This window comes from Populus alba, chromosome 4 (assembly GCF_005239225.2).
Source record: "Populus alba chromosome 4, ASM523922v2, whole genome shotgun sequence".
NCBI classification, from domain to species: domain Eukaryota; kingdom Viridiplantae; phylum Streptophyta; class Magnoliopsida; order Malpighiales; family Salicaceae; genus Populus; species Populus alba.
In genome coordinates this window covers 18,874,496-18,945,991 of record NC_133287.1, presented here as the reverse complement: position 1 = coordinate 18,945,991, position 71,496 = coordinate 18,874,496, and the positions used below count along the sequence as shown (strand labels likewise).

General features: G+C 33.5%; 7 protein-coding genes, 1 non-coding gene and 4 pseudogenes across 8 annotated transcripts; 8 read left to right on the top strand and 4 right to left on the bottom strand.

Annotated features, from left to right (window-relative positions):
* Positions 1 to 883, top strand: part of LOC118036282 (lysine histidine transporter-like 8) — a 3,789-nt pseudogene extending 2,906 nt beyond the window's left edge.
* Positions 884 to 1,862: 979 nt separating this feature from the next.
* Positions 1,863 to 4,176, bottom strand: LOC118036285 (uncharacterized). The gene is made up of 3 exons (XM_035041965.2): positions 3,558 to 4,176; positions 3,058 to 3,243; positions 1,863 to 2,343 (listed from the first exon to the last, which is right to left on the bottom strand). Exons 1-3 carry the CDS (start codon positions 4,005 to 4,007, stop codon positions 2,056 to 2,058), a joined length of 924 nt encoding a protein of 307 aa, XP_034897856.1. The 5' UTR covers positions 4,008 to 4,176; the 3' UTR covers positions 1,863 to 2,055.
* Positions 4,177 to 14,520: 10,344 nt separating this feature from the next.
* On the top strand, positions 14,521 to 16,323 carry LOC118036278 (L-ascorbate oxidase homolog; annotated as a pseudogene).
* A 5,739-nt stretch (positions 16,324 to 22,062) lies between these two features.
* LOC118036279 (germin-like protein subfamily 1 member 16) lies at positions 22,063 to 33,423 on the bottom strand. The gene is made up of 5 exons (XM_035041960.2): positions 33,274 to 33,423; positions 32,741 to 33,002; positions 22,950 to 23,259; positions 22,827 to 22,843; positions 22,063 to 22,294 (listed from the first exon to the last, which is right to left on the bottom strand). Exons 1-5 carry the CDS (start codon positions 33,395 to 33,397, stop codon positions 22,063 to 22,065), a joined length of 945 nt encoding a protein of 314 aa, XP_034897851.1. The 5' UTR covers positions 33,398 to 33,423.
* LOC118036280 (germin-like protein subfamily 1 member 16) lies at positions 29,534 to 30,661 on the top strand. Its single transcript, XM_035041961.2, has 2 exons — positions 29,534 to 29,733; positions 29,831 to 30,661. Exons 1-2 carry the CDS (start codon positions 29,607 to 29,609, stop codon positions 30,382 to 30,384), a joined length of 681 nt encoding a protein of 226 aa, XP_034897852.1. The 5' UTR covers positions 29,534 to 29,606; the 3' UTR covers positions 30,385 to 30,661.
* A 3,135-nt stretch (positions 33,424 to 36,558) lies between the features above and the next one.
* On the top strand, positions 36,559 to 37,705 carry LOC118036284 (germin-like protein subfamily 1 member 16; annotated as a pseudogene).
* A 3,962-nt stretch (positions 37,706 to 41,667) lies between these two features.
* LOC118036270 (probable O-methyltransferase 3) lies at positions 41,668 to 42,811 on the bottom strand (annotated as a pseudogene).
* Positions 42,812 to 48,146: 5,335 nt separating this feature from the next.
* Positions 48,147 to 51,575, top strand: LOC118036276 (rop guanine nucleotide exchange factor 1). The gene is made up of 5 exons (XM_035041958.2): positions 48,147 to 48,721; positions 49,085 to 49,201; positions 49,292 to 49,830; positions 50,134 to 50,487; positions 50,886 to 51,575. Exons 1-5 carry the CDS (start codon positions 48,424 to 48,426, stop codon positions 51,315 to 51,317), a joined length of 1,740 nt encoding a protein of 579 aa, XP_034897849.1. The 5' UTR covers positions 48,147 to 48,423; the 3' UTR covers positions 51,318 to 51,575.
* A 403-nt stretch (positions 51,576 to 51,978) lies between these two features.
* On the bottom strand, positions 51,979 to 54,906 carry LOC118036277 (F-box protein SKIP23). Its single transcript, XM_035041959.2, has 2 exons — positions 53,604 to 54,906; positions 51,979 to 52,531 (listed from the first exon to the last, which is right to left on the bottom strand). The coding sequence occupies exons 1-2, from the start codon at positions 54,789 to 54,791 to the stop codon at positions 52,487 to 52,489; spliced, it is 1,233 nt and encodes a 410-aa protein (XP_034897850.1). The 5' UTR covers positions 54,792 to 54,906; the 3' UTR covers positions 51,979 to 52,486.
* Positions 54,907 to 59,184: 4,278 nt separating this feature from the next.
* LOC118036286 (U4 spliceosomal RNA) lies at positions 59,185 to 59,330 on the top strand. The gene has a single exon (XR_004685347.2). It is a non-coding gene; the product is annotated as a U4 spliceosomal RNA (small nuclear RNA).
* Positions 59,331 to 60,816: 1,486 nt separating this feature from the next.
* LOC118036275 (heterodimeric geranylgeranyl pyrophosphate synthase small subunit, chloroplastic) lies at positions 60,817 to 62,933 on the top strand. The gene is made up of 2 exons (XM_035041956.2): positions 60,817 to 61,299; positions 62,056 to 62,933. The coding sequence occupies exons 1-2, from the start codon at positions 60,925 to 60,927 to the stop codon at positions 62,722 to 62,724; spliced, it is 1,044 nt and encodes a 347-aa protein (XP_034897847.1). The 5' UTR covers positions 60,817 to 60,924; the 3' UTR covers positions 62,725 to 62,933.
* Positions 62,934 to 63,440: 507 nt separating this feature from the next.
* LOC118036274 (F-box/LRR-repeat protein 10-like) lies at positions 63,441 to 67,358 on the top strand. Its single transcript, XM_073408628.1, is given in 5 exon segments — positions 63,441 to 63,687; positions 63,793 to 63,998; positions 64,383 to 64,416; positions 64,418 to 64,477; positions 65,630 to 67,358. Coding segments are annotated over 5 exon segments (1,923 nt in total). The 5' UTR covers positions 63,441 to 63,501; the 3' UTR covers positions 67,067 to 67,358.
* Positions 67,359 to 71,496: the final 4,138 nt, after the last annotated feature.

Genomic DNA, 71,496 nt, shown 5'->3' with positions numbered 1-71,496 from the left:
GTGTTGCCTCCATAAACCTGATGAGTGTTGAAAGTTGAGCACAATGAGTAATAGCATCTCATTTTGCTAGTTTAATCTCAGCATCATGGGGAATCTTTTGCATGTGCTAATTATTTGCTACCGCTTTGACAGATACCGTCGAATGGAGGGAATGAGGGATGTTGACTGCATTTATGCAGTTCCATGGACGCGACACATCAAGATTTGTGAAGGGCCTTGTATACTTGCTAGTAGTGATTAACTGCCTGAGTTCATTCCAAATCTACGCCATGCCAGTTTTCGATAACCTGGAATTTAGGTACATTAGCATGAAGAACAGGCGATGCCCGTGGTGGGTTCGCAGTGGTTTCCGGCTCTTCTTCGGAGGAATGGCCTTCTTCATAGCCGTGGCTCTTCCATTTCTGCCAAGCCTAGCTCCTTTAGTTGGAGGGATCACCTTACCCTTAACACTGGCTTATCCATGTTTCATGTGGATCTTGATTAAGAAACCACATCAGAAAGGTCACGATGCCGTGTGGTGTCTTAATCTAGGACTTGGATGCTTAGGCATTGTTCTAAGTGTTCTATTGGTAGTTGCCGCAGCAAGGAATTTGGCTATCAAAGGCCTGCATGCCAGCTTCTTCAAACCCCAATGACAACTTATAATTACAGAGCAAAATGCTCCAAATTTTTACAGCATATCAATACTCGTAAAAGATCAATTATGGACTCGTTGACATCGGTTCATATAAATTGTTAATAACTCATTCACCTATTCACTGAATCTGAAAGTGACGATGCCAAATCTATCATCGATCGCATTCCAAAGTTTACTTTCATGGTGGTTGATTTTATTTGGTTAAAAGATTATTTAGTACTATCATAAATTCTGTTTTTTTGTCTTGCTGCTTGGAAAAATCAGTTTGGCTGCCCAAATAATTTTTTTTACTGATCGCATTTTAAATCTTAATTTTATATAAAAAAATAAATTAAAATAACATGTTTTTTTATTTTTATAAACCAGTTTTTTTTTTTTTTACAAAAAAATTCATTCGCTTAACAATTTTAACCAAATTAATATATATTTTTTGAATTTTTTTTAAAACTGTGTTAGCAGTATTTTTTTATTTATATAACCGTAAAAACTATAACAATACCAAACATATTAAAAAAGGTGTTTAGAAGTTTGTTAGTGATTTTTTTTAAAAAAAAATTTAAAATTATTTATGGTATTAACATATTAAAAATAATAAAAAATTAATTTTAAAACAATAAAAATTCAGATTTTTTTAAAAAATTTAAAACAGATTACTCCAAAAACACTCCATAAGGCTAATTATAAAAAGCTAACAATTCCATCGAAAGTTGTGAAAAACAAACCGTCATCTCCAATACCACTTGTTGGTCCCAGGCCAAGGTATTATCAGCTTATGATCCAATCCCGATAAGTGTGAGGAGCAAGCCCAATTTGGTTCCCAAGCAACCACCAACGTTTAAAAGACCGGCTGTGGCAAAGGAGGTGGTCGGCCCAGTGGTAAAAGCTTAGGACCAAGAAGTTTGTTTTCTCTGTGGTCTCAGGTTCGAGCCCTAGGTTGCTCATATAATGGCTACTGGAGACTTATATGGTCGTTAACTTCAGGGCCCATGGGATTAGTCGAGGTGCGCGCAAGCTGTCTCGGACACTCACGTTAAACTAAAAAAAGAAAAGGAGGACGAAAGTTGAAAGACAAGCTTCTAAGTTTTATATATTATAAATTTTAAATAATCTTAAAATTTATATGGTTATTAATTTTAAAATTTTAAAAATTAATTAAGATATATAAAATAGCCCAGATATATTAATAAAAAAGAAGAGAGAGAGAGAAAGAGCGGCACACTGCAAAACCATCTAAAACCCATAAAGGATTAGCTCCAATTTTATGTTCTAAACATTTGTAACAATGTGGTACTGAAATTTACATTGCATACATCTCTCCGTTCTTCAAGACCAAATGAAACGAAATGAAGAAGACAACAACAGTACTGTGGATGGCAAAAGAATGAACCGAACATGTGCCCCTTGTAGATGTGCATCATTCAGTGATAAACACATGCATGTGTCAACCTGTGGGGCTTGCCGAGTTTCTGGCCAGTAAGAGCAACAGCGCATCTAACACGCTTATGAAACTTCGACTTCACCAATCTTCCCAAAATGTAGGCCCTGGACCTCAAGACAAATGTCAGGTTCAGAGGCAGTGCAACTTTGTTACCATGCGCTCTAGCATTAGAGAGAAGCGGCAGCCCTCCATATACGGGAACTTGGGAACCATGCACCACCGTCGCCACCGTCCTCTTGCTCTTCCTCGATTGAGAAAACTTCTTCATCTATTTTACCAATCCACAACAAATTAATTATACCCAAACAATAAGCTGAAAAAAGAAAGTCACACAGCATTTGGACACCAGTTTTGACATCTAAATCTTCACAGAACTCGATCGATTCATGCTTCACAGATTACAAAATCGAATAATTTGGTTGGTTGATTTATGAAATATGAAGGTCCACATGCATGAATCGATATGTAAATGAATCTCGAAGGCATTGTCTCCTCGAGTTGCAATGACACAATTTACTCTCCCATTCGAACAAACATTCTGGGACACATAAGAGACACTTTAGAATCCCATACGAGACCAGCAAGTGGGACAGCCTTTTCAGATATAGAGATTTTTCTTTCCAAGGCCCACAGCTCAATGCAGACAAAAATTGACAAAACAGCCAAGAAAAAGAAAACAAAGAAACTAGATCCATCCGACTCAAGTCATTGGGTTCCACCACATGTCCGAATAAAGAGAGGCTGTCCTTGCAGTCTTTTACAGGCACTCCAGATTTGTGGCCAATAGCCTTCCAACAATCCTTCCATGACCCGGAAGTCCTTCCTCGGAACAGCCCTGTAAAGGTTAAAGTCCTACTACCAAACAAAATGTTGAACGTCCCACTGCCACCCACAATGACCATCCTATCCTTCCTCCATTAGCTATTATTGAAAATCAAGGATAAAGCAGGTTTTTGAGAGATGCGAGCACTACAGAGTTTACCTGTCCAGAGGCAAGTTTCAGCTGGAAATAGTGAATCTCGAGAGGGGTAGAGGTGACATGGACGGCAAAAAAGGTAGCGGGGTTTTTGTAATGAATCCTGACCGTAGAATTCAAGGACAGCATGTCTGTTGGCACTCCCGATTGATCATTCCCTGCCTGAACATAAAAATTCTCGAACACCATGCTCTGCATCAAAAGAACGCCCAAAAAAACACCTTTCTGATCACTTTTTATTTTTTATTCCTAAACATGAATTACTTTAATTATTTTTAAACAAAATCAAATAAATTACTGACATGATTAAAGGCTAAAAATCAGGGATCACGCAAACCTAAAAACAACAGTCTGATCCTAATCCACATTTATAGTACCCCTGTGCCCCGGGCATCATCACCAACTATTCCATTTCCCCACAGGACATACAGAAACTGACTCGTTATTTGACACGGCAGAGAGCCACCGAGTCAACTCGGAAAATATTTCGAGGAAAATAAACTTACCTTGACTGAAATTTCAGGCTCGTAAGCCTTGCTTGCACCCCACAAGATCAAACAAAAGACAGTGAACAGAAGAACAAAGAACAAGAACCCGATGAAATACAGTCTCACATTACGTGCACCACTCCCCCAATCATCACCATCCTTATCACCCTCAGCACCATCATGAACAGCATCATCTTGGTCGCCAATCCTTATATGTTTCCAAGCAGATAAACTTCTTGGGATCTTGAGTGAATTGGAGAATATTGACGCAGAAGACTCGCGAGAATGGTGAATTGGTGAGCTGTGGTAGTAAAGGTGTGCTGGTGACACGGTCGGGCTTGACCCATAAGACATTTTCTCCGCGTCATGGTTTGATGGACTTTGAACGTAGTATAACGGCCTTCTTGGTGACCTTGGTAGCCATGAGTTGTCAAGACTGGTTCCATCCGAATCCGTCTTGGCGTGCATCTTTTCCAACCTTGAAAACTGCTTCCAGAGAGATAAATGAGAAGGAGATATATGTGTTGTTTATTAGGGTTTGTGGGGTTTGGTATAGGAGAGGGAGGGTAATTATGAAAGGATGCCTAGAAAGGAATGGCCAGGTAATATCAGACAAAGAAACCTGACACAGCGAGAAGGATTTATCAGGGGTTTTGATTTTTGAATCACGAGAGGGAGTAAACATGGAAAGTGTAATAAAATCTGCTGCCATGTTAGATGGGTCCCGTCCTCGTATAGGGCCTCTGCTAATGAATTTTGAGCTCATACTCGCCTGGATCTAATCCTTAAAAAGCCCAATGGATTGCTCCATGATCCCTTCAAGCACTTTTATGTCCTCGGGAGAGCGTAAGTTTTGATGGGTATAAGCCCATGAAGAGTATATAAGTTTTGATGTTTCTGAGTAAATGTAGGCAAGTTAAGGTTATTGATCTGGAGATCGTAAGATTATGATTTCCTGTCTCGTAATTAATTTTTAGATAATGACAAAACTAAAAATTGAATCAAAATCTAAGTGGTTCGAGAGTGACTACTGATATATTGATATGAAAATGTTTTAAAAAATATTGATCATGAGTAATGAAACTATGTGAAATGGAAACTGAAAAACTACATTTAGTAATCAAATTAACATCATATATATTAGATACGAAATGATCAAATGACAAATCAATCTTCCATATCTTCTTTTTCTTGGTAAAAAAATAAATAAAAAACTTTTTTCCTTCTAAACCAAAATTGAATCTAAAATCATCAGATTTTGGCAGAATAATTTATGGGTTTATCTTGAAATAATGAGACTCTCTCATTGAGTGCCATCTCATTTTACTAAAGATCACTTTAAAAGCAAAAACTTAAACTGGATCCAAACTCAAAGTCTCTCAAGTCTTTGTTCATCCAATCTCTTCATCAAGGTTAGAATCTTTTTTGTCTTTCACTTCACATTTTCGTTGTTCATTGTAGTGTAAGTAACTTTTTACATGTTTCCCTTTGATGAAGCCATTGATTTATATTGTAAGAAGTTAGATCATGGTACCGCACCCAATACGGCTCCAAATTTAGTGGATGAAGTAAGAGAGGTTCATTTTTACATCAAAAAACCATGACTTGAATCTAATGTCGATGTTTGGATGATGCAAGTGAAGTGTTTGAAGTTTGAACAGGGGACTGTAATTGCTCGATTTTCATGATAGCTTACAAGGACCGCAGAGATTTTAGCTAGCCTTGTATGGACCTTTCCTTAATCAACAATTTTGGAACTAATGTTTTATTGGCATAAGAACATTCTTCAGTTTTATGGCATTTATGCTAATGAGAATTACAAAATTAAGGTTTGTTTTGTACTGAAGACAAGGTGTCAAATGAAATACCAAATTTTAGTTCTTTTTTTCATTTATTGCAAAGTTGTAATATTAGTATTGAATGGCTATTTAGTCATTAAATAAAAATATTGGGAATTCTGTAAATAATTAGATATTTTTTTATTGATTTGTTCTAGTTTTTTTTTTTAAAAAAATTAAACACTCCTGATATCATTAAAAAATAATTCTAATCTAAAAAATTGCTAAATAAATGGGGAAAAAAATCAAACAAGAGGGTTATTAATTACAACACAAACAAAATAATTATTTTTAAAAATACATAGAAAAGAAGGAATTAATTAGAAAACATTTAAAATTATATATAAAAATAGAAGAAGAAGAATTAGGCTAGGCCTAACACCTGCCCATCAAGAAATGGCCCACACACGAGTATGCTGAGTTAGACCCAAGTTCATGAGCTTTTATTTTTTTCAAAAAAAAGTTAATGGGTAAACGATATGTCATCTGCCTCAATCATTTAAAAAGAAGAAGCATCACCTGTATTGAAAAACGATGCGTTGTTTGAAAATCTCTAGAATCTGACCACTATAATGGCTGTAAAAATAGGGTCTTGAATTTTTTTTCTTACAAACAAACTCATTTTCAATTTATTTTGAGCCCAAAACACCTTGAAAACATTCTAAAAACCTTATTAAACCAAACAATGACCTTCAAAAATACAAAAAAAAAAAAAAAAAACAACACAAAATTCAAAATCAACCCAAAATCCAAGATCTTTCCAAGTTGAGATATGTGTTTTTAGACACTTTTAAGGTTAAAAAAAAAAAAAAAAAAAAAAACCCTCATTTCAAGTCTCCTCGTCATATATATAGAACCATTTGAAACAAAAATCAACCTTTTAAGTGGCTATAATTTGTCATCAACATCCACGCTTTCTCTCTACACTAAAATTCAGTGACTACCTCTCTCTTCTCATTAAAAAATAACTAAAAAATAAGAAAATAAAATTTGATATCAAAATTAATTTTAAAAAAATTAAAGGGACTAGTTACCTAATAATTAAAAACTATGGGGTCTAAAATAAAGTTTTATAATAAATGTTAAATCTGTCACTTATTCTATTCATCTTTTTCACTTCAATCCTTTATCTTTCAATTTAACCCTTCCTCCTAAAAAATATGCAATTGGATATTAATTTGGGTTAAAAAGAGATAAATCACACAAAATAAAATGGGATGATAAAACTAAATTTTTTTTTTATAGAAAAAACTGCTGTTATTTTATAGTTTTATTTGAGGAGGTGAACAGTAATCTCTTTTAGTATATTATATAATTATTATGATTATGATTATGATTATGATTATATTGTTTGAAATTTCCGTGTATATAAGTGCACCCGTGTTGATAACCATCTAACGTAAAATATACTTTTTTTCCATCACTGTTTTTACCTTTTATATAAAGTTTTGATGTTATACAAGCGTTATCTTTATTAAAAACTTGAAATCTTTGCTTGAATCGATGAGCGTTGACAATTATAAATAATTAACAACGAAAAAAATCTTTGCTAGGATCGGGTCTTTTATTAGAATGCCTCTCTCTCTCTCTCTCTCTCTCTCTCTCTCTCTCTCTCTCTCTATATATATATATATATATATATATATATATATATATATATATATATATATATATATTATATATATATAACACAGAGTAGATATTCAGAAAACTTATACATGATTTGATTAATTTTTTAAAACCTTAAAATTAATAATTATATAAATTTTAAATAACATTAAAACTAATAACCTTTAAAAATTAAACTTAATTATTTAAACCACACCACTAGTGTTGTTTATTTTTTAATTAAAGTAGATATCCAGAACAGTTTTCACGTACTATGACTAATTTTATAAGTTCTAAAATTAATAATCATGTAAATTTTTAATAATTATTATATTAGCAATTAAAAACTCAAACATAAAATTATATAAAAATAAATTTTTTGATTTCAAAACTCTTACATAATACTAGAGTGTTAGAGTTGCCTATTTTTATCTTGGTCATATATTTTTTATTCTTTATTTCAACAAACTTTTTAGCTATAGCGTAGCTGCTTCTTCTTCTTCTTCTTCTTCTTCTTTTTTTTTTTTTTTTTTTTTTTTTCTGAAAGCTATAAATTATAAATTCATCAGTAAGTGTAGAATCCAGTTTCAAATTGCTAAAATTAAATAAAAAGTCAATAATTTAAGTGAAATTAGTTCCAGTTAACAAAACTTCAAATCGTTTATCTATCTCAATTTTATTTTATTTTTATCTCTATTTGATTAAACAAGCACATGATAATAGCTAAAGGAACTGAAAATTTTGTGGAAAGTGAATATATATATAATCAATCAAATAAATAAAAGCAATATCAGTTATTGAAATCAATCCAAAAACAAAAAAAATTCACACAGTCATGGTTTCCTCCTAATTTTTCAACTCTTTTTTCGAAAAAGGATTTTTGTCGAATTGTTGGGACTTGTCTTGAAATTTTCCCAAATCATTCATAGCCCACAATTGCTCACCTGGGCACCCATTACTACTTGATGGAATCTCCACATTAATCTGTACCTTGTCAAACTCTTTAATCAGATCAGGATCAACATTCTCCTCAGGCTCCCACGTGGCCTCATCAATATCCGTCCATTTCACAAGATACTCATTCCTCCCCTCATCACCCAGTCTCTAACCCATCACCCCCTCTGCCACGGCATACTCTAACCCTGCCTCAAAATCCCTCACCAAATCCTCCCCTATAAACTTTGCTTTGACCCATTCATTATCACCGCCATCCTTCCATTTACCAAATACTCCAAATCCTCCCTTTCCCTCTTTTCTCCAATATTTCCTGTACCTCAGCGTACTCGAATATTTCCTATTCTAAAATCCTTATTATACTTTCTAACCCCAATCTTCTTCTAAATTGCATCGGATTCCCTTTTGGGGTCACTCTTAAAATTTCCTTAGCCAAATCAAAGTGCTGTATCATTAAAAAGATTAAGATTGAAATATAGTTTTCGCTAAGAAGATTTTACATGGTTTTTTTAGTTGAGTTTTGTAAAATATTATTTATTTTTATATTTTAAAAGTATTTTTAAAAAAAATTTCGTTGTTTTTTTAATTTTTTTTTTGGTGTTTTAAAAATTATTTTTATGCGCTAACATTAAAAATAATTTTTTTAAAAAAATAAAAATATATTATTTTTAATTTATTTTTCAAATAAAAATTACTTTAAAAAACAATCATAATCACACAATTACCAAAACATGTTATACTTGTTTTTTACTGTACATAAACTCTAATTATAATTTTTTACAAAATATATATCAAAATCCAACTAACCTTAGCTATTTATAATTTTTTAAAAATTTATTCTTTTAAAATTATAACTATAAAACCTACCTCAAAAACAAATATTTTTTAGTCTATGTGATTTTTTTTTTAAAAAAAGTTCATTTCTTGCGGGTAAGAACCAATACGACAACAAATTGGGTCGTTTATTTTAAGAGCAGGTTGTGGCCCAGGGGTGCTATGGGCATGCAGGGAACAAATCCCATCTGGCCTTCTCGCCTTTTATTCATTTCTTATTTTCCTCCTTCCTATGGGCAGGGAAGGAAGGATGCTCCAGACAGGAAAACAGGAAAGGTAAAGGGATAATAGCATTATTAATATATCAATTTTGATTTTTTTATTTGAATATATTTCTTTTTGAAACTGGAAAAAACCTGTCGATGTTTTCTTAAGGAAAAGAGCTCTGAATTAGAATATATATATATTGATTTAGTTACCTTTACCATGACGGGAATATTTTTCTACTCAAATTAGAAAGCATCTTTCCTATTAAAAAGCCCATTTAAAATATAAAAAGCGCACATTATAATTTTATAATTTAAAACGACATCCTATATAGACATGATTTATAACTTTTGTTTTTTTGGGCCGTTTGTAATTACGTTTCAAGTGATATTTCTCTAAATTTTGAATATTACGTTTGTAATTAATTTTTATATATTTTTAAATTGTTTCAAATTTTTTAAAAATAAAAAAATATATTTTTAAGTAAAAAATATTTTAAGAAACAAAAATTATCATATTTTGATAAGACGCCCTTTGTGCCGTTCAGAAGAATTGAATGGCTAAACCTTGCTGATTGATGCGTTGGTCTTGTATTGTCCGTGTAGTGTAAGTTCAAGAAAAGGGCAAACCAACAACTACACACTGCAGGTAACTAAATTCTAGAAATCAAATGAGCATTAAAATAATCTTCTAATTCAAGACCCAAAAAAGTTTGAATTTATAGATCCTTACAAATTTAATTACCCCTGACTGCATGGCTGCCACTGCATTTCGCCGGCCCATCAATCAAGTACCCGGGAATCACCACTCATCGGAACCGAAACCACCACATCCTCGCATACCAACCACCATGAGTTGAGGCACCGAGGAAACTGGATACCCTAGCATAAAACCATAGTCCACACCAATGTCACATTAAAAGAGTGTTTATTAAAAAATATTAGCCCTTAGTTTTTTGGTGAGACTTGTATATAAAAAGTATGATTTATATCTAACCAAACATTATAAAACTATGTTTTTAAGATAACCTTACTCGTATTCACAAACTCCAAACACCTTCGTATAAATACCCCTGCAAAGCCCGTCCTTCAACATAAGAGTCGACAGAAGAGATAGACACGTTCAATGTTGAGGTAAATATTGTTGTCGTAGTCCTGTTTGAAGGGTACAAATTCGTGCTTGAGATAACATTCTGGTCTTGTAAGAAACTGTGGAAGTCACTCCATGGTAAGGGATTCCGAACCTCGTAGGATTAGAAAGCTAATAAGAATGCTGTGAAAACATGTTTTTAAATTTTTTATTTAAAAATTAATTAATATTTATTTTATATTTTAAATTATTTTAATCACTACAAGATTTAATAGTTTTACCCACAGAATTTTTCCCTTAGCGTAAGACACATATTCCATCGGTAATTAATTTACCGACGAAAATTCTCCGTCAGTGAATCTTTTATCTGTAATTTTTTATCTATTGATAATAAAAAAATATTATTACCGACAGATTTACTAGCGGAACAGATGTATCGGTAATAATATTTTTTTATTACTAACGGAATTTACCGACGGATATACCAACAGAAATTTCCGTCGGTAATTATTTAAATTTTTTTTTTTTAAAAATTCATTTTATAAAATAATAAAATAATTAAATTAACTATAAATCAACATTGTATAATGTATACTCAAAATGCTTGGAAAAAAAATAAAAAAATCACTCAAAAAAATTTTGCAACAAATAAATAAAATAAAAAAATAAATTCAACTAAAAAAATTCATATGAAAAAATAAAGTTGCAATTGCTAAAAATTTAAAAATCCTATAAATAAATCAGCTAAAAATTGATCTCATATGAAAAAAAATCTCACAACAACATTTATACAATTATTAAGAACAAAAAACAATAAAAAATAAAATAAAAAACAAATATAGTGAAAAAAATCATGAAAAAAAAGAAATTTTTTTTTTACCTTAATGTACTTGCAAGGGAAAGCTAATGAGAGAAATTTTTTTTCGTAAAGCATATTAATTTAAAAAAAACTAAGAGGAATAAAAGAAGAAAGAAGAAGAAGACATCCCGAGCATGGAGAAAAAGAGAAGGAGATGAGGAGAGAAAATAAGAGAAAGAAATAGATATTGATGTTTTTTTACATATAGTGAAAAAGAACAAGAAGAAAAAGAAGAAGAAAATGAGTTTATCCCTTGTGAAATAAGCGGATTCAGGTTTTTTATTGGGCGCGCGTTAGTGACGGATTTACAGATGGATAATTAAATATTAATATTTTTTAATTATTCCATCGTTAATATTTAATTTAAATTTTTAATTTCATAAAATTTTTTTAGAAACCGTCAAAAAATATCGATGATTTTTCAATCCGTCGGTGATTTTGTCTGTAATATTTTAAATGAAAATTTTAAATCAATTGAATTTTTTCAGAAAACCGCCAAATAGCACTGATGAATTTTCAATTCGTCAGTGATTTTTTCCGTAAAGAACCAACAATTAACAGTGTAATTAAAAAGTGAACAATTCTGAAGCTCTTTGGAAAATACTGATGGAAAATTCCATACTGACATGATGAACAGTGTTCAAAGTTTACTAACGGATTTATCGATGGATTTTACCGACGGAATAAATTCTGTCGGTAATTCCATTGGTAAAAATAACATGTTATTATTATTTTTTTGCTTTGTTTTAATTTTTTCCCATTGTAATTCCCTTGGTATATACCGAGAGAATATTTCCATCCGTTAAAATCCCTCAGAAATTTATTTACGAAAATATTTTCTTGATATTTCCGTTTGTATTTATTAATTTTCTGGTAGTGAATATACTAAAAAATATTTTAAAAATAACTGCAACAACATTTTCAAAATACTCTCCGCAACTAGCATTCATTCCATAATGGATCCTAAAAGGATCTTGAAATTGGTTGTAGTTTTTTTAGGGTTGATATTGTTTCCTCAATTATTTTTTAAAATATATATTAAAATAATATTATTTTTTTAAAATTTATTTTTAGGATCAATATAAAAACATAAAAAATAATTTTAAATAAAAAAAATATGTTTTTTTTAATACGTTCAAGATGCCAAAAACAAACGGGTTTTTAGTATTAATTTACTTTTCCCTCACACATGAAGAGAAGAGAATATCTTGATAATCAAATTAGAAAATATCTTTCCTAATAAGCAGAGCAGGGAACAAATTAATAGATGACTTATAATGATTCAATATTTGAGTATAATAAAATTAATATTTTGTTTTGATTTTCCATATAGAAAAAATTGAAGGAAAACTCTAAGAAGTTTATTGAAAAAATTTCTATTGATTAGTCATACTCATCCATGCTTAAAATGAGACACATATTTTTTAATTATATATGTTTTTAAAATCACTTAAATAATGCTAAATTTAATATAATTGTATTGTTAATTTACTAGAGATTTTTTTTTTAAAATTTAATCTTCTGTAATGCGGCAAAAATTTCTCTCCGAGTTCCCTTAATTATTCTCAAATCAATGCTCCTATAAATTTGGTCTTCGAAGTTCAAATTACAACCCGGCCGTACCCATAATGAGCAGGGGACTCACTTACTTCTACTTCAAACCCAAAATTCACCAGGCCCTTTATTGGGTCATATTTATATTGGCTTAGAAAAAAAATTTGCTTTGTTTGGGAGTGTAGGTATAATTGTTTTTTAAAGTATTTTTTATTTTTTAAAAAATTAATTTTAATAAAAAAAAATTAAAATTTTGTAAACATGATTTGCCCAAACGGTGCAGCGAATTTCGCCAGTGAAAAGATTATAAACTTGTAGTTTTGAAAACATAAGAGAAGCCATAGCTTTGTGTTTTGAAGACACAGAAGACGTCCTTTGGAATTTTATATTTCGAAAGAAATGTAGCATTCCAAGAAAATTTTAATGCAAAATTGTGAATACCAAAATCATTTTCAGATATTCAGAAACTAAATGGAAAAATAATTAAATTTAAAAGTTGATTATAAAGTATGCTCATAATTGGTTATTATGCTTTTTTAACTTTACCCGGAGAGAAAAAAAAAAAAAAAAAGGGCACGAGGTTCGCATCTATGAATTTTAAATTTCGAATTCAATTGCGGGGAGAGATAGTACAAGATTTGTGTTACTTTCTTCGGCTCAATGCAGAAAGAATAATCATAGTGTAGTGACAAGAAAGCTTCTTGGACCCATATATCCACTAATTTGTTTTTATCATTGAAGGATTTGAGGAGTCAAAGATTTAAATTACAAGGAACTAATAACTATTGGGATTCACTAGGATATTCGGTGTTTGAAATATTGGTAGCTATTATTTTTTAATAGCTAGTGTGGTGTTTTATTTTAAAAATATATTAAAATAATATTTATTTAAATTAATTTTTAATATTAAAACATTGAAACGATAAAAAATATAAAAAAAATTAATTTTTTTTTTAAATTTCTTCAGATATATATAAAGACCCTTTTAAATTGACTTAGGAGGACACATAAATAAATAAAAAACACCCACACTAGCTTTAAATTATAGCCTTCATTTTCCACCATATTTAGTCAAACACTTTATAAAAACATTTGCTGTCACCAGGCAAGAAATTAGAATACCCAGGAATTTCAATAATGGTTTCCGCGTAAAAATTTCTTCCAGTTCAGAATTGATTTCATCCACCACCGTTGATTTCATGTGGGTCCACAAGAGATATAACACGGGCCGCTGGTTGAAAGGTGGTGGCCTGTTAGGTTCGAAAGCAAATGGCCACATGGAGATTCCGTGCGTCGCGTCTGTAATCACGGGGGTTGCGCCATCATCCAGCGTAGCATTTGCATGTGAAAACCCTAAAACGAGAAAAATTTGTTCAATCACTCATCTCGTAGATCCCACACCATAACAAGGGTATTCTTGTCTCTTAATATTGTTTTATGGGTATTTTTATCACCAAAATGAAAATTATATTTCGGCTTAATTATATAGATTAAAACAAGTTCTACTAAGTCCCCATAAGTTTGAAAGGTTTCTATTTAGCTCCAGTAACTGAATAATTTAAGGGTCATTTGGTATCATTTTCATATACTTTTTTGTGTTGTTAAGAATCAAATCTGAAAACAAAAACATTTTTTTTCTTATAAATGTAAAAAATCAAGAACCAAAATAAGGAGAGAAATCATAGGCCCTTGCCATTATTTCTTGCTAGCAATTTAACGTTTTTTTAGGGACCTGATTGGAAAATTACTAGATCTATAAGAATTAATATAAACTTTACCCATTAAAAAAACTGGCTGTAATATGTGATGTAGAGTGATGAAATTATGGAGGAACTTGAAGTTTTCAAGTGGAGCCAGCCACCGTTTTCTCTACCCCACTTAAATTACACACTAACCCAACCGAGTCAACCGACACGGCAACGCTAAATTCTTTCTTAATTTTTCTTTCCATTATCTTGTTATTTGGCATTATTTTTTTTATTTTATTCATTTTTTCTTGGTGGGCTTCTTAATTAGCTTCCTTCCTTTGCGTTGCCACTTTAAATACATGTCCTCGCCTGCAATGAGTTACCACTACTAACCATATCAAGTGTCTCCTTCTGTAACCTTCTCTTAGAGAAAACGAAAGACAAACTTCTTTAATTTCTCTTCATTAATCTTCTCCGATTTCCAGTTCATCCTTGATTTTTTGCTAATGGGTTGTGGTGCAACATGTTGGCAAGTACTTGTTTATGTTACATTTTGTTGTACATTGGTTTTTGTTAATGCCGAGGATCCTTACAGGTTCTTCACCTGGAATGTTACCTACGGTGACATATATCCACTTGGTGTAAAACAACAGGTTTGTGCATTGGTTTTTCGTCTGCAAAAGTTGTAATGTAACGATTCTTTCTCTTGGTTGATCTTATAAAAAGATGTTTTTTTTTAATGGTATTTTGTGTGCAGGGGATTCTGATAAATGGACAATTTCCAGGGCCGGATATCTATTCCGTTACCAACAATAATCTCATCATCAATGTTTACAATAGCTTGCCGGAGCCATTTCTCATTTCTTGGTAAGAGTTCTCTTCAAAGTTCTGTCAGCGTCGTTTGAAGTTTCTCCAGGCAATGGTGTGATGAAGTGGAAACTGTCGTCATAGCATTTCTAGAGGGGTCTTTCAGTTATCGTGTCACACGTTTTTCTTTATTTTATAAAATAACTTTATTCTCCAATTAACAAGGTTGGAATAGGGAAGTCCCCCTCCCATTTAGTCCCGTTTCACAATTTATATTTAGTGCATAAAGTTATAACAGCGACTATAGTTTATGAGTAATATATGAAAACGATTTGTACCAATTATATATATTGAAATTAATATCTAAATCACTATTAAAACTTTACATTATACTACTCTTTTTGAAGTATCCTATGTAGTCTTGGGAAGTGTTTAATTGAATTTTTACACGTTTTGGCGATTCAGCAGTTGCACAAACACGCTAAGGCACCGCACCTTCTTTACGTGACATTTGGTTAGAGTTATCAGCACACTCACGTAATTAGGTTAATTGATGATATCAGTAGTGCTTTACGTGGTCAAGCCAAAAGTTAAATTATAAAGCCAGCACGGATTTAGAATTTAGCGGCAAGATCAAGATTCCGAAGGTGAGTTTAGACATCTTCGAGCCCAAGCAATGATCATACGATTGAGTCCAAGTAGCCCACATAAATTATGCCTAACTTTCCGGCCGTGGAGTCTAGATGTCGACATATTTGCTCAAATGTCTGTAATTTAGTTGTTGTGTTTGCTGGGGTATGATCAACATGAATTATAGAAAACAGCTGTAAAAGTTGACCTCTGGAAAAACAAAATCTGTGAAGTGCTGTCCAAGCCAAGATTGACTTTAGCGTTTGCCAATCAAGGATGAAATTTGATACGTGATAGTTTGGCTGATTGGCCACGAGTCGAGCCTAGACTTTCTCATCTGTGTTTTTTTTGGAAATAATTTTGACTTGATATGCTTTTTACGTGGGTTTGGGACTGAAATTGGGAAAAATGAAACAGGAACGGTGTCCAGCAAAGGAGGACCGATTCATACGAAGATGGAGTATATGGAACGACATGTCGCAATCCCTCCGGGCAAGAACTTCACTTACATTTTACAAGTGAAAGATCAGATTGGCAGCTTCTACTACTACCCATCTCTTGCATTCCATAAGGCAGCTGGTGGGTTCGGAGGCATCAGGATCCTTAGCATGGCCGCTAATTCCTGTCCATTCCCTGAACCTGCTGCATTGATTTTTACTGTTCTTATTGGAGATTGGTACAAGGCCAACCACACGCGTATATTGACAAAACTATGAATACACACCACCTGTCAAGAAGTAATAACTAGCTTCTTCAAATTTTATGTGATTTTGCTCACTAGTAATGAATTTGCAATGCTATTCCACTAATTTCAGGCATTGAAGGCCATTTTAGATCGTGGTCACAAGCTTCCTCTCCAGATGGCAATCCTGGTCAATGGTCGCGGACCCAATCAGACATATTTCACATTTCAACCTGGTAATTTTTTGAGCCATGGTGATAGTTTATGGCGTGTTTCAGACCTTAAGAGACTTGGAAAGTTCAGAATGTAATGAATCATGGACATTGCATTTCTTATTGCAGGAAAAACTTACAGGCTCAGGATATCTAATGTGGGGCTCCAACATTCTCTCAATTTTCGCATTCAAGGCCACAAGATGAAGCTAGTTGAAGTTGGAGGGCACTCACACTGTTTCAGACTACGTATTTCATCTTGCACTGGATGTCCATGTCGGTCAATCCCTACTCGGTGTTGTCACAGCTGATCAGACAGCTCAGGACTATTACATTGCTGTCTCTACTCCGTTTCACCACCAAGATCCTGACCACCACTGCCATACTTCACTACAGCAATTCTGCCAAAAAAAGTGTCCGGTCCAATCCCTGGTGGACCAAACCACCCGAAATCGACTGGTCTCTTAACCAGCTTCGTTCAATTAGGCGAGTCCCCTGTAATTCATTACTGATTCCTGACATTGCGACTGACTTGACAATGTTTTAACATTTCAACGTGAATAATTGTTGTGACATTTTTCATACGTTCATCATTCCAGGACAAATCTGACAGCAAGTGGACCAAGACCAAAATCACAAGGATCATATCACTATGGAATGATTTAACCTCACCAGAACCATCAAGCTAGAAAGCTCTGCAGCTCAAGTTAATGGCAAGCAGAGATATGCAGTTAACAGCGTCTCATTTGTTCCTGCCGACACCCCTCTTAAGATTGCTGACTACTTTAAGATCGGAGGTGTTTTCCGCGTCGGAAGCATGCCAGACCATCCAACCGGCAAGAAAATGTACCTCGACACATCTGTCTTGGGTGCTGATTTCAGGGCCTTTGTTGAGATCGTGTTTCAGAACCCATGAGAACATTGTCCAGAGCTGGCACATCAATGGATATTCCTTCTGGGTAGTCGGGTAAGAACTTGAGAACTTTGTACCCTACATAAGTGGGTCTATTTAAATACATTTGATTATGCTTCTAACTTGTTTAAATATACAGTATGGATGGAGGGGTGTGGACTCCAGCTAGCCCGTAATCAATACAATCTCAGGGATGCGGTTTCGCGCTGCCACGACTCAGGTGAGATACTTTCTCTAGTATTCAGTTCTGATCACCATGCTTCAGTGTAACAAAGATTTGACAAATTATGGCTGCTGCTGTTGTTGCAGGTGTATCCCAAGTCATGGACTGCTATCTACATTGCACTTGATAATGTTGGAATGTGGAACATCAGGACTGAATTCTGGGCAAGACAATACCTTGTCAGCAATTTTATATGCGTGTTTACTCACCGGTTGAGTCACCACGAGATGAATATCCAATTCCAAGAACGCCCTTCTTTTGCGGAGAGCCATTGGCAGAAGAACCAGATCTCTATAGACGAACAGTACTGTTACCCCACTGTACAAGACCCTAACTCAGGGTCCCATTCTTTTGTTACAAATATTTGTATTTGGTTACTAGAAGATGTTTCATTTTTATAATAATTTTGGATGTCTTATTCTTTTGTGATGAATTACAAGATTTAAGCTTCAATGTCTTCCACAATATTCTGCTAAAAAATATATAATATTTTGTACTTCAATAATACTTAACACATAAATTAGCTGTCCTCCCGCTGCATTCTTATCGAATTTTTACTCAATTTATGTTTAGGTTCTTCGTGGATGCTTTTGGTTGCCATTTTGATAATAGTTCGCACCAATCTTATTTTACAAAAAATTTCAAAGTTTTCTAAAAAATATTATTAATTCAATAAACATGTGAGATAATAACATTTATACATTATTAAACAACCATCTAGCTAAAGAACTATATGATTTCATTTTACTTCTATTTTTCTTAATTCCTTATATAATTGTTTGCATTACTATTTTCATGTTAGAAATTTAATTAGACCAAATTTATTAATTGTGTTCATAACATTTACTATAACATTATTTTAATTGAAACTAACATAAAAATACTCAGTATACTGCTCTCGAATTAATTAATTCACGTATAATATAGTTTTCTCTAAACTTCTAATTAATTATTTTTAAAAAAAAAATTAAATGTCTCAAGTTCATATAATTTTTATTAAGGTGTAAAAATGTTCTTTCAATAATTTGATGTACCTTTGGTGTTTGTATGATAATTAAGTTCATGACGTATATGAAAGCCATCATTATGACAGATGGCTATAGCGGTTTTCCCTAGTCTCACTGGCAATGCTTCAAACACGCAGGCAAGACCGATAATTATGCTTTGAGAGATGGGATGGGCTGAATGTTGCGCGGAACTTGGTCTGTTTGGGATTGCTGTAAAATGGAGGCGGTTTATATATATATTTAGATAGTTTTAATATAAATAACCAATTAAAAATAAAAAAAAAAAAATATATTATTTTGATATATTTATGAAATATTTTAAAAAATAATCACTATAATATTTTTAAACAATTTCTAAAAATATTAATAATCTATACCAACTTTTTAAAAGAAGTGAGAGGAATCAATTAGAAGATTGTTTGTGATTATGGTAATATTTATTTTTTAAAATATTTTTTTTTATTGAGAAATATATTAAAATAATATATATTTTTATTTTTTAAAATTTATTTTTGACGGTATTAGTATTTATAATCATAAAAATAATTTAAATAAATAAATTTACAAAAATTTTTTAAAAATTTTTAAAAATACATTTTTAAATACAAATACAAATAGAATTCTATTATTAAGAAAGATTGCCCTGATGGCCACCTGCCTAGGAGAGACGGGTTGGATTCTTCGCATTAGGAACATATATGATTGCTATGGCAAGAGCAGGAACTTGAATTTTTACAACTGTTAAAAAAAAAAAAGCGAATAGACAAATAAAATTTAATTTTTTTGCGGGATTGCAATAAAGCATTTTACTGGCCAAATAGTCCTTAATTTGAATGGTTTAATTAAAAAATCTTCAAATTCAGGGCCAGAATGTAAACTTTCAAAGTTTTAGGTGCCATCCCCTCTCCCTGAAGCTTCCTGGTACCTCCCTCTACTCAGATGAACAATATAACAGCCTCCTTGGTTCTATAAGTAGAATTGATATTGTGGAATTAAGTATGATTTGCAAAACGACAGCACTTCAACGGAGCATTCAAATTTTGTTCAAAAGCCAAAAAATTTTTGATATGATATATGAAATAACTATATAGATATTTTATACAATGTATACATTTCTATAAATATCCTATATATTTATAAGATATTTATTTCTAAAAATTCTATAAACAGTTTTTATTCTCTAGATAAAGGTCGGGCAACCTGGCTCCTCTCTCTGAGATCAAACTCTTCAATCAATATAAAAATAAAAACAACACACTATTATATAAAGATTAAATAAAGTTTAAGGAATATTTAAACTTAGAGAATATTTATTTTTTCCATGTCACTTGTGAGAAACTGAACAAAAATCAATTCAGTCATGTGCTTTATTAAAAGCTTTTTCCCATGAATTTTTTTTCAAAAATTTGGAGCTCCAAAATTGGGGACCCCATCTTGTTTTTTTTTCAAGCAACTAGTCTTACAAACCTATACCAACAAACATGCCACTAGCTAAGACAATGTGTATGCCTTGGCTATGCCCTAAGTGGCTACGCTAGAAGTTTATTTCCATGTGACTACACCCATTTGCGACGCCTATAGGTTATGGTTATATGACTATGTCCATGGGGCTACGCTCCACGATTATATATCAAGTCTATACCCACAAACTACTTTTATGGAGGCTTGCATATAAAATAGGTGACATCAGACTGAGTGCGTTGATGACACACAAAAGAAACATTCCTCCTGTAATTTACCCTTGCAGGTCAAGTTCTTGAAACACATTTTATTCTGGCATGACTTAAGAGGCTCTAAGAATATGAAAAACTATACATATGCTTCTATATTAATTTACATACCTTTATAAATGTCCTAAATATTTATAAGATATTATATTAAATATCTTAAATAATTTCTTAAAAATATTTACTTAAAAAAAAATCTATATCAACATAGCTTTATCTCTCTAGATAACGGCTCGGTCATAATTTATACTAAAACTCTATATTTTTAGGACAACATATATAAAAAAAAATATAAGTCTGGATACAAGAATTAAATAAGCTTAAAAAATATTTAAGCTCTGAAATATTTATTTTTCTCTTCATCTAATAATATATAACCAGCTTAAATTTCAAAATATTTTCTTGCAGATATCACTTAAACCGATTAAATTCTCTGGAATCTCAGTTTTAACATCCCATGAAAAACGTTAATCTTTCTTCTGAAAATCTTTCTACTGAAAATTTTTTCCGTGTCATCACTAATTGACTGTTACTTTCATCCCTTCGCAAGTAGCATTGAAATAAATCAACCAAATATCACAGTTTAAACATAAAATCTAACAAATTTCTTCTATGATTGCATCGACTGTCTAGTTTATACGGCAGCAAATAGACAGGGGAAAATGCTTGAAATGCATGGAAAGGGCTATAAGTGAGTACAGAATTTTGACATGCAGTCAATCCGGCAGTTAGTAAACAATATTGCGGACGATTCCCCTTGTTGAGTTGCCTAGTTATTTAAGTTTGCTTTCTTTGATCCGTGAGAGAATATCCAACATCCTGCCACTGTATATGCTTGTTGTAGAGTTTTTTATAGCTTATAAATACTAGAAATTTTGTCAGGAGTTTATGTGCTTTAGTAAACGGAAATAAATTTAGGAAGTCTCAAATGGAAAGCAAAACTTTTCTTCAATTCAAGTCTATATATAGCATGGCCATTGTTTGGTCTTGGGCTTGGCAAATGCAGAGGTTCCGGCTGTTTTTGTATTGGGAGATTCGACAGACTGATTGTCGTTACTAACAATTACTTGCCAGGATCCAAAGCGAGGGCTGACTTCCTTCCCAATGGCGATTGATCTTTCCCTCCTTCGAGACCAACTGGAAGGTTCAGTAATGGCTTTAACAGTGCTGATTTTCTAGGTTATTACAAGAATTGTTAATGAGTTGTTACCCTTCAAGTGTAGAATTTGACAATGATTTGTCTTATTTCAAAGATGAGTACGTTGTGCTTTATTGTAACATAGCCTTTCGATGATGTTTCCATGGTCTAATGGGATTCAAGAGAAGCCCGCTACCTTTCTTTGCTCTCTCTGGCAATCCAAAATTGCTCAAACGGCCTCGCTTTTGAGGAGTAAATTTTGCCTCTGGAGGGTCTGGCATTCTTGACATAACTGGGCAAACTGCGGTAAATGCCTAACTATCCTGATAGCCTGTAACTTGCCCTTTTAAGTTTCGAGAAAAATACTCTTTCCTTCTTCTCTTTCAGTTAACCAGCTCGCTGAGCGGTGTTAAGAATGCTAGATTGAGCAACTTTTCTGCAGTCCATGACAATCTTTTACAGCTATTAAGGTTCAGCATATACGGAAATTCTTTTCTCAAGGTCACTGTTCTCCATTAGCATTGGTAGCAACGATCTTCTTAGTTATTTCTATTCAAACAGTAGTGTACCCAAGCAAGAGTTCATTTCTGCTAATTTGGGACTTGAATACGAAAAACAAAATAACGGTAAGAATCCTCCTTTTCCTTCCTGTTAGATCCATGACGCTACCATGTTCAAGAGCATACTGAAGCAGCTGTTTCTTCTGCCTTGTTGATTTTGCAGATCTATCCTTGAGCTTGGAGCAAGGAAGATTGGTATTACTAGTGTATCCACCAGTTGGTTGCCTGCCCATCTCAAAAGGCTTTCAATGAAAGTGGGGGCTGTTTGGAGGGTTTGAATGACCTTGCTTTAGAATTTCATTCAACAATCAACGAAAGTGGTTTGCTGCCCATCTCAAATGCAAATCTTTGTCTGAATCGCATGAATACTTGTTCTGGGATTTATTGCATCCTACAATGACTGCTTCAAAAACAAGCAGCTCTAACCCTTTATGCTGGTGAACCACGATTTTGTATCCCCAATTATTTTCAAACTGTTGGCTGAGGCTTGATTAGCCAAAAAGACCTCTCCTTGATAAGATTAAATAATGAGGGGAACATTGATCTCCCAGATCATCACATGCTTGTACAGCATGTTAACAGAAGTTCATGTTTTTGTGACATTAATTTGTAACCGTATTCTATTTGCTTACAGTGACTTAAATTGATTCATCAGTGTAGACCTCCACAATTAGCAAACAATGAATTGTGATTTGATTTCAAGTCTTTCTAAAATTGTTATGGAATTCATTCAACCTTGTGTAGTACTGCTTCTAACCTGGCAGCTCTAACGCGCTACAGAAACAAGAAAACCAACATTTATATCTCCTCTTTACTTGCTCTAAAAAATATGGCTGCTTGACATTTTGATCAACTACGTTGTGATAACTCAACTAGTTACATTGCATTTAACATGTTCTGAGCACGGCTTGCATTCGAAGGTCCAAGGAGAGGGATTGACCCCAGTTTTAAGTTGGAGATCCTCCGCAAACCTTTTGTCCATTTGTAAAGCGGTGGCCAGAACTTCAGGATAAATTAGGCCAACTGGCTCCAAAAAACTGCATTTGCTTACTGGATTTATTACTCCTGGCTCTTGGCTTGTTAATGCAGCAAAAGAGATTGCATCTGCTACAATATTCAAAAAATATCTCCTAGTTTTTAGAATCTCTGTGAAGAGACGGTGATCCGGGTTTGATGTGACAAAACCAGCACACAAAATGAAATGCCTAGCTTGTAAAACCAAAAGAACCTCCAATTGCTCTAGGATGATACTGTGGAGAGTCCAGGCCACCATCTGGTTCATAAGCTATACGTACCAAGAAAAAGTATGAGATTAATATGTACTCAAATTTTGATTTGATGTATATATTTTCAGAAAACATTTAGTCCTGAATACGAGAAAATCATTCTGGGTTTCTTACTTAATTTCCATTAACAATTAGCATAATTTATTTCAATGCAAAAAGCCTCGGAGGGGGCTGGGGAGTCGCATGCGGAGTAGCGAAATTGAGAAAAAGCCACAGCCACGAGAGCAAAAGCTCCTGGCAGTGTGATCTAATTTTATGGCCATTTTAACTCTTATAAAACCGTCCTGTATGATCAAATTTAAAACTACGAATTTCTCATCATTTGATTAGAAAAACAAACAAGATTGTTCGATAATAATATAATTTATATTTTGAAATTTTATTTAAAATTTAATAGTTTTAAGATTGAAAATAGTTTTTTGACATGGTATTAAAGTTTTGATAACTAAACGATCACGAGTTTGAATCTCACAATCTTTATTTATTTGATAAAAATTAAGTACAAGATAATATAGGTTTATATAAATTCAATCTCAAAAAGTTTCACTTGAGGGAATATAATATATATAGAATAATATAAATTATATTTTAAAACTTTACCTAAATAACTTTAAAACTATTGAGTTAAGATAATATTTTTTAACAAGAACAAAACTAATTCAGTACTTAACTTGATTATTAGGAGTTAAAAAAAAAACATATTACTGGTCGTGGCTTTGCATTCCCAGACTTCTCCAGTTTTCAGTTTCTGTCCCCTGGGAGGATGTTTTTATCTTGTTAACATATTATTATTAGATATTAACAATCATCATGAATTGCAATTCTTTATGTGAAACAGAGAGCACCGCTATTTTTCCTTATAAATGCCATCACCGATGGACATGGGTGTGAAATAACAAAATATACCCTTGCTAGATTCACGTGGAAAATGGTGGTGGCTGATGGCTGATGGGGACAGTTTTATCATTTCAAACATAATGGTTACGTGTATTGGCACAATAATTAAAACAAAAGATAGTATTTTTTTTTAAATTCTTTAACCGTTTATCCAATCAGATGGGTTAATTAAAGTACTGAAAATCATAAACCAAATTTATTAAATCAATATTTTTTTCCATTAAATTTAAAAAACCCAACTCAAATTAATTTCTTTTATTAAATCCTTCAATTATATGGGTGGCCCGTGTCCTTTAGTGGCTGCGGCTAATTGACTTTGTCTTTTTAACTCTCATGAACTTTGCGGGTCCTTGTTTTTTTATGGTCGTTGGTACAATCCTGGGTCACCTTCATTATTAAAATATTTTTTAATTAAAAGTAGTATATTAAAATAATATTTTTTTTATATTTTAAAAATTAATTTTGATATTAATATATTAAAATGATTAAAAACATAAAAAAATTAATTTAAAATAAAAAACATTAAAAAAAAATTTAAAATTTTTTAAAATATAAAAACAAATAAAACTTGAGTTTGAAGTACCACTGTCTTCGTGGACACTCACGTCATCCTTCTTCAATTCTGACAAGTGCCAATTAAAAGTTATAATAAGTTTAAATATTCATCTAGCCTACTTCAGTGCCAATTAATGCTGCCTACCTTAATAGCAATAAAATGGATAGGAGTGTAACACGTGAGCATGGTGATAAAAGCATGATGGATACTGTATAAACAGCTATTTTTATTTAAAAATATATTAAAACAATAATTTTTTTAATACCAGAAAATTAAAATATCTAAAAAAATATTAAAAATATTAAAAAAAATTTATAAAACACTTTTAATATAAAAAAAACAAATGAATTTCTAAAACTTCTATTCTTCGACAAGCTTTATTAATAGTTTGTGCAAAATTAAGGCAATGCATAATGATTTGAGAAACTAATCTATGTAAAATCATGGAAACAAGGAACATATAAGAGATTCAACTGAAAATTAATATTTTTTAGAGAAATAAAATGCCCAGGTGGTACTAATCAAGAGATTTTTTTTTATATATAAAAAAATAGCATAATTTACTAAATGTTCTGAGTATCATAACACAAGTTGAAAAACATATTTAAAAAATAACATAGTTAACATTATAGCGTTTCAAAATATTATTTTATACACAACTGTTATTTAGAATAGCAGTCATGTCTTAGAAGATATATTTTTCAAGCACAACCGCTATTTGAAATATTGTTGTTTAGTAAATCTTTCAAAACAGCTTTTTCTATATATAAAAAAAATAATTAATTTTAAAACAAAAATCAACCAATATATTATATATATATATATATATATATATTATATATAGAAGATCAAATGACAAAATATAATATTCAAGAGTCCAATAACTAAATAAGAAAAAAGAAGATAAGGTGATGTGGAAAAAATAATGGTTCACTGAGGACACAAAGATTGTTTTTAACACACCCGATATAATAAAAAATCTTTAGAGACGATTTTTAACTACATCTTAAAAAATATCAAATAAGATCATAATTAACTTTGAACAAATTACAATCATGTTGTAGTCTTTCAATGTATGACTAGAATCGTCTTATCGAGAATACATTCTAATGATTACTAGATGTGTAAAAAACGAAGTTCAAGTATGTCTTTAGTGACTCATTTTTTCTTAGCCATTGAATCTTAAATCTTTATTTTTTAGTCGTTATATCTTATTAAAATTTTTGGTTTAACTCTTTATGAGTAACTGAATTAAGAGGGACATAGTTTTTGGAACAATTATTATTTTCAATGACGGTTGTGTTCAAACTGTATTGTTTTTTCTAATATTTTTTATCATATATTTTATTTTCTCAAAAAATTTTTATGAAACTTATTTCTCAGAAAAAGTTGTTTCCGAAACATCTTCTACCTAACTTCTACCACGTTCAAGACTGCACCGAATTAAGCAAATGTTTCTGCCTAGATGACTTTTGCAGAATCTACTTAAAGCTTGGAGCAAGAAAGATTGATTGCTGCCCGTCCATCTCAAGGGTTTCCAAGCAAAGTGGGGAAAGAATGACGTTGCCGATAGATTTTCATTTGACCACGAGATCAAAGCTTGGCTCCGAATATTCAAACTTGATGTATTCACGTGAAAACACATATATATATATATTAGATGACGATCACTGTGTATAAACATACAAGTAAGCAAACAAAAATAATGAATCACATGCTACAGATTAAGACTTCAAAAAAGAAAAAAAAAAACAATATATCCCCTTAGGGATGCAGCGTGATGATAAAAGGCTTGAGAATCTACACAGCAAGTCTCGAGTTCGAATCACGGCATGCACCTCTTATAAGAGCCTGGGAAGTCGGAGTTTTACTCACTCATCTAGGACCCACAAAGTGTGTTTTTTTAGAAAGTGAGGTTTCCTCAAATCCAAAAAGAAAAAAAACTTAGATATTTTGGATTTTAATTTTACCTCAATTTGTTACTACGTGTTAATATAAAATAAACTGCGACTTCAATTTGTATTCATATCAATATTCAATTCTGCTTTCTTTAGTAATTAATTTGCATTGATTCATCAGTCTATGCCTCCACAATTAACAAATAATAATTGTCATCTGATTGCAACTCTTTCTTTCTAAAATTGTGATGTATTATCGTTTATGGTATTTTAATTTATTCAACCCCAAATAAACTGTTTCAAAGCTAGAAGCTCAGCTACAGTAAAAGAAATACTAAACTTTTATATTAACTTACCTCTCAAAAACATAATCGATGACTTGGTCAAATGTGTTGTGATAACTAAAACCGGTGTTATCTAGGATTTCTAAGTTTGTGTTTCATTAGTATATATTTTAGGATAGAAAAAATAAAGATAAGAGGAGCAAAAACATATTTGATTGAGAAGATAAAAATAGAGATAAAAAATATAAAATAAATCTATTTCTATGATAATTTTAATGTAAATTTTTATATTCTCAAATTAAACAAGAAGTATGGAGAAATACTAGATTGGTGGTTCGCGCAACGCCGTGACCAAACCAATTTCTTTAACCCGAAAAAAAAGTTAAGAGACGATCATATTTTTAAAGAAGTAAGAGAAATTTGACAATCAAGTTAAATTTTGATTAATTTTATAATTCGATAAAAAAAATGAGGCAAAAAAAAAAAAAAAACAATATTGTTCTAGACAAAGTTGAGTTAACACGCGAAATTATATGACCTAGACATGAGATATGTCAAGATTACATGTCTATCGTGTGTCCTAAATCAAGAGGTCAGGGTTAATTTAGTAGAAAAATAAATTGATGATAAATAAAAATAAAATTGTAAAAAATTAAAAAACAAATACATATCAAGATATTTAATAGTGCAACACCAATCAATATTTACCCGGTTGTGTTTAATGATTTTGTTTATTAAAATTAGTTTGTAAATAGAAATTGAGAAACAAATAAATTTATTGAATAAAATAAAAGAAAAAAAATATATTATTATTTAAGGTTGCACATATTAAAAATATCATAATAAATAAATATTTTTAATTTTTTAACAAATAAATTTAATTTATATTAAATATAGAAATTATAGATGAATCATATTAACCTCATGAAAAATTAAAGACATCCAATATAATTTAAAGAAGGCTAAATAAGCTAAAAAAATTAAAATTAAGACACAAAATCTATAGCTTTAACTTAAAATTCCTTTGGCATCTTTCTTGGTTTGAGTATGATTCTTGCCATATTGAGGAAGCTTTTATTCTTTTTCTCCACCACACTATTTTGTTGTGGTAATCTAGGCACTATTAAGAGTTTTTTCGGGTGATAATAAACGTTAAGCATGTTTTATTAAACTTTCGTTGAATTGTATTAAGAGAAGTAATAAAAATCAAGTGTTTAAATATAAATTCATTATATTAATTAATATATTAAGTGATAAATTAAATACATTCAATAGTTTTTAATTATTTCATACAGTAATGTTTTTTTATTGTTTATGATAAATCCTGAAACATATATATATATATATATATATATATATATATATATTGATTAGCTGCATTAAATGATAAATACTTATGAAAAAAAAGATATATACTAATCTTAAACATAACAAAATAATTAACTTCTCGTTGTTTTGGTCATTAAATAGCTATTTCAATATATTCCTTGATTATCATTAAAAAAAATATATGATATAATACTAATGAAAAAGAAAGAGGAAATCTTAAAAAAATTGAACTTCGTGACAGTCATCTTAGAAAATTATTATTTATGAAATAGAACTTTTGGTATTCAAAAAAAGGGAGGTTTAGTCATCGCTGATGCTCAAGTTAATTTCAATATACTCCTGATATTGAGTCAAAAAAAATGAAAGAGAAAAAACAATTGAAGTACATTAATTAAGAAATAATATAAAAAATACAAAAAATTATATTAAAGAAAAATATAAATCATATCTTAAAATCTTGTTTAATAACTTAAGTTTTTTGGATTGAATTGGTTTATTGACATGGTATTAGAACTTTAATAACAAAATAATCACGAGTTCAAATCTCATCATCCTCATTTATTTAATAAAAATTAAGTAAAATGTAATATAAACTTGTGTAATTTAGTTCAAAAAATTAGATGTGTTGAAGTTTCTAGAGAAGCATGAACTTGTGATTGCTGAAGCCGCACCAATGAGAAGACCCGGCCTCCAATCACTGTGCCAATAATTAAAACTATCTTTCAACATTCTCGTCAGGAAAAAAAAAAAAAAAATATATATATATATATATATATATGCTTGCAGTGGTAAAAGTTAATTTGACATTGAGTTGGAAAAAAACGAAAAAAGAAAAAACAATTGAAGTCCATTTAACCTGCAAAAAAGAATGAAGAGGTTCTGCCCAAGAGTAGAAGAGTTGAAAAATCTAGAAGTTCTTGATGATTGAGTAACTAATTAAGATCACATTCCTTCTTAATCCTCGTGATTAAACACCATTTTTTTTGCCAATTAAGAGGCGTAAAGTATCTTGCCTCCATTTAGTCATCGTCACTGTTGTTAGTCTCTGCTTGGTTCATTAATTAACTAATCATAAATACAATCGTCAAAGTCCAATTTTCGCTTGATTAAAAAATAATAATTACTTGTTGTTGAAAAAAAGAAATTAAACAACCTCATAGAGTTTTTCATAACCTATAAATACCCATGCTCTGCATGCAAGCTCTCACGCCTTTCCCAACAAACAATACCCAAGAAAGAAAAAAGAAGAAAAGAAGAGAATTCAAGGTAGCAAGCCAAAGGAAAACCATGGTGAAAGTTGCTAATTTGATAGCAGCTTTTATTCTCTTGGCTCTGGCTTCCTCATCTGTCACTGCCTATGACCCCAGCCCCCTCCAAGACTTCTGCGTGGCAATAGATGATGCTAATTCTGCTGGTACTTTCAAGACTGTGATATTTCCGAATAACGAACTACTATATGATTTCATTTTGAATTCGCATTCCAACTAATTACATTTTGCTTGTGTCTGCAGTTCTTGTTAATGGAAAATTGTGTAAGAATCCAAGCCTCGCCACTCCTGATGATTTCTCGTACTCGGGGCTTGATGTTCCTGGAAACACATCAAATCAACTTGGAGCACGTGTTAATATCATTTCAGCCGATCTAATGCCGGGGCTTAACACTCTTGGCGTGTCTTTAGCACGGATAGACTTGGCGCCAAACGGTGGCCTAAACCCTCCACATTATCACCCCAGAGGATCGGAGGTTCTGCTGGTTTTGGAAGGCACTCTTTACGCTGGCTTTGTCACCTCAAATCCTGATCATCGTCTCTTTACCAAAATCCTAAAACCAGGAGATCTCTTCGTATTCCCATTCGGCCTCATTCACTTTCAATTGAATATTGGAAAGACCCCTGCCGTTGCTATTGCTGCATTAACAAGCCAAAATCCAGGAGTAAACACGGTAGCAAATGCAATCTTTGGAGCCAATTGGCCTCTTTATCCTGAAGTTCTCACCACAGCATTCCATTTGGATAAAAAACTTGTGGAGGATCTCCAGAGTCAAGAATGGGTGAACCCTACATAAATACTATTTAAATTTCCCATATTCGCATAGTTGATATGCGATAATAAAGAAGTGCTCTACGCCTTCCCCTTTTAGAGTCTCTGTTTTTTTGGAACGTTCTCCACCTGTTTTGTTAAGCCAATAATTTCTCTGTCAAGTGTCGTGTTGCTGAAGGGTTTATGCTCTTCAGTTGAGGTTTCCCTTTTGGATTATCCACGTCCGCTCTGTATTTTGATTAACTTAAGATGGAAAGCTGCCAACTTCTTTGCATCATGTACCAAGTTTGTCTTTTTTGATTGTATGTTGTCACTTTCTTTCCTTCTCCCGAGGTTCTTTCCTCTTGGAGCTTTTTAATCTACGTACGTACCTTGGTTTCCCAAAGAAAAAGAAGAAAGGTATCACAAGTTTTTTTCCCGAGTAATCAAGAGTCAAAATCTATACCATCACCAATTAAAAAGAAATCCAGCCTCGATCTCGAACAAAGAATGATGAAGGTAGAGTTTAGGACATAAAGTTGAGCTTCAAAATCTAAATGTAATTATTTTATATGGAGAGAAATAAGAAAGTTCACCGTTTTCATCGTTGGCCTCCTAGAAGATGAGTGTGCAAGGCAAAGACTGTTAAAGAACCAATTCAACCCAAAAGCTTAAGCTGTTAGGTGAGGTCCCAGGGTATGATTTATACTATTCTCTAACACACCCCCTCAAGTGAAAGCCCTTTGGGCTTGAAACTTGCACAGACCCACATTACCTTGTGCTTAATTTTTATCAAATAAATGGGGATGGTGAGATTCGAACTCGTGACCGTTTGGTCATTAAGGCTCTGATACCATGTCAAAGAACCAATTCAACCCAAAAGCTTAAGCTGTTAGGTGAGGTCTCAGAATATGATTTATATTATTCTCTAACAAAGACGTGATACAGAAATCATGATTTCCATCTCTTCTTTCATGTACTCTCCATTCAGGTGGGGATCAATGAGACTTTCCCATAGGCCGGAGCAAAGTAAAGACCTTGCCTGCAAGTCAAGGAGACAAAACAGCCTAGTCTTCATTCTGGTTCTGAATTCATTCAAATCCAAAGTATTTCTTTTCTTACCCATAAAACCGAGCTTCCGTGATTCACCTGGTTTGTTTGGATAGCCTCTTTCCCAGTGATAAGTTCTAGGAGAACAACCCCATAGGAGTAAACATCAACCTTCTCCAATCAGCATTGATGGACTGTATTCCTGATATTTTTCTACCTGTAATATCATTTTGCTGCATTGATGATGCTGTTGAGGGAGATGGTACAGTCAACGATTTTGTAACCGAGAGGCCGTTCTCTTTTTATGAAAGTGACTCTTTTCTGATGAAGATGATAGAGGATGTCGAAGGAGCGAATGGTTAGAGCCTTGTTGAGAGGTCCCTTGCCTCTGGAGTACGATTCTCCCAAACATATCCATCACCAGAAAGCTGCAAGTTGGGGGCAACCCTTTTAGGTATTCATTGACTACTGTTTGTTTAAGCCTGCAATACAAAAACCATAGGAGTGAGACACAGGTGAAGAGAATGTCAGCTTGAATACCCTGAAAGGCTGCATCCAACCGCAAGGATTGTCGCATGGTTGACGCGCGCTTGATGGCGTAGTTCTGAAATGTAACTGTCCCCGGAGCAACTTTAGCTAGGAAATCCACCTTCGTAGAATAACCGGTTAGAGTAGAGACAAATAATCCTCAGATATTCTTGTAATGTCAAAATTGTATACCTGTTTGGCCTTACAGGTCTCTTCATGGATAAGGAATGTATTCGGGTCAAAAGTAGCGGATGGTTCTTGAACATGTAAAGCAAGCACATTATCCCCTGGACTGACAAATGTCCGGAGAAACTGCATGAGCATTTTTTTGCTATTGCTATCTGACTTTAAGCCCAAAATAATTGTCCTCTTCTTTTCTATCTTTGATTTTACGATAGAAAGAACTGTAGATTTTGTGATGATTAAAAAAAATGTTTGTAGAAGAGTTTTGCAGAGAAGATGAGAAGAGAATTATGTATTTTCTTCTCTCTCTCTTTTTTTTTATTTATTGTTTCATATATGCAGAACTCTGCATATATACATATTACATGTAATTAACAACAAAATTCTTGATCAATTCATCTTAACCATTCATTAGGTGAGGGCTACGATTCTTATACATGCAAGAAACGGTTTGTAACAGAAAAAACAGTTATAACAGCTATAACTACTTTAACTACTTTAACTGTTTTTTAACTGCTGTAATTGCTTTGCAACAGAATCTTTTTCTTTCATCCATTCTTCATTCTTCTCGTTATAACCACAAGATTTACTTCTGAAGCTTTAACAACAAGTAATCAGCTTAACTTCTAACAAGAACTCCTTAAAGAGTGCCCTTCAAAACCAATAGAACCTCTGACGCTCTAGGGTGATAGTGTGGAGGGTTCAGGCCACCATTTGGAGCAAAATCTATACGTGCCATAGATACACCAAGAGTGTTAAGTCCTGGCATTAGATCGGCCGTCACTATATTAACATGCACTCCAAGTTGATTTGATGTGTTTCCAGGAACATCAAACCCTGAAAACGAGAAATCATCTGGAGTGTAAAGGCTTGGATTCTTGCAAAATTTACCATTGACAAGCACTGCACACACAAACAAAGCCGTATTAGTTGTCATGTAAATTCAAAATGAATGATATATATAAAAGTTCATCACTTGAAAATATCATATATAATTAATTTGACTGCATGGTACCGCCATGTCACATATTTGTGCTCGGCTATATATTATATATTGTGATCATAGAATTCGATCGATACAGTGAATATATGCAGACTCATGTTGAATCGGGATCGTGAAATTTAAATGAAACAGTGAAAATGACAAAAGAAAGAGAAAAATCAGTACGTATACCAGCAGAATCAGTATCATTTATGGCTACACATATGTCTTGAAGGGGGCTGGGGTCATAGGCAGTGGCAAATGAGGAAGCCAGAGCCAAGAGAGCAAGAGCTCCTAGAAAATTAGCAACTTTCATATCGTTCTCTCTTTTTCTAGGATTGTCTTTTGGGTGTGGAGTGAGAACTTGCATGTAGAGCATGGGTATTTATAGATGAGTTATACGTCGTTTAAGTTTTGTTTTTCAACAACTTATCTTTGATCCTGGACCAGTCAAACACTGGCATTTGACAATTGTATGCAGAAACCCTAATAGACCTTCACTAGTTAAATATACATTTTGGCCCAAACAGAGCACACACTCATTATAAGCAATGGTGAGAACCCAGGAGCCTGATGATGACTAAGTTGAGGCAAAAAAGAGTTCAACAACTACTGTAATGTCTCTCTATTGGCCAGAGGTGGATAAAGAAGAAACGTATAATCATAATTGCCTAACTATGAGAACTTCTAGAGTTTTCAATTCCATCGCGTCTTCATCTTGTACTCTTCATTCTTCAACTCCATGATGTAATTCATCCGCGAACACAGTATGCATAAATGGCTATATCGAATGTTGCTTATTAAGATTTCAGCTAGAAGAATATATTCTTAGGTCACTGCAGTGATCAAGTTAAACGAAATCACTTAAATTGAAAGAAAACTTTTGGTATGGAAAGGGAAAAATAAGTTTTCTAGTGCATTTTTCAGTTCTCAATCCTGATGCATGCCTTCATCTTGTTGAAACCTCTAGGTATATCAGATTTGATATATTTTCAACTATTTTACATAAATATATATACCAATTATCACCACTCGAAATTACGTACAGCAGATGGGATGCTTATTATCAAAAAAAAGCAGCTGGGATGCTTTAATTTTTATTTAATAATTTATACCCACAATTTCTTGGTCATTATCTTGTACTCGCACTTGTTTCATCCCTATCCCCTAGCTTGCTATGGTGCCCTGGCTTAATAAAACTAAATATGAGGAAAAAATAGGTCAATTATCTGAAAATACATCAAGTTCTGCAGGCTGATTAGGCAAGATTAATCCTATCCCTCGCACTCCAAAAAAGTCAAACTTTTCATCATGAAACCCATCTCTATTTTTTTGGCTTGAAAATAGAAGTCACAGTGTTCAATAATATATAGTTTGGTAGGATGATTTTGGCTATTTTTCTTAAAATCTATGCATTACATAGTCATGCATTAGTCATTGATATCTGTCCCTTATTGGTTGAGTTTAGTTTTAGAATTTTTTTTTATAAAAAAAGAGTATATATGAGGTTAGGGGAAAAAATACAAAAACCATCTATCGATCGAGGCCATTCCAAACAGTTGAAATCGTTCACCCCTTTCTTAGTTTGAATTAGAGTTTGAATCCAAGAAGAGATTATGGAAAATAAACGTTTTGTTTTGTTATATATATGTGGATGAGCTTTTAGACTCCTCAACAATGAACGATCATGAGACTATCTCAATAATTAAAAGGTATAGCACTATCAATGAATTAATTTAATGCAAATCTTGAATCAAATAAATTGAGAATTATATCTATTTATTTTATTATTTATTATTGTGGTGCATGATTTTTTTAATTAAAATTTTATTTGAATATTTTTTTATATCTTTTTATAAACAAGATCATCTAAAAATATTTTAAAATATATATTTCAGATAAAAAATTTAAGAATATTTAAAAACCATGGTGGAATGAAACAACAAACACTTGGTAATTGGCACGAGTTAATCAATGTTGACGATCCCCGTGATATGAAACGTGTCCTTCAAATTTAGTCAACGTGAGTGCCCATGAAAACGACAGGAGAGTTAAGTAACAATTAAATGAATTCATGCCGAAGCCTCCAATCATTGTGATAATAACGTTAAGCATGTTTTATTAAACTTTCGTTGAATTGTATTAAGAGAAGTAATAAAAATCAAGTGTTTAAATATAAATTCATTATATTAATTAAATATATTAAGTGATAATTAAATACATTCAATAGTTTTTAATTATTTCATACAGTAATGTTTTTTTATTGTTTATGATAAATCCTGAACATATATATATATATATATATATATATATATATATATATATATATATATATATTGATTAGCTGCATTAAATGATAAATACTTATGAAAAAAAATATATACTAATCTTAAACATAACAAATAATTAACTTCTCGTTGTTTTGGTCATTAAATAGCTATTTCAATATATTCCTTGATTATCATTAAAAAAAATATATGATATAATACTAATGAAAAAGAAAGAGGAAATCTTAAAAAAATTGAACTTCGTGACAGTCATCTTAGAAAATTATTATTTATGAAATAGAACTTTTGGTATTCAAAAAAGGGAGGTTTAGTCATCGCTGATGCTCAAGTTAATTTCAATATACTCCTGATATTGAGTCAAAAAAATGAAAGAGAAAAAAACAATTGAAGTACATTAATTAAGAAATAATATAAAAAATACAAAAATTATATTAAAAAAAATATAAATCATATCTTAAAATCTTGTTTAATAACTTAAGTTTTTGGATTGAATTGGTTTATTGACATGGTATTAGAACTTTAATAACAAAATAATCACGAGTTCAAATCTCATCATCCTCATTTATTTAATAAAAATTAAGTAAAATGTAATATAAATTTGTGTAATTTAGTTCAAAAAATTAGATGTGTTGAAGTTTCTAGAGAAGCATGAACTTGTGATTGCTGAAGCCGCACCAATGAGAAGACCCGGCCTCCAATCACTGTGCCAATAATTAAAACTATCTTTCAACATTCTCGTCAGAAAAAAAAAAAATATATATATATATATATATATGCTTGCAGTGGTAAAAGTTAATTTGACATTGAGTTGGAAAAAACGAAAAAAGAAAAAACAATTGAAGTCCATTAACCTGCAAAAAAGAATGAAGAGGTTCTGCCCAAGAGTAGAAGAGTTGAAAAATCTAGAAGTTCTTGATGATTGAGTAACTAATTAAGATCACATTCCTTCTTAATCCTCGTGATTAAACACCATTTTTTTTGCCAATTAAGAGGCGTAAAGTATCTTGCCTCCATTTAGTCATCGTCACTGTTGTTAGTCTCTGCTTGGTTCATTAATTAACTAATCATAAATACAATCGTCAAAGTCCAATTTTCGCTTGATTAAAAAATAATAATTACTTGTTGTTGAAAAAAGAAATTAAACAACCTCATAGAGTTTCATAACCTATAAATACCCATGCTCTGCATGCAAGCTCTCACGCCTTTCCCAACAAACAATACCCAAGAAAGAAAAAAGAAGAAAAGAAGAGAATTCAAGGTAGCAAGCCAAAGGAAAACCATGGTGAAAGTTGCTAATTTGATAGCAGCTTTTATTCTCTTGGCTCTGGCTTCCTCATCTGTCACTGCCTATGACCCCAGCCCCCTCCAAGACTTCTGCGTGGCAATAGATGATGCTAATTCTGCTGGTACTTTCAAGACTGTGATATTTCCGAATAACGAACTACTATATGATTTCATTTTGAATTCGCATTCCAACTAATTACATTTTGCTTGTGTCTGCAGTTCTTGTTAATGGAAAATTGTGTAAGAATCCAAGCCTCGCCACTCCTGATGATTTCTCGTACTCGGGGCTTGATGTTCCTGGAAACACATCAAATCAACTTGGAGCACGTGTTAATATCATTTCAGCCGATCTAATGCCGGGGCTTAACACTCTTGGCGTGTCTTTAGCACGGATAGACTTGGCGCCAAACGGTGGCCTAAACCCTCCACATTATCACCCCAGAGGATCGGAGGTTCTGCTGGTTTTGGAAGGCACTCTTTACGCTGGCTTTGTCACCTCAAATCCTGATCATCGTCTCTTTACCAAAATCCTAAAACCAGGAGATCTCTTCGTATTCCCATTCGGCCTCATTCACTTTCAATTGAATATTGGAAAAGACCCCTGCCGTTGCTATTGCTGCATTAACAAGCCAAAATCCAGGAGTAAACACGGTAGCAAATGCAATCTTTGGAGCCAATTGGCCTCTTTATCCTGAAGTTCTCACCACAGCATTCCATTTGGATAAAAAACTTGTGGAGGATCTCCAGAGTCAAGAATGGGTGAACCCTACATAAATACTATTTAAATTTCCCATATTCGCATAGTTGATATGCGATAATAAAGAAGTGCTCTACGCCTTCCCCTTTTAGAGTCTCTGTTTTTTTTGGAACGTTCTCCACCTGTTTTGTTAAGCCAATAATTTCTCTGTCAAGTGTCGTGTTGCTGAAGGGTTTATGCTCTTCAGTTGAGGTTTCCCTTTTGGATTATCCACGTCCGCTCTGTATTTTGATTAACTTAAGATGGAAAGCTGCCAACTTCTTTGCATCATGTACCAAGTTTGTCTTTTTTGATTGTATGTTGTCACTTTCTTTCCTTCTCCCGAGGTTCTTTCCTCTTGGAGCTTTTTAATCTACGTACGTACCTTGGTTTCCCAAAGAAAAAGAAGAAAGGTATCACAAGTTTTTTTCCCGAGTAATCAAGAGTCAAAATCTATACCATCACCAATTAAAAAGAAATCCAGCCTCGATCTCGAACAAAGAATGATGAAGGTAGAGTTTAGGACATAAAGTTGAGCTTCAAAATCTAAATGTAATTTATTTATATGGAGAGAAATAAGAAAGTTCACCGTTTTCATCGTTGGCCTCCTAGAAGATGAGTGTGCAAGGCAAAGACGTGCTACAGAAATCATGATTTCCATCTCTTCTTTCATGTACTCTCCATTCAGGTGGGGATCAATGAGACTTTCCCATAGGCCGGAGCAAAGTAAAGACCTTGCCTGCAAGTCAAGGAGACAAAACAGCCTAGTCTTCATTCTGGTCCTGAATTCATTTTAGGTACTGTTTGTTTGAGCCTGCAATACAAAAACTATAGGAGTGAGACAAGGGTGAAGAGAGACACAATTTGGAATGTCAGCTTGAATACCCTGAAAGGCTGCATCCAACTGCAAGGATTGTCGCATGGTTGACGCGTGCTTGATGGCGTAGTTCTGAAATGTAACTGTCCCCAGAGCAAACTTTAACTAGGAAATCTACCTTAATTCTGTCTAATAACAGAGAAATCTCTGAATGGATTTGCAGAATGGTAAAGATTTCCCGCGGAATAACTTCACAATGATATAAGCTGCCTGCCCACTCTCTATAAACTTTCTATTTATTGATAATACAAGAGGATATTAGTTACACAAACAAAGATTCAGTCATTCAGCTCACTTCAAGGCTGCCTACCCCACGAACCAGCAATCAATAATTTATTGAACAGAGTAAACTTTTTTCATGTTCTTCAACTTCCCCAAGGACAAAAATCGCATTTTCTGGCATTTACACATCCAACCAGAAAAGGAAGGCAGACGATGATTCAATCCATCCGATCCACTTTACTTTAACTTCATTATGCTTCTCTCAATTACACCCCAGCCACAGAAGGAAAATGGGATAAAAAAACACTTCTGAATGATTCTGGTGCGTAGTGAATGACATGCTAGCATTCATGGAATAATGACCTAATTACACCCCAGCCACAGAGGGCGACAGAGGCATGTTTAGACAACCGACCGTTCACGATACCAACACAGGTACAGTGCCTCTTTCTTATAGATGTGCTTGCATTCTTTTATTCCTCGTTCTCGATGTGGGATAAAACGGCACCAATCCAATGGCATTTTTATACAAATTAATAAGCAATATGCCCAGCAGTATTTCAATTTGCACGACCTTGTAAATCAGAATTTAAGATGACCTGGTCGACCATCGGCATCTATTATGTCCCATGGTTTGAGCCTTAACCCATCATTTTCTAGACTATCACGTCCGTCCATGCGAGAGCAACCAAAGGGGAAATGCGAACGTGATAATGATTTTGACTTCCAAAGCTCATTGGTGAAGAGAGACATTTTGGTGTCTAATTTCTTTTTATATATACATGCTTTTTTAAAAATGGGAATTCCTTTTTAAGAGCGGGTAGATTTAGCATTTAACTATTAATTTTTTAATTTTTTTTTTCAAAACATAACACTCTTCTATGTCATGTTCTTAGTCCCTGTAAAACATACAATACTTATTTAAAGAATAAGTACTATGTGGCGATCTCATGAGTGAAAGGTATTTAATAAATTCTTTACTTTTGATGTTCGTAAAGACTTGTCTGGGGATGGCATTCAATGGAATAATGTGTATTTTAGGGTAGCCTATATGATCTTTAAATGGCCTTTTTTAAAAAAAAAATCTAGGGTTATTATCTTTCCTAGAAAAATGATCCTACTTAGAAGATCTTTTACTATATTTTCCTTAGAGAAATGAGGAGTTCTATGGCATAACACATTTGCCTCTTATATTCGTATATGATTCTTCATGGCCTACTTTATTTTTAATAGGTTTTTGTTCAGTAAAGTATACAACTCCTTTCACAAAACATTTCTTTTTACTCCACTTATCAAGGTCTCAAAAGCCATTAGCTCAATCAATTCTTTAACCTTAAGCATTTTCTCATTAAACTTCTTCAGCTATGCTCGTGCGGACTCATCATCTGCCTAAGTAACCCCAAAAAGTTTTGTGAAGCTTCTTTTAGCTGGATTGCTCGTGTTAAATTGTGTCGCGACTTTGAAACAAAGGTTGCTAAAGCTTATAATAGCTATCTTGGATAACCAATTCCAAGCTGTTTTGTATGTGTTCTTTTGGGTAAGCAAAACCATCATAGTTATTCAAGTTCATCTTTGTAGAAATATAATCATTGAGTATACAAGAATGCAACATTGTCTTGATAATAAGAAATCTTGAATTTCATGAGGGGTGTTGACATCTCCATGCATATACTTCCCTACAGGCTGCTTTATACTCCTATATTCATAGAGTTCTAGGGAGCTTCAAGTTTTTAGCGTGAAATGACAAGATTGATTGATAACCTCCATCCTGCAATGGCTAGATAGGCATCTATAATTCTCACTACATTCATGAGCATTATGATGACATGAACACCCTCGAGAAGGACTTGGTGACTGTTGAGGCTAAAAATCCCCTAGCATTTGAATCTGCCCAAACTCCTCTAAATAATGTAATTTTATATAGGTGTTGGGTGTTACTACGAGTGTCAAAGCTGGTTAAGGTGACAAAGTTAGATTTGGCCCTTGAGCTGCCAACATAACTTGGATAAAAAGTTGTACATAATTAATAAGTTGTTGAAGGTTTGGTTAGGTAAAAGTGTGTATTGTGGCAAAGAGGTCTATCACATGTCTTACTCTAGGAGTATCTTGATTATCTAGAATTGATGATGATTAGGGATGTAAACAATCAATTTAATGAGAACATATGATGGTTTTTTTATCAAATTCTTACCAACGACATCAATTAATGATGTTCCAAAATCCAATATGCTTATGAATGAGGTTTTTGAGTGCATGAACAATGGATAAGCACACATTCACGTTAATATTCTCTTCTTTGTTTTTAAAGTTGATGTAAAAAGACATGATACTTATAAAATAGTCCTTTTTATTGAGGTTTGGGGACTCTCTGATGATAAAGTCAATGACTTTTAATTAATGGATTACAATAAATAAAAGAATAAAATTTAAATTCTAATAACAAAAGTGTTTTTTTATTATTATTGTATGATAAGTGCTCTAAAAATAAGAGTATGAATACTTATAAAATAGAAAAATATGAATCATTTACCTATAAGAGGGTACATATAGTCCCTAAACCTTGTTATGTTGCTTAAATGAGGGGGTTGGATTTTCATTTCTTCCTAATAGCATTAATGAGAAATAAGCATTATTTACACAACATTAATAAGGGATAGATATTCATACACAATATTAATGTTGATAGAAATATGATAGGTTCTTAGGAGATATTTATACACCTAGAGGTGTAAAAAGATTATTATTCTTGACTTTTATCATTTTATGTTAAAAGCCATAAGAATAAGCAAACAAAGCCCCATGGTCCAACATAAAACATATAATGATGCCACTTCCATATATGTTTTGACCTGGAATGATCACATGTCCAAAAATGATGGGTCTATCATCTCGTCAAACTCACGTGTACTTGGGCTCAGCTTTTAGCTGAACCCAAGAATGTTAATCTGACATCTCACCAAACACATGTGTACTTGAGCTCAGCATGAAGTTAAGTTTGAATCGAGTTTTGTTTCGCAATATATATATATTATCTTTTGAGTAAAATAAACAACTATCCAAATAAATCCTCAAACACTCAAGTCAATTCAAATCATTATCAATGAGTTCACATTAAATTATCATCATCTTTACTCAAAGAGAATATAATAGATATGTTAACTACCTTGCCAGGATGGTAGCTCGAAGTAAGGTGCGAAAGGTTATTTGAAACTCTCCTTTGCGTGGAGACTGCACAAGCGTTGCCTTTGCAAGGATTTTGGTACCGTTTATTTTTGTGGTGCAAAAACGTTTTGGGTGTTTTCATACTATTTTTATATCTATGTCTTCTTGAGGAAAATTTCCTTGAGCATGTCTCCACCAAGATATTTCAGGTTTTCGCTGCCTTCCAGATCAGCTAACCACACCTGGGAGATCAAAGACGGTGCAGTCCTACTGTTGGGATGCTTTAGCTATTGCCTTGGCCACAGTTCCAGCTCGGCCCCCAACATCAACCAGCGAACCTAACCCTTGGTAAACCCGCCCCTTGCACTCATTTATCATCACACTTGTGACCAATCGACATGCCATAGCTTCATTAAAGAAATGACTGGTCTTTGATTCATGGGTAGCCTACTCCCAAAACGTCCTTCCAACGGAGTACGTAGGGCATCACTTTGGAACCAAGCGCTTAGACATTGCCATGGCTGTGTTAAAATCGGATCAAGCATGGCTAGCAGGAATTAATGGTGTTAGACTTAAAGGGCTGTCCTTATATAATAAGAAGTTGAGAAGCATTGGTGAGAACATAGCCTTCTCCTCCAGTCTCTCCACTAATTAACAGCTTGCGGCGCAATGAAACCAGAACGGACCATTAAGCGCATGCTCAGGCGATAGACAGCGACCAGTTCAGAAAGGTTTCATGGGTTTTCCATGGTAGTGGATTACATCGGGTATGCCTAGTTGAATAGCACAATTCAGTGTTAGAGAATAATATAAATTAAATTCTAGAATTTTATCTAATAGCTTAAGCTATTGAGTTGAGATGATTTTTTGACATGGTATCAGAACTTTGTTGATTAAGTGGTCACAAGTTCGAATATCACTACTCTTATTTATTTGATAAAAATTAAACATAAAATAATATGAGTTTGTGCAAATTTCAAACTTAAAATTTTTTTACTAAAAATATATGTTAAAGAATAATATAAATTAAATTTTAAAAATTTTAAATAACAATTTAAATTATTAAATTAAATTGCTCATGAATATGAAAATGTGATCCAAAACATGGGCCTGAGCTTGAAATAGCTCAGCACCGTGCAGGTTTTCATCAGCCGAATACATTTCCGATGTTATTTGCCTGCCTCGAGCTTGTTAAGCTTTGAGCCTCGGGAGATGCTACTTTAAAAAAGCGATATTGATACATTTTAAATAATATAAATATAACTTTTTTATTATATATATTTTAATAGAAAAAACCAGAATGTTAAGGTGTTGTTGTAGCGTTGTCGACACACTTATGGACATGCAAATATCTTAACTTCAATTAAAATATTATACTCACATAACAATTCATTAATAGAAATCACTTTGAATAATAAATTAAATAAATCCAATATAAATAATCTAATATCAAATAAGCTAATTTAAAAGCACATTTATAAATCATTCACAAACTTCAATAATTTAAATCAATCATTTTAAATACAAATATAGATTACGCACTTATATTTAAAGTCATATTCAGAATTAAAAAACTGCGGTTACTATAACCAAAATAACAATAGGTCATATTTTTCCATGTGATAAGGTATTAAATTCTAAATAAAAATGTTTATAGGTGTCAATGAATAACTCCTAAAAATCAGGTCTAAAACGTATGGTTAATCTAACCACGATAATAATGGGCCATATCAAATTCTAAATAAAATATGTCTAAAAATGTCAATGCATACCAAAGACCGGGTATAGAGCAATGTACATAAAATTCATATTTATATTTAATCCATAAATAAGTTCACAAAAACAAAACATATTCAAAAAATTTTGTAATCATAAATATACTTTCACAAAACACTTAATATTATTTACAAATCATTTATCATGCTAGATCCATCTAATTTTACAAAAAAAATAAATGCTTTAATAAGAAAAATTCATGTAGTACATAAATATATATTTTCTAATTCAAAATAACTAACCAAAAATATGAATAATTACATATCTAATCTGTAAATTCAAGATTAGCCTTAGAGACAATCAAGCACTCGTACCAACGTAACACTAACAATAACAATCACCATGAATTATATACTCACTAGTATCCAATGCAATACGTTAGATTGTTTCTAATTTCTAATTTAATCAAAGCTTAAATATATCACTAGCTTAAATAACCCTGAAATTCCTTAAAAAAAATCACACATCACTAGTACCATATTATTATAACCCCTTGTTTTACTTATAAAATATCTATTTTTTTTTACGAGGCTTTCAAGACCTTGGTGATATTTCTTTCATCAAATGAAACATATTGATATTAATATCATTTTTTTTTTGGGATATATCTAACCGACAATTTGCTCTCTCCTCTCATAATTTTTTACGATTTCTGGTACACTCTCTCGAACTAAAGGATAAAAATATAAATAAAATAAAGTTTTTAATCAAAATTTAAAATCTTAAAATGAAAGGGAGCCAAAAAAAAGTCGATATGTTGATAAAACATACTTTTTAAAGGGAATTTAAGAAAAGCCTTATTGTTTTTTTTTTTATCTTGTATAATCATTTTTCTTTAAATCTTGTGTCTATATTCAAATTTAAACTATATCCTATTAAATTTATCTCTGGTTAAATTTTAAAACATGATCAAAACCTTTAATTTGTAGGGTTATGCAAATAAAATAAAATAAAATATCAACTCATGAAATATCACAAACAATACATGCAATGATGCAATAAAAAAAATAAAGATAAAAAGCCACTATTAAAATCTATGATGTTTTATGAGTGTATGCATCATGCAAAAGGCTACAATAAACCACCACCAGAATTAGTTTATTTTTTAATTGCAATGTAACATTAATAGTTGAACTGATATAACTCAATATAAGGAACTCTAGTTCTTGATATAAATATTTTTTTTCTCTCTCTGATTTTTTTTTCCTCCTTCGTCTTCACATCACCCAACCAAATTAGTTTATTTTGTAATTTGTAATGCAATAGTAATAAATTGAACCCATATAATCCAATATATAAGTAACTCTAGTCCCTGATATAAAATAATTTTTTTTCTCTTTTTGAATTGTTTTCCTCCTTGCTATCACCTATCTTCTCTTAATCTCTTTTCCTCTAATTCTCTCCTTCAAACTTCATGTATTTAAGTCCTTATTATTTTTTGTCACTTATCGATATAATTGATGCTTTTTTGCAAACCGATATTTTTTTAGGATTGTTATAGAATATGCTCAACATGTAGATATCTGTAATACTAATAAAAATTTTAGCCTAACGTGATATATTTAATCTATTTTGATAAATAAAAAAAAATAATAAATCAAGTTTATATTTTATAAAATATTAAAAGTTAGATTAAATATAATTATTAAAACTCAACCTTAGTATTGTTTAGGAACACAGTGTAAACTGTGTTTTATGAAATTTCAAAAACAAATTGGCTTAAATTTAATTTTTTTGATGTTTTTAGATCGTTTTGATATGTTGATATTAAAAATATTTTTTAAAAAATAAAAATAATTTATTTTAATATATTTCTAGATAAAAAATACTTTTAAAATAATCATTATCATACTCCCAAACACCATCTTATCTAAGAACACCTCTGGTTTCCACCGCTTAAAGATTGTCACGTGCACGTACCTCCATGGTATTATGCTGGTCCTCACTACAAATCAAAAGCCTGCATCAACTTTACATCCTCCACTGCTTTTACTACACCCGGTGCCTATCACTCTTGGTACTGTTTCAACGGCCCAGATTTAATTCCAATGACCTTTGGAAGGACACGAGCCACCATTACTTAAAAAAAAGTGCATGGTCATCTTTCAATCTTTACTGAACAGTAAATCAGTTTACTTTCGATCTTATCATTTTAAATTTAATTTATCTTATTGTCATCTTTACTTCAAATTTACATTAAAGAAAGAGATAATTTTGGTTGGATGAATAGTAGAAACAATAAAAAAATAACAATTTAACCCCAAATTTAAAAACATGTGCCCATCATTTAATATCAAGGGCCGGGATTTTAATTTCAAGAATGATAGAAATGGCATGAGCGTTGGTCAAAGGAGATAATAGTTTATGAATGTCATTAAATAATAACCATCTGATTGGTGATCTTAATGACATAGAATAAATTGCTTCGAAAAAATCAATTGCTTCGAAAAAATCAGGACGTGAACACGTGCTGTTTTGGTCGATAATCTCGGGCACTGTTTAAAATTATATTTTTAAATTTTTTAGTTAAAAATTAAATTTTTTTTCATGTTTTTTTAATCATTTTGAAATATTTATATAAAAATATATATATATATATATATATATATTTATTTATTTATTTAATATAAATCTAAAAATATACTTTAAAAAATAATATTTACAATCATTCTACAAGACGCTCATCAGCCTCGAACGTAAAAAAGGAAATACGTAGCATGGGATTGATTTGTATATAAACTACACGCAATCAAATCCAAGAGCGAATACTTCTCCTTCACACGCACACGCCAGGCTTTTAGCAGCTTTTAGATTCTCTCCGATACTCTTGCCTCGTTGTGAGATCAAAGACCGTCGATTTAATAGATTCCATGCGATCAAATTCGGTAAATATTTTGTCGAGGGATGTAATCGAAACATATTTAATAGCTGGAGGTTCGAGCTGTGATTTACCGGTCAAGATTAATTAAAATCAATTGACTTCTTTCTGCACTGAAAATGATGAAACTAAAATTTTAAGCGCACAGGTATCCTAATCAGACGCTTTGAAACACACGCCCATGGCTCATTAACTGAGGACGCCTGCTTTGTATCCCTGTCCCGCCAAAAAACAAACCGCCGTAACGTTTCATTTGTACGCTGTGGGCTATTTCCCTCCATTGCCAACCAAATCATTGCCTTGGGTTCCACATTTCTTCGTTATCTCCTCCTACCTCCACATCGCCCGTTCCCTTGTCACATCGCTGCAAACATCCACCATGGCTACTAACTAACCTAGTTGTCAACCAGGTTACCATACAAAGGGACAGCATCCATGAGCGTCGTTCATGATTCGTGGATTCAGTTATTTCTTAAAGTATTTTTATTTAAAATATATATTAAAATAATATTTTTTTATTTTTAAAATTTACACATTAAAATAATTTTAAAATAAAAAAAATTAAATTTTGACCGAACTCTGTATATTGCACTCAAAACATCCTATTTAATTTAATCCATATGATTAGGCGTCCATGGGATTTTATCTGAAATAAAATTTGAATTAAAGAGTTAATGTAGTTTTTTGAAAGAGAAAGATCAAGATGTAATAATGGGCATGGACAAAATACGAGTATCTACAATATATAAAGAGATTGTTCTTGATTAGGTGTTGATCTGGAAGAGATTCGTTTGAATAAAACGAGAGAGGAAGGTTTGAATTTGGAGAGTTATCTTGAAAATACCATCAGCATTAAGAAAATGCCTAGCCCGATTTTTGTAATTTTTGTAATTTTAAATTAGTTTGTTTTATGTTTTTATATTATTTTGATATGTTAATGTTAAAAATAAATTTTTTAAAATAAAAAAATATATTATTTTAATATATTTTTAAATAAAAATCATTTTTAAAAATAATTAGTATCCTGCTATCAAATATCTTTTAAACCGCTCGAGTGATTACGCAGGATCATGTTTGTTCAAAAGGAAATTAGTACATTGATTGATGTGATTACGCGAGCTATGATGCCAATGAACATGAATCGCACAATGTCAAAATGTTTGTAACGGCAAACACAGACCATGCATGCAACATTCTAGCCGTTTAGAAAACAAGCAGCGTAATTTTAAGAATTATCGTTTAATTGGTGATATTTTAAATTTATTTTTTAAAAATTATTAATAATATTTTATATAATAATTAATCTTTTTCCATATTGAGTTTCGATCATTCCTTCAAATAAATCATGTTAAGAGTACATTTGTGAAGAATAAATCAAAATACTTCCTATAGAAAAGAATCCCTAATCATTGAAACAATCCATATTAAAATCATGTTTGTTTTTTTATAAACTATAAAAATATTAATTCAATGCTTTCATTGTGATTCCAAATGATTTCAATTCTAAATAAGAAGATAATTAAGCATTCAAATTAAGTTCAAGTTATTTCCTTTTTTATTAAAAAGCCAATGAATTTTTATAATGCAAAATATAAATACTTAAAAAACTCAATGAATTTTTATTAAAATAATAAAAACACAGGGACCTAATTAGAGCTCCTCTGTGGTGGGAAATTCTATGAAGTTTGCGGGTTTAGCACATAATTAAAGAAGAAGAAGGAGAAGAAGAAGAAAGTAAACATGATGGTCCCCACTACAAAAGAAGGCGTGTCGGGTGCTTAACCCTCCTGTTACGGAAAGAAGAAAAAACAAAACTGTAGTTAGCAAACGTCCGTCTCCGTCTCTGTCCCCCTCCCTCCCTCTCTCACATGCCTTTATCACATCACACTACTCTCACTATTCACTCACCTAACTGAATAAAAAAGAAAAGCAAAAAGAAGCACCACCAAATATCAGCACATTCTTCTATAGAGACAAACGAAACACATCTCTAGAGAGAGACAGAGAGACACTTGGTTTGCTCACATTTTCAGTTAATCAGTTGCATTGATCGTACAATGAGCAGCAGTTGAGAGAGATCTTGTTTTATGACCGTCTGATCTTGTTCATTTTTATCTAAATGGGGAGCGTGTCTTCTGATGATGATGGAGGTGGTAGTGAGAGGTGTGGGAGCTATAGTTTGAGTGCTGACGTCAGCGAGTCTGAAAGTTGTACCAGTACGAGTAGTTTCTCGTGTCGGCGAGGGTTTGGTCGTGATGGCGGCGGCGGCGCTGTGTCGAGTTCGATGACCTCATCTCCTCGTCCGATGCCTGGAGGTTTCTGTTTCCCGGCGCCGGTTATGGTTCCGGTTATTGGCGGTAAGGATGTGGTGGTTTGGGACTCGAAGAACGAGAAACGAGGAGACGCTGATTTGTCTGGTAACATTTTTTTATCTTATTTTTGTAGGTTTCTTATTCTTCATTTTTTGTTAATTTTTTTTGCCAGAGAAGATATTTTTTTATTTTCAATTTTTTTTTAAATGGAAGATAAAGAGATGGATTTTGAGATTTTAATTTTATAATTCTGGTCCCTCAAGAGAGAGAGAGAGAGAGAGACTAAGCTCTCATTTATTATTGTCAAAAAACGAAACAAATAATTTTTATTGATTTTCTTCATAAAGAATTATAATGCAAATTGTCAAGTGAAGGCCTAATTGTGTGCCAGTTGAAGATTTTTTTAATCCATTCAATGTAGTTCTCGATAGTTCAATATTTTGGATTTTTTTTATGTGTGTACTGCAGAGGTTGAAATGATGAAAGAAAGATTTGCTAAGCTGCTTCTAGGAGAGGACATGTCTGGTGGTGGTAAAGGAGTCTGTACTGCACTTGCCATCTCAAATGCCATCACAAATCTATCTGGTATGTATGGATTTCTTCTTCTTCTGTATTTATGTTAAGTTTGTGTGATGCCCATATGGATTTAAGCTCAATTTTGGGTTGTAATTGAAGCCACTGTTTTCGGCGAGTTGTGGAGGTTGGAGCCATTGGCGCTGCAAAAGAAATCTATGTGGAAAAGGGAAATGGAATGGTTGTTATGTGTTAGTGATTCGATTGTTGAGCTTGTACCTTCGATACAACAATTTCCTGGTGGGGGAACTTATGAGGTTATGGCAACTAGACCACGCTCGGATTTATATGTGAATCTGCCTGCACTCAAGAAGCTTGATGCTATGTTGATTACTATGCTTGATGGTTTTAGTGAAACGGAGTTTTGGTATGTTGATCGGGGGATAGTTGTGGGTGATGGTGGTGACTGTGATACATATCCATCGGGTATTTCTGGTGGGAGGCCTTCTATTAGGCAGGAAGACAAATGGTGGTTGCCGTGTCCAAAAGTGCCACCAGATGGGTTGTCAGAAGATGCAAGGAAGAGGTTGCAGCAGTGCAGAGATTGCACCAATCAGATATTGAAGGCAGCAATGGCTATTAATAGCAGCGTGCTGGTTGAGATGGAAATACCCACTGCTTATATGGAGACCTTGCCCAAGGTAACTGTCTTTCTGTATTTTGAAATAATATGTCCATAGGACTAGTACAACTACATCCCCAGCAGCATGCATGGCTTGCCTTCGTTTCATTTTTTGTCTGCAACCAGTCTTTCTTGTCAATATGATTAGCTACATTTGGAGGAGGGTTTTTTTATGTTCCTTTGCATCTCTCTAACCAACGCAACCAAAGGGTTCATCTAAATCATACACCCTGGATTTTTTTTCTTCTTATTGTTATTTTGCTAGTGTGGTTTTGGATGCTAAATTCGTAGCATTCTGTATTTTCTTTTGTGGTGCTATCAGAATGGAAAAGCTTGCCTTGGTGATATCATCTACCGCTACATAACTGCTGAGAAGTTCTCACCAGAATGTCTCCTTGATTGCCTTGACCTCTCAACAGAGCATCATACTCTGGAAATAGCAAACAGAGTTGAGGCAGCAGTGCATATCTGGAAGCAGAAAGATCATAGAAAACATATCCATAACAAAAATATTAAGCACTCGTCATGGAGTGGCAAGGTCAAGGGCTTCGTTGCAGATACACACAAGAATCAGATTTTGGCCCAACGAGCTGAAACTCTCCTGCAGAGCTTAAGGCTTCGTTACCCTGGCCTCCCACAGACAGCTTTGGATATGAACAAGATTCAATATAACAAGGTAGTTGCTTCAATTATTAGTTGGGATCTAGAATTCGAACTTGAAACTCCTAACCAACATCATCAAATAATGATGCATCATAATGTGTGGTGAATCCCTCAATCCAAAAGTACTGCAGTAACAAATATATATTTCAAGAGACTAATTCTGTTGTTTCATTCATTTTGATTTATCATATGCATGTAAACAGGATATATTGGCAGTTGAATAGCTAATCTCAGTGCCATGTAAACAGGATATATTGGCAGTTGAATAGCTAATCTCAGTGCATGTCACTTGGAAAATATACAAAAGGGGACCTTTAAGTTCACTCACATACACTGTTTTAGACCATCCAGCAACAGTTTTGCACATGCTGGAAATGCTTTTCAGACGATGAAAGGTTTATTTTCTTGCAGGATGTTGGGCAGTCAATTCTTGAAAGCTACTCTAGAGTTACGGAGAGCTTGGCCTTCAACATTATGGCAAGGATAGACGATGTTCTTTTTGTTGATGATGCCACCAAGCAATGTGCTGCAGCAGAATCCATATCCCTCTTCAACAGAGGAGGATTAGGAGGCCACCCTATCCAGAAGCGAATGTCTCCTAGCCCCTTCTCAATCAAACAAAGCCCTTTTGCCTCTCCGTATGGAACCCCAACTTATTTTGCTTCTACTCCAGTTTCTGGAAGCCCAGAAAGGGTGCCACCTTCTCAAAAGAGGGGCAATCCTAAGGAAGCATCCGATCAAAAGTTAGAAAAACCGTTGTCACCTGACTTCGAGAGGGTTTGGTCATATGCTGGCAACATCAGTTCAAGAAGAGTTTCTGGGGATGCTCCTGAACGAGATTGACTTCGAAGCACTCACCACCCCACCCTGGGTGAGATTACCTGCTGTTGTGTTAATGCTATCAAAGAAATGCATTATCGTGATCTGGAAGCCTCCTTGCATAGGAGTTTGTAGGATTCATATCTAGCCTTGTATATTGTTTAGCAATAGAAAGATCATGCTCCAAATCTTCTATCACGCCCTTTTGAATTAAGCTGTAATTGAGGGAATATTACTTTTATCTATGTCAGGAAAAAAAAATTATGCTCTCTTTTTTTTTTTTTTTATCTTGAATCAGCCAATCATGCACACTGGAAAAGATCACAGCGACTAAAAACAGAAATGGTCAGCCACAACGCAACGAATAATGATAGCATACAGATTTGGAGAGTAATTTGAAATTTCAGCTCAAATGGATTGGAGCTTTGGTTTTAGCTTGTCCCAATCTAGGCTTCACCTGAACGTTATCCAAGTATTTTATGCAAAAATTGTGCTGTTGGGTTAGCAGCGCTGATTTTATCATTAACCAGAACTGGCAAAACTCAAAACTTGAGGAGAGGAACTTCAATCGACATTTCAAGGTGTGCTCGAGATACTATCTTTGGTTAATGGCGGGCCCTTGCAGCCATACAGTTAATTAGCTACCGCATTCAGCAGCTTATATTAATGGAAATGTCCGAACATATTTCATGGTGTAACAAGGCAATACTTGAATCCGTGTATGTACAAAATCCAACTCAGTGGATCTAACTTGTTTAGTATCGGTTAAAAAAAGAACCAAAAAAGTGAAGAGTCAATACAGCTGATTAGCAAGGAATTAAGTTTATTTCTGAATCCAGAGTCATTTGATTCTTGCTATCAAAGCAATAAGTTTCCACAGAGGCTGGTTTAGAGATTTCACCCGCTTACTCGACCGAACACAACTGCTGCCAAGCTCTCGACCAATATGAGATGGAAGGCTCATGCCTCTTGAACATTTTTTAAATTTACAGATAAAATGAAAAGTCGTTCATTGATTAAACTCCTAACAAAATCACAGGAAATTTCAGCTGATCACTACAGCACTTGATTCATCACCGCATGAGATCAAGACAGCCTTAACAAGTAATCAGTAACTACATCAATGGACAGTCTACGAGCAGCCAGCTCTGCAAATATTTACCAGGGCAGTCATGAAATAGGCAACCTACTCTTCACTTCGCTATAGACAGCTCTTCCACTTGATTTTGATTCTGCACCTGTTGCATTCACAAAATCAGAAACAAACATGCCATTACATGGATAAAAATAAAGCTAAGGAATGTCTATAAATTGAATGTGCAAGTGATATTGGATACACAGGCAGGCGTGCTAATGCATGATGATTGTCCTAAAGCAACGCGATTGTATGCAACTATTGATGATCAAATTGCAAGGCATGTGTCAGTACAGTCCAGCAGGAAATATTTGCCACTTCAAATTACAATCAACAATTAATTAACAGTTTAGATCAAGGAAACAGTGAAACAAGGATTTCTTGCTACCAACTACCAAAGCAACAGAAATTCTGTATTTTGGCAACAGAGTTTAAGCATTCACAAAGAAGCCAATAAACTGGAAAAAAGTAAAAGGACTTCCATGCAAGTAGAATTTGAAATTAAAGAATTTCATATAAAAATTCAAAATTAGTTCATGGTGTTGCCTTGAGATTAAATAATTCAACAGCTCTCTTCAAAAAGTCTCAATTATGGAAGTTGATTGGTGACCCATGCTATCCCACTCAAAAAGAGCATATAATCGGCAGTCCTAGTTTGTCATTTATCACATTTAAGTTTGATAAAGAGAACCAGAAGGACCTGTCCCGAGCCTACACAATGGAGGGATGTAGATTGATGATGGCGCAAATGTATAAGAAAGCATGTCGGGGCATAGTTGTCATTCTTCATTGCAAACACATTAAGTGCTCTCGCCAGAATTAATCCTTGTAGAGATTGATGGTCTCAGAATAGGCATTCCTAAATGCCTCACCTAGAATGGGCCCCCCACCCCATGGATTGATACCTATGTTCAATACCCTGTTCTAGTTTGCTCATCAAGCATCAGCTATGGCCTTTGACATGCCAAGGGCCATTTGGATATATTTAATAAACAACTATGAGTTCAGTGCAACTGCAACTATCAAGACATTTAAAACATATCCAAACTGCTTACCGAACAAATTGAGAGATGTATGGAAGTAAATAGCAAAATCCAAGTAGGATAAAGCTAGTATGCGAAGATAAAATTGAAACTTCATGTAAACAGTAATGCTGGGGGAAAATGAAGACTTACTTCCAATGACGTTGAAGCAACCCAATCAGGAGGTGGCCAGAACATCTTGGAATAATCAGGAAAATTTCTTAAAGGTCCTATACAACCACTCTCCAATTCAAACACACCTATATCACGACCAAACAATGATCCATCATCTCCTTCCCCCCTCGAATAAAAGAAATCATCATTGAAAAAGATACAATTCCCTTTACACCCAGAAAGCTCAGAAGCCGATGCAGAAAACGTCAAATCATCACCTAAAAACAACACGCGATCTTCCAAATCCTTCACCTCAGTCCAACATTTCCCTTCTTCATTCAACTTAAAAACCTTAAACCAAACCGTCCTCTCACTCATACACTGAACAAGATCCTGCACAACATCATAACCGATACTCAACCCTTCATCAGAATCAATACTCAAATACATATCAACCAGCAACAAATCCCCCTTCGACTCAACCAAATACTTCTTATCCCCACCAAAAACCGGATTCCCAACTAAACCCAAATTCGCATCCATTGCAACTACCACAGTCCTCCCCGTATTATCCACAGCATAAAACCTCCCTTTATAAACAATAACATCATCAAAAGGCGATGGCATTTCATTAATAATAGTCCATCTCTTATCCCCACTCTTAAAGATGGCCAATTTTCCAGAAACATGAATAGTTAACAATACAAACTCGGTTTTGGAATTTAACCAAATCATCACAACTTTCTCCATATATAAATTACCAGCATCAGTAAAACTAGATGAATTCGGCTTATAATTAACATGATGCAAAACATATTCATGACCCAATTCACGAATTCTTAGATTCATTAAATCTAGAACACGAGGAAGATTAGTAGGCAAAGAAGTTGACCTGCACCGCGATAAAGGATCAAACAAGTGTTTTTTACCAGGCACATCTTCTTCGATTTTGACAAGCCAACCTTGTGTGTCTGTTTGGTTATGGGAATTCGGTAACCCAACAAGGAACACAGTTCGCTTGAACAGAGAAAACCCAAAAGAGGTGTGGGAGATACCGTCGTTAGGGAGGATCTTGAAGGAGTTTAAAGATAAACAGGGAGGTTCAGGGGGGATTGAGGATCGCCATGAATTGCAGACGGAACGGAAACGGAGGAGGTCAGTGGAGGTGTCTAGGCGTTTGGAGATTAGTTCCATGAGGTCTTTTGGTAGATGGGTCCATTCTGCCATGGTGGGATTTTCTCGAGCGAGAAAGTAAGAGAAAATTGGGGAGAAAGTGGGGTGGATGCCTTTTGAAGGACGTGTGTTTTGCTTATATAAAGCCCATCATGACAATTTTGTGCCTGATAGCCATATAAATTGAGTGTGTTTAATATATGGAGATTTAAAAAACAAATCTGTTGGATTTGTCATGAAATTATATATATATAATATATTTGCATTTCATTTTTTCCTTTTATTATTATTTGATAAAAGAAAAGAAAAACATCTCAATTCATTATACATATACTAAAAGGAAAGATATTTTACTGTAGAAATATTTGGTATTGTGTTAGTTGTTTTGATTGTAATTTGAAAAAAATTGTTTTATAAAAAAATATTTTTAGTTGAGATTAGTTTGAAAAATATATGTTTGGTTAAAATTGTGGTTGAAATTAAAATTGAACAAAAAATAGTTTAATGTGTTTGGTTAAAACAATGCTTTTCAAATTAAGGTTATAAAATAATATATATATATATATATATATATATACATACATACACATTGATGGTTTTTTAATTTAAATATTATAGATTTAACTACTGTTATTACATTATGAAATAATAATATTGATATCAAATATTTTTTATTATTCCATTATACTACGTGCAATTTCATCACGTACGAAATCTATCCAACAAGAACTATATTTTCCATGGTTTCTTAAGCGTGCAACAACATCAAGTAAAAATATTGTCAAGAATGAAATTGGGATTGCAATTAAATTCTGCAAATATTACGTCATCAAACGATCTCCTTCTAATTTTTCGAATAAAACACAATTAAAAATAAAAACTGACCTTTTTTTTTAACTGGGTCGGACTTGGCAAGAATAAAATTGAGATTGCAATCAAATTCTGTAAATGTTACGTCATCAAGCGATCTCCTTCTAATTTTTCAAATAAAACACAATTAAAAAAATAAAAATTGAATTTTTTAAATTACCGGCTCAATGCCTTTAGCGTTGGAGCGAATCCAGTCTAGCTGGAACAATAGAGAGTGACTCAATTGTTCACTTAAGTGAACAGTCGAGAGTGAAACTCTCCACTGCGTGGAGAAGCAGCAAAATATAGCTTTTGATAAACCTGCGACACAACCTTAATAAATGGTTGGTCCTATAAAAAAAAATTATGTTTCTTACTTAACCAAACAAGAAAAACTGTGGTTGTGAGTGAACCTCATTAGCAACCACAATATCAAACGATGCTGAAATTTTCTTTAATTTTTTTTTATTTTAGTGGTGTTGTACTGATGGAAAATATTTTTTAAGGTTATATAATAATAATAATAATAATAATAATAATGGGTGGAGTTTGGTTGTCTCAGCACTAAATCATTCATAATTAGTAGCAAAATGGGTCATCCAAACTTGAACTTATTAGTCTAAAATTACCTTGAACTCTAGAGCTTGATTATTCTAAATTTATTACAAGCATCCAATGGTTGGAACATTATGAGTCGTCTGAAAGTTCTTAGGTGTAAAAAAAACCATATATCATCATGCCTCTAATTATAAATCCGATCAAACATAAGACAATACAAACATATATTTTATGGAAGATAAATATAAACACATTAAAGACGTATTATTATTTCACAAGTAATTTTAATTTGGACAATTGAATGTGTTGCTCCTATATCAGATTTATCTTCACCGCTCCATAAAAAAACATTGGATTTGGTTCTATATTTGATGGTTGCTTCTGCGTTTGAAACAAAATATAAAAGTAAAATATTTAGTAAAATATAAAATATTATTTATTGTACGTGGGACTTATCATAATTCACATTTCAAATGTTGGTCAGCAGAAAGCAATATTAATTCACTTCTTCTTTCTTGCCATGAATTAATTTACTATGTTGTTCACTTTTAGAGGTGAACAGTGTCACGTGAATTAATTCACTTAGCATTGTTCACTTCAAGAAATTAACAACACTAGGTGAATTAATTCACCTAATACTGTTTACACAAACAGTGTTAGGTGAATTAATTCACTTGGCCTTGTTCACGTGAACCGTGTCTTCATTGTTCATTGGACCGTGCCCAACCAGGTAAAAGAAATCTTATTTTTTTTTAATTGTTTTTTACTTAAAAAACTAGTATTTAATATTATTCACTGACTCTGTATAAATTAGAAGGAGATCAAAATTTTTAATTTTGTTTGTGATGATATTTTACCTGATTTTGTTGCACGTTTAAAAAACCATGAAAACTATAGTCCTTATCGGATGAATTTTATACGTGATGAAATTGTAGATAAATTAATTGAACAATAAAAAATATTTGATATAAGTATGATTTATTTAATGATATAACAGTGATAATTAAATCTATAATATTTAAATTAAAAACCATCAATATTAATACATATCTTTTTTAGTTATTTTATAACCTCAATTTGAAAAGCATGTTTAACCAAATACATTAAACTATTTTTTATTCAATCTCAATTTCAACCACAATTTTAACTAAACATATATAAATACCTAACCAACATCATCCAAAAATACTTTTTATAAAATAACTTTTTTCAAGCCACAACTATAAAAAGCTACCACAATACCAAATACATGGCCCATGAAGACGCTCTTTTCTTTCTTTGTTTTTTTTCTAGATAAAAATTAAAGATTATGCCTCGGAGCATGATATTCTTGCAATCCCCTCTCCCACTACTACATTCATAGTTTTGAAACCTGGCCTGACCCAGCGGGTCTATCCGGGACTCGGTTGACCGAGGTTGGAACTGGGTCTGGTTGAAGAAAAGATAGGGGAAGAAAAAATTCGGTGCGATCTGGATGATCCAGTGACCCGGTCAAAAAACCGGTTGCAACTTGTTGACTTTTTTATTTTTACTAAAATGATATCGTTTTGATTTAAAAAAAATTTGACCTGGATAACCTAGTAATATGGTCAAAACCCGGTGACCCAGTCAAAACTGGAAAGCCGGACCTTGAACTGAACCGGGTCTAAAAACCATGCCTACAGCAACTTGGAGAGTGTCGAGGAATTTGCTGCTATGGATACGCTTTTTTCCCTTCCTGCACACAATAAAGTAGCTGTCACTGCATAAACTGAGATTGGGGTTCTTAGGAAAGCAAGGGTTTTGGCGAACATCAATGAATTGAATTGGCCGCTTTTATAATTTATCGTCCCTGGATTAATTGGGTTTGAATTTATTTCATGCCATATAAAATTAAAGATTTCAATGTACAGAGAAATCACATCTTAGATTTTAAAAAATTCTGAACTTTATTAGGTCAATCGTATTCTTCCTTCTCCTCAAAATATATAAAACTTGTACATGTAAGCAGTGGGGCATTCGTGGGTTTTTTAAGCCATCACAATCAGTCCTCCATAGCTACCTTGAGAGTAGTTAGGGTTTCTTCTTCTCTGCACACAAGTCAGAATCCACCATGGGTAATGAATGGATGCTTTTTCTCCTCTCTGGTTTCAATTTGTTGGATAAAGCACAAATTTGGCTCCCATTGATTCTGAAACCATGGTTTTTGACTTAGGGGTTCTTGAGAGAAGCATCTCTTCCTTTTATTTTATTATTATTATTTTTTTTTTGGTAACCCGGGGTGTCCAGGCCAGCTTACGCGCACCACGACTATTCCCCGGGCCCACTGAACATCCTGCAAGCCCAGCAGACAGGTAAGGCACCGCGGGGGTGATAGGCTGGTACTCTTGAGGATCGAACTCGGGACAGTCGCAAGGCAAGCTTTGCAGTTGACCACTGAGCTAGACCCTCAAGTGTATTTTTAATCATAAGAAAGAACGCTATGGTAAAAGTTACAATAGCTACGATTTCTGTTCATTTGTAATTTTAAATATGGAAATACTATAAGATGATGTCTCGAGCAGCTATATCCAGACCCTTGACGCAATAAATGTGTTACGAGCTTCATAATTGCTTCTATCCTAGTCTTTCAAATTTTGATCAATTAATTCTTATATTTATATTTATTTTTATATTCTAATTAATTCTTATATTCTTTGAATTATTATTCTATTTATCTTGGTGTTTTTTGAATTATTTTGGTGAAGTCCCCGTGTTTGCTCATGATCATTACCTGTGCTGCGAAAAGAAGAGCCAAAGTTGCAGTGCTGAAAAATATCTTGATAGTTGGGGCAGTGAAGCCGCCGGGGGAGTTCCGGCAAGGCGCATCTGTTGCCGTTTGAGACACGATTGTCGTTGGCCCTCCTCAGGAAGGGATTTCAGCAAGTGTCCTCCTGGGTAAAGCCATATAATGCAAGTTCAGAGGGTCATCCGTCTCAGAGTTCAAATCCCACATCGAGAAGACACAAAGTAGAGAAACAAATGGTGCCTATAAAATGAGAGCCGATTGGTAGATAAATTCATCTTTGCGCTTGGGGCAATGACGCAGCTAGTGAGGTTCTAACCGAGGCGCGTCAATTGCTGGTTGAAAACTATTTCCAAACCCCCTCTTAGGCACTGGGTTTGGCCCAGTGCCTTCGAGAATTTCTGGAAGGGCTCCCTTAGGGGTAAAGCCCTACAATTCTAGTCCAAATTTCGCTATTCATTCTTAGCAAAAGAGGTTATCTATTTGTTCTCCGTCAATTAAACCCGGTTTAGGGGTCTCCACCGAGCACCTCAATTATTTATGGTGGTTTATGATAGGAAAAAGATTTATTAATATTTATAATCGCTACTTTATTTAAACATTAATGGTTACAAATATCTGTTTGGGAATTATTTTTATTTGTTCTTAAAAATAATTTTTAAAAATAAAACTATTTTTTTTTAGAATCGCATCTTATCTTATTTTTTTTAATCAACGTGGCGACAACAAAAAAAAAAAACTGCTTTTTATTTCCCCAAAAATCACAATAGCTTTTGTTTCTAGGGCTGGAGAAGGGTTTCTAGGGTGGAGAAGGGTTTTTTCTAGGCAGTGACTGAGGCGTCTGTGGTGGTGGGGATGGATTGGGTTTGTGGTGTTCAGGTAGACGTGGTGGATGTGAATGTGACTCTGTTCTGGGTTCTATGGTTGTTCGTCAGTGCTTCGTTGATGGTATCTAGACGTGGTGGATTTCTTCAGCCGTGGCTGTAAATGAACTTTTTTCATAATTTGTGTGCCGGTATGGGTTGCTGGAAACTGCAACATCAACTCCCATTGGTGCCACTTGGCAGGACCATAAGCTTCTCCTCCCCAATCAACGGAGGAAGCAAAATTATTCATCTCAATCTTGAATGGACGAGAATCCCAATATTCAAGAACAGTTCGTTGTTCACTGATTAAAAATTACCAATCTCCAGTTTTCTTACCCTATAAAAATTGGAAAAAAATGTGAATTGAGAATATTGATCCTTAACTAACCGTGCATGTGGTTAATTTTTTAATTACAACCTATATTAATCCTTAATTACCCTGTATTTGGCAGATATTTGCAGTCCTGGTGGGGGTGGGTGCATAGGAAATTAATTAAAACCAATCATCACAGTCATATGAGACAACATGCACTGCACACAACCGTACCTCATGAATTGGATTGTCGAATTGTCTAGTGCTTCCGTCCCAAATGGCGGCAGAAGACCAAGGATATCTACGGACATGATTTAGGACCAGTCCGTTGATGATGCCAACCTCTCTACTCTCCTGTTACTCTTCAGTTATGTTATGTATCGTCCATCAGGTTTCTCCGCCGCGTAACTTTCCAAGATCTTCCTCTGAAAAGCTTCTTGAAACGATCATGTTGGATTTCTCGCCACAGTTGTAATAACATATTTTTAAGAGATTTGTTAATGTAATATCCATTTAAAAAATAAATCTTAATATAGGTTACGTTTTTATTTGAATTAGATAAAACTTTGACACCACCGAGTTTTTATTAACTCGAGAAAAAAAAAAAAAAAACTTTATTTTCGTTAACAGCCGCATCTTCTCAAGTTCGCTACACTCCAAATCTCCAATCCATCACACGCCTAGTCAATGAAAGCCATCATAACGGCACCAAATTCTCCATTCAGAGACAAACTTTCCACGTTTCTCATTTCCTATTCCCACATAGAAAAGCGCAATCTTTCTAAAGACCAAAGAGACACATAATCAATGGTCAGATAAACAAAGAACTCTGTAAAAATGGGGGTATCTTCTCTTATAGCAATACCATCACCACTTACTACTTCTATCTACCTCCCTGTGAAAAGCCCAAATCTTTACACTAAAAAACTTGGCAAAATGTCAAAAATTCAATGTTCTTTATCGGTTTCAAGCCAATCAAAGACAGCCCAGTTTGATTTAAAGACTTATTGGACAACCTTGATTGGAGAAATCAATCAGGAACTAGACCGAGCTGTTCCTATCCAGTATCCAGATAAGATTTATGAGGCCATGAGGTATTCTGTTCTTGCAAAAGGTGCTAAAAGAGCCCCTCCAGTTATGTGTGTTGCTGCTTGTGAACTCTTTGGTGGTAATCGCCTCGCCGCCTTCCCTACTGCTTGTGCTCTTGAAATGGTAACAAAAAAATTAAAGACCCCCCCCCAATCTTTGTATTTTGACTCCTTTTCTAGTATAGTTTTAAATCTGGTTTGGTTCTTGAGGTCCGATGCTGTTTAGTTAAGTATAATATTTGTTTTAGGAAAATAATCAAGAAAAGGATTGGATTTGCTACTGTTAGGTTCTTGATGATGACTGATTGGTATAATATGTAGTTCCTTTGATTGCGATCATTGATTTGATTTTGTTATATTTAGTTTTCGTGATGACTATTCTGCTTTTGATGTGATATAGCAAGAGTGAAGTTAAGTTTGGTGTTAGTTTTGTTTTCTAGATGGTCTTTTACAAGCTATTAGAGGAATCGTACTAAGAACTCCAATCTTTAGTTAGCAGGACTGATGATGTTATGATGTCCCATTATCTTGAGCAACTTCAAGTTTTTAGGTGTTGAATATTGGGTGTTTGATACAGATATCATTCGGTTTGTCGAATCGTTTTATTTAAAGAAGATTCAGGGTGGTGCTTTTAAGGTAGAAATATTTTAATTCCAGTTTGTCCTGCATAGCAGAATCAGAGAGTAAATTTTGAATTTTGCTTTCGACTGATGGTTCCAGTACCGAGGAATAATTATATTTATAGAAAGGAGAATGCTAATGCTTTTTAAGGCACTTGAAGTACTTTCATTATTTTGGAGGAAAAGGGAAAGAACAACTTCGCTGATATGAAGTCACCTTCCTAACAGTAATTGTATCCGTTATGGTCTTGTTTTGACAGGTTCATGCAGCTTCGTTGATCCATGACGACCTTCCCTGCATGGATGATGACCCATCACGACGAGGTCAACCATCAAACCACACAATTTATGGTGTTGATATGGCAATCCTTGCTGGGGATGCGCTCTTCCCTCTTGGCTTTAGCCATATTGTCTCCCAGACGCCTTCTGACCTTGTACCAGAGCCACGACTTCTCCGCGTGATTGCTGAGATTGCTCGTGCTGTGGGGTCCACAGGCATGGCTGCCGGGCAGTTCCTAGACCTTGAGGGCGGCCCTAATGCTGTTGAATTTGTTCAAGAGAAGAAATATGGTGAAATGGGTGAGTGCTCTGCAGTGTGTGGAGGATTGCTAGCTGGTGCTACGGATGATGAGATACGGAGATTGAGGAGATATGGAAGAGCTGTCGGTGTATTATATCAAGTCGTTGATGACATCTTGGAAGCAAAAACGATGAAGAGCAAGTTAGATGAGGAGGAGAAGAGAAAGAAAGGGAAGAGCTATGTTGCTGTATACGGGGTTGAGAAGGCTACAGAGGTGGCGGAGGAGCTGAGAGCCAAGGCTAAAAAGGAACTGGATGGCTTTGAGAAATACGGCGAGAGTGTAGTGCCACTCTACAGCTTCGTGGACTACGCTGCTGATAGAGGTTTCAGTTTTGGCGAGTCAATTTAATGATAGGGATCTGGCCCCATTGTTTTCGCTCTAGTCTTAGAATTAGGATACTGTTTATGGCCTGAACTGATGAAAAGATGATGGCTTGTTTGATGGCAAAACATGTGTCTTGGTCAGTGACAAACATGTTACACAGCAGGAAACAGGCATTTTAACTTGCAGAAGAGGGGAAGGTCTAGCTATAAATAAGTTCTTCGCTTTTGCAAATATTTCAATTCCAGTCCTTAAAATACTAAACACGTTCACAAGATGTGAGAGAAATCATGGCATCAAACAAATTTTTATGCTTAGGGTTGAAAAATCAAGAAAGGGACCTTTTACTTTCTTTTTTCTCTAATGTCTCTTAAGAATTTGTAAAAAGATAAAATGATTTTGTAGTCTTTCTTTCCTATAGAGTTTTTCATGCAAAAATATTTCATTTTTTCCATGGAAGGGGCTGGGCTTGTTCCTAACATCTAAATATGTTCCAACCCCAATTGAGAGTAAATAATAGTAATATATATATATAAAATAAAAATTAACAAAAATCCACAGGCTGCCTAAAAAATTCATGAGAATTAAGGTTTTAAGTCAATGATGATAACAATTATTAAAATAAAAAAGAATTGTGATAATTTTAACTTAGAGATTGATTTGAAACACTTAACAGAATTGAAGGATCGATTTACTCTTGACCCCAAATAAAATGAAGGAATAATTGAGGCTTCACAGTGTTCTGTTTCTATCATATCCCCTAATCCTCCACCATATCGGTTCAAAGCAAAGCCTTTGACAAAGATGGCTAGCCCTGAAGAAGAAGAGGAGGAGCAGGAGGAGAGCTTGGATCAGCTACCAGGAACAGTGCTTGCAACAATAATTTCAAAACTCGACGTGGCATCAATCTGCTCCGTTGCTTCCACCTGCAAGACCTTCAACGCTTGTGCTTCTCATATCCTCACTTTCATCCCCAGTTTTCACCTCCTTGTAAGCCAGTCTTTAAGACACGAAAAACCCACAAAAGATCTCATCTTTTTATGATCATTTGATTGATGGGTTTTCAATTATTTTTATTTTTATTTCTTGTTATAGGATATTGCGCCTTCAATTGATTTATTAAAGCCTTTAATGCCTCCCAATCCTTACCTTAAAAGCCTGAAGCTTGACTGCGCCCGACTTGATGATTCTGCCATTAATGTTTTCGTTCGGGATTCCTTGCATGAACTTTATTTACATAATTGCGCAAATTTTAGCGGGAAATTGCTTTCTGAGATTGGAGGAAAGTGCGCGGATTTAAGGTAAAAAGATGTTAGAAAAGTTCCTTTTTTTCCCCGACTGTGCGTGCATTGCTTGCCTGATAGGAACTGTATCTTTATTCGTGCGTGTAATGCAGACAACATGGTAAAATGTTAATTGAAATGCAATAGAAAATGAGGTTTTATGTAAATGTGTGTGTGTGTTTGGGAGTGAAATGCAGGCAGTCGTGGCTGACACTAGATGCTAGTAGTGATCAGATGATAATGAAATGCAAGAAAAACATGGGTTTTTTTTTTTTGTGTTTTTTGTGTTGTTGTTGTTTTGGGGTAGCTGAGTAATGTGTGGGATGGTGATATGTGATTATCTGGACGTGTTAGATTTATTGTGTTGTTATTGGTTTTGTATGTTTTTGAATTTTGGTTCAGGTATCTGTACTTGGGATCAGTGGCTGAAAAAAAGAGGGCGCCCTATTCATATATCTGATCTGGAGGAGTTACTCAGAGGTTGCACACAATTAGAAGTAAGGTTCAAGTGCAAATTCAAGTAATTAATGAAGATTAAAATGTATAGTAATTGAATGACAAAGAAATGTTTGGTGAGATTTTACACTGGGTTACTTAATCTTTAACACATTTATTGCTATTGGAGTTTAGTAATCGAATAGATTGGTGTTCGCCATTCCATTGCTGCATTTTATCTCTCTTGCAAGAAAGAAAATATTTACTTATTTCAGAAATCATTGTGATAAAATGTAATTGCTGATTTCCTCAGCTAGTTTTTAATATGGATGCAAATAAATGTAAAATCAGCTTCTCTTTATTTTTTGTTGGATTCTGCAAGAAGTATTAGGTTGGTGAATGTTTGCTTGATAATCAAAATCATAAAACTTAGATGATCAACCATGGTGAAGAAATCCTTGTTGATTTCAAAAAAGTTCACTTTTGTACTCCAACTGTAGTATTCATTTTCAACATCCAAACAGCCACCTAAATAGCCGGCTTTGGAGCATAAAATTTTCCTTCTATTTAGTACGATGGTGGGCTTAATTTTGCTATAGGAATATTTTTGGATTACTCTTTTGGCTATCCAAAAGCTTTCTCATAATCTTGAATATCTACTCTTTATTAGTTTTACATGCACTGTGCTTAAAGTTGCAAGCATACTTGGGCATATGATTAAAAAGGCGAGGATAAGTGAGTGTTTCTTTTTTGTCAAATTGAGGACAAGAATTTTAAAAAATGAAGAATATAGATTAAATTTTTGAACCTGTTGCTCATTGGTAGATTTTGTCAAGTCATTCTGCTATGGGCCTCTTGTCTTGTAGTTAAGAATTTGCCAAATTAATCATCTTGTTAATTTATTGGTGAATGCACTGTCCTGGTCTTGGGGACTACCTCGTGTTGACATTTATTGTGTTCTTGGAATTTAGTTGTGCTGGCAGTGAGACTATATTGGTTGACATGAATCTGGTCTAATAATTGAATGATAGGCTCTTTGTTCATGCACATCATTTAGCTCTTGCAATAACATGTACCTGAATTCTTTTGCATCTATGCGATGCATCTTTGTTCAAGATACTTTGTCAATGTTACGTATATTCACAATCAAGCATGACATTCAATGTCCTTTGGAACAATTATATTCTGTCTAATGTGTGTTTATTCTTTTGTAGGAACTGATTTTGATGTTTGATGTCCCATTATTTCTTCGTCATAAATTTGCTCAAGTATGGGCTTTGGCTTCAGAAAAACTCACTTCTCTTGAAATTGGGTGTGTTTCTTCAGTGATGGTGACTGAACTGCTTAGCCCAAGTTTGGGACATCATCGATCACCAAATCATGTTCGACCACCCATTCTGCCTGGCATTCATAAATTGTGCCTTTCTGTAGACTATATCACTGACACCATGGTTAGCACAATATCGAATGTTCTCATGTCCTTGACACATTTGGACCTTCGAGATGCCCCTCTCATAGAACCAACAAGTGCATATGATCTCACCAACTCTGGTCTTCAGCAGATTAATCAGCATGGAAAATTGAAACATCTCTCATTGGTTCGAAGCCAAGAATTCCTCATCACATATTTTAGACGTGTTAATGATCTGGGAATGCTGTTAATGGCTGACAACTGTGCAAACATGGAAAGTATTTGTCTTGGAGGCTTTTGTCGAGTTACAGATACAGGATTCAAAACAATCTTGCATTCATGCTCTAGTCTCTACAAGCTCAGGGTGTCTTATGGAACCCATTTAACTGATCTGGTCTTTCATGACATTTCTGCGACATCTTTGTCTTTAACTCATGTGAGCTTGAGATGGTGCAACCTTTTAACCAACCATGCAATAAAGAATTTGGTATCAAACATGCGCCTTAAAATTCTTGACTTGAGAGACTGCAAACACCTTGGGGATGGAGCCCTAAGATCTATCAGCACTCTTCCGGAGTTGAAGATTTTACTACTGGATGGCTCCGATATAAGTGATTTTGGATTGTCATACTTAAGAGGAGTTATAAATTCGTTAGTCTCTCTGTCTGTGAGAGGGTGTAAGAGACTTACAGATAAATGCATCTCTGCCTTATTTGAAGGCTCTTCTAGACTAGAGTTACAACAATTGGACCTATCAAATCTTCCTAATCTCTCGGATAATGGAGTTCTGACACTTGCAAAATGTAGGGTTCCAATTTCTGAACTTAGAATGCGACAGTGTCCACTCATTGGTGATGCATCAGTCATGGCACTAGCGTCAATGCAGGTTGACGAGAACAGATGGCATGGTTGTAGACTGCGGTTGTTGGATCTATACAACTGTGGCGGTATAACACAACTTTCATTCTGGTGGTTAAAGAAACCCTATTTTCCAAGGTTGAGATGGTTGGGAGTGACAGGAAGTGTAAGTCGGGATATTGTAGATGCTTTAGCTAGGAATAGACCATTCTTGCGTGTGGCATGCCATGCTGAGGAGCTGGGGTTCAACCAGTGGGATAACTCACATGGTTTTTACATGCATGACTACGATGAGGTGGATGAACTTGAACAACTTCTCGAAGAAGGTGAGTATATTGATGAGGAGATGATGGATGTTGATAACGATGCAGAACTCCTGTAGTATTTGCCATTGTGAAAATAGACGGGGAGAAGATGGATGCTGGTAATGATGCAGAACCATTGGAGTATTTTCTGATGTAAAATGCTCCGTGTGTTAGCATTCTCGTAATGTGACAGTCTGTTGATCTTGTAACTGACCTCAGAATCTTCGTACTTCAAGACAAAATTTGCTAAATATGCGTTGTTGATAATGTAAAGTGTATGATAAGTGGATCTTGATTGCGAATAGATTGCCTATGATTTGCCAATGGATTGAAGAACTATATAAAATAGCATGAGACAGTTTTTGTGCATTATTTTTCTTTATGTATAGCATGGCGGCGTTCTTGTGGTGTTGGCACCATTAATAAAGCTTGCTCGCATATGATGCCCTCAATTCTCTAGTGCCCCGCCCCTGAAACTGTCCTAAACCCAGCTCATAAAGTCAAGCGCCATGTTTTCCACTGGATGCGGCGGTTGATGCATATGATGCCGTAATTGTTTCTTCTTTATCAAATGTGCCCACCATCCTATCAATAACTAAGTAGTCATAGTTTGTGGAGTTGCTTGGTACAAGTAACAAATGGCAATCCAAGAACAAGGTAAACCAAAAATTGCTTTAAATGGATTTCGAGTACAAAATCAAAATACCAAGCCAATGAGATGGCTTTATCATATTAGAGTGTGTTTGTTTTTGAAATATTTTTTGTAGGTGGTTTTCAAAAAATAAGTTTTAAAAAAATATAGTTAGCTGTGGTAGTTGGATTTAAATACGTGTTTGGTAAAAATTATAGTTAAAATTTATGTGTAGCAAAAACATGTATAAAATGTTTTGATGTAAGTGGTTGCGGTTGTTTTTTTAAAGTGTTTTTTACTTGGAAATACATCAAAATAATATTTTTTTTATATATCAACACATCAAATGATATGAAAATAATATATATATATATATATATATATATATATATATATATATATATATCAATTTGAAGAAAAGGAAAAAAAATAAAAAAAAATTTAAAATTTTTTTAAAAGCGCTTTTGAGACGCAAAAACAAACAATATTTTATGAAATTCAATTAAAAAAACATGTAAAAACTGCTGCATAAAAACTATGTTTAAAACTTAATTTTTTAGTGGATCTCGGAGTACAAAATGCAGTTTGATTTGTTATTAAACACCTTGCTGCATTTGTTTCACCGCAAACGCAAAAGCGAGTGAAAAACAAACGCTGCCTAAGAGCACCTCTAATGAGAGATGCTATATTAAAGAGTCAAATTGATAAAATAACCTTTTGAGTGGTGTAAATATAGCCTTTTTGTTTATGTGCATTCCAATAATAAAAAACCATTTAGAAAAGTCAATTATATTTTTAATATATTTTATATTAAACTAATTTAATATAATATAATTATGATGTTATTAATTATATGAGTAATTTATAAAATTAAGAGATAAAAATGAAAATAGAAAAAATGTTTAAGTAAGTATATCTTTTGATTTTCAGCTAATTAAAGGTAAATTTGATGTTATTAATTAATTGGAGGACAATTGCTTCTTGATTTTCCAAACCATAGAAAAGCTGAGGCACAAGGTTTTTGAGATTTGTAGGTTTATTTTCTTTTTTTTGTTCTATTTTTTAAAGAGAGAAGCAAAGAGACGTTAGACAACACACACACTTTGTCTTGCTTTTGGTTGTTTGACAAAAAAGTGTATAAATAACATTTCAGAGCAAGACAAGACATTTTAGTGGTAGTTTTAAGATTAATTTCTTATTAATTTATAATTTATTTGAATTATATTAATTAAATAAATTTTCAATATATCTCTTTTGACGGTAGTTTGCAAAGGCAATATATTGTTGACTTTTTAAACTTATATTTGTATAAAAAAATATAAAAACTATAGAGCTGCCAGGACGATGGTATAGCCATCTAATCTAATCTACATAAATATTCGAACCGGCAAGCTTTATCTGAATCAAAGCTGGCCCATCAAAATGATTCCATGTACTCAGGGAGGTGTTTTCTAGTCCAAAAAAGGAAGGAAATTCTATGGTAAACTTTCCAACATCGTCTTGTTAAAGCTGCACTGTCCTAGTCAGAATTGCCCCCAACTCATTACCGACATCTCATGTTTATCTAACGTATCGTATGAGGTTGTTTTTTTTTTTAATATATATTATTAATATTATCAAAAATCATCTAAAAAATTCATTTTGATATTTTTTTCTTAAAACAAGAAAAATTTGACTTAAAAATGTTTCCGTTCTCCTGCATATATATTAATAACTAACCGAAACTGCATGCCTTCGTTGCGGTTTTCGGATAAAGATTAAATATTAATTTATTTAAACTCCACTAGAAACATGGATTCTGGGACTCGAAATCGCATATTCTTGCAAGTCTAGCGGCGACAGGTTGCCGCTTCGATGTCAAATCTGCTTTGCTAGTCTCACGAGACCTTTGGTGAAACCCAAAGGCCACTTTACCACTTCATCTGCTCCCACTTTCCACGTGCCGTCCAAGTCATTTCTTCGTGTTTATCTACCATGTCATGTCACTTTATTTTACCCGTTATTTCCTCTGCTAATGCGAATCGCGTGTCTGCTAGCTCAGGTCAACCACTCTATCTTCGCAATCATGGATTGACACGTGTCCCTAGATTTCTTTCTAAAAGATTGTCCTGGTCATGGTTTATTTTATTAATACCAAATCTATCTGGGCACGGCTTCTTAAATTATATTTATATTCAAATATAAATCTTTGTAATCTTGATTTAGGCGAGTTGTGTTTTAAGGCTTCATTTCGAGCTCTTGAATTATGTCTATATTAATTATTAATCACACCATCTGTAAGATTTATTAGTGATTTTGACTCTCAAGAACATTTATTTATAGCAGCAACACACCCACGATTTGCATGTGTATCTTGCAATTCGTGACTCTGGTTGATTATTATGTTAATTCCCCATTTTTTTTTATATTTTTTTTTTAGCATTACAAGCTAGCATCAACAGAGGAAAGAAAAGTGCTTTTTAAGTAACTTCATCTAACTGCTGGTTCCAAAAATCCACACCTCTCCCATGAATCTGATCATTACTTAGCAGCACCTTTCTTAGCTTTCTCCTTGGTCCATGTTTCCTTCGTGTTTCATGCATAATGCTTCGAGGGAGATTATGTTTCTTGATCAGAAAAAAAAAGATTAAGAAAACCAATCAACATGCAATTACTCTTAACCCCCTTGACAAGCCCTTGCTCCAAGCATTGAGGAGTGCCACCTCTTGGTTTTATTTTGGCTTTATCTTCGACATTCTTAGACAAACTGAAGTGGGTGGCGCCGCATCTCACACACCTCGTCTAGAAGTATTTTCGGATTGAGGTTGAACATGTTTTTTATTTTGTTAAAATTTATTTTTTCAGTATTTTTAATTATTTTAATATATTGATATTAAAAATAAAAAATAATTATTTTTAATAAAATTTCACAGTAAAAAAATTATATTTTAAAAATAATTACTACAATATTTCCAAAATTTTTTTCTTATATAAAAAAAATGAAAAACATAAACCAATCATTCACGGACATTATGCTATTTCCAAGGTGAGCTTTATCCAGAATCAGTGGGAGCCTTTGGATTTTAGCTTTTTCTTCGACATTCCTAGACAAAACTGAAGTGGGTTCCGCAACTTCAAGGAGTAGTTCTACACTGATATGGTAGTATTTGAAGTTGATTTTTTTTTTTTTTTGTTTAAATTTACATTTTTTATTTTTTAAATTTTTTAAAAATCATTTTGATATACCAATATTAAAAAAAATATTATTTTAATACCTTTAAAAAATAAAAAACTATTTCCACAAACCATCCCATCCCATCCCATCCATTCCCTATCTTATAAAAATCAAATATGGAAACAAAGACCAAACATTTATGGACATTACGGTATTTCCAAGGCGAGCTTATCCATAATAAGCGGGCGCCATTCAATTTGTTTTTTTTTAATCTTTGAGGGTGTTTGGGAGTGTGGTAGTGATTGCTTTTCAAATAACTTTTCATATCGAAAAGCATGCCAATAATGTACAAACTGCACAATTAAAAACGATCCAAAAAGTATATAAACTTGCACTTAATTTTAACAAAAAAAAAAAATTTAAATTTTTTTTAAAAAACCGATTTGGCCGCAAATGCCAAACGGGCATAGCTTAATGGGGGAGGAAATGGGGAAAGTTTCAATGCTTAAAATGGGAGGTGAGAAGTTGGCACCACGGATTCATAGGGATTAATTGAAAATGCAAATCTTTCTTGATAATAATAATAATAATAATAATAATTTAGCAATGTAAGAAATTAACGCTCTTCCACCATCTTTAAAATGGCACTCCCACCCCACCCTATCATCCTCATCAATCGTTCTCGATGAGCTTCTGATGATGATTGCCAGCAATCGGTAACA

Coding starts and splice junctions, on each gene's coding strand:
- LOC118036279 (XM_035041960.2), bottom strand. CDS start 33,397: ATGAAAGTTGCTAATTTTCTAGGAGCTCTTGCTCTCTTGGCTCTGGCT. Junction 33,003..33,273: donor AAATGATACTGATTCTGCTG/GTATACGTACTG, acceptor TTGTGTGTGCAG/TGCTTGTCAATGGTAAATTT. Junction 23,260..32,740: donor GTTTTGAAGGGCACTCTTTA/AGGAGTTCTTGT, acceptor TTTCATTTTGTG/TGCTGGTTTTGTCACATCAA.
- LOC118036275 (XM_035041956.2), top strand. CDS start 60,925: ATGGGGGTATCTTCTCTTATAGCAATACCATCACCACTTACTACTTCT. Junction 61,300..62,055: donor CTGCTTGTGCTCTTGAAATG/GTAACAAAAAAA, acceptor TTGTTTTGACAG/GTTCATGCAGCTTCGTTGAT.
- LOC118036280 (XM_035041961.2), top strand. CDS start 29,607: ATGGTGAAAGTTGCTAATTTGATAGCAGCTTTTATTCTCTTGGCTCTG. Junction 29,734..29,830: donor AGATGATGCTAATTCTGCTG/GTACTTTCAAGA, acceptor TTGTGTCTGCAG/TTCTTGTTAATGGAAAATTG.
- LOC118036277 (XM_035041959.2), bottom strand. CDS start 54,791: ATGGCAGAATGGACCCATCTACCAAAAGACCTCATGGAACTAATCTCC. Junction 52,532..53,603: donor TTGCTTCAACGTCATTGGAA/GTAAGTCTTCAT, acceptor TGAATGCAACAG/GTGCAGAATCAAAATCAAGT.
- LOC118036285 (XM_035041965.2), bottom strand. CDS start 4,007: ATGCACGCCAAGACGGATTCGGATGGAACCAGTCTTGACAACTCATGG. Junction 3,244..3,557: donor AGCCTGAAATTTCAGTCAAG/GTAAGTTTATTT, acceptor CTTTTGATGCAG/AGCATGGTGTTCGAGAATTT. Junction 2,344..3,057: donor TGAAACTTGCCTCTGGACAG/GTAAACTCTGTA, acceptor TTGGTAAAATAG/ATGAAGAAGTTTTCTCAATC.
- LOC118036276 (XM_035041958.2), top strand. CDS start 48,424: ATGGGGAGCGTGTCTTCTGATGATGATGGAGGTGGTAGTGAGAGGTGT. Junction 49,202..49,291: donor TGCCATCACAAATCTATCTG/GTATGTATGGAT, acceptor TTGTAATTGAAG/CCACTGTTTTCGGCGAGTTG. Junction 50,488..50,885: donor ACAAGATTCAATATAACAAG/GTAGTTGCTTCA, acceptor ATTTTCTTGCAG/GATGTTGGGCAGTCAATTCT.